We start from the raw sequence: 72089 nt of genomic DNA on the forward strand, positions 1-72089 counted from the left end.
ACTTTGGGCAGAAGTTACTTACACACTAGTACAGTAGAGTATTACATTGTTCTGTTTGTCTTGTTGTATGCCTACTTGGGCCAGGCCCACAGTTACTGTAGATAGATAATAGAGCAAGGGTGCACAAAGAACAGGTTTGGCATTTCCGGTTGCAAGAGACTAATTCCGTTTCGCAATACACAACTGGTTGAGGGAAGGCCTTACCATTACGTAGGTTAATGGTAGCAGTTTAAATTACTTTTTGGGGGTTAGATTTTTTGTATAATACAGAGATATTCACGTTTAAGTAATGAATCGTTATTCAGGCCCGGCCCTGTCCAGATGGACAGGGTCGGGCCTGACCTGCTGTGTACAGCAAACATGTTAATTTATTCTGTGCAGGTGCAACACTATTACTAATTTAATTGTTGTGGGATTATTCAGTTATCCCTTTGTATGCACTATTTACTCACTGTAGTGTAGCTGTCTTACCTGAGACATAAACAGGCACAACATAATGTCATTCCAGAGCTGTTGTGATTAAAATTTTTATGCTGTTGCTCCCTCACCCACTCGTTTCCATTTGTACTGCATATGCATGTTTGTGTGCATTCCTGATTATTTTATTCATCCAATGTCTTATTTAGCCCTCTATTGATTTCACATATTTATTTGCACAAACCCAATCAGTTCCGTGCTGAATGGTAATGTGTCCAGTATACAGCAGATGGCACCATAGTGTAAGGTATTCTAAATACACGTCTTTAATTTTGTATCTGTTTAAATTCAATTTCAGTGAGGAGATAAAAACACAATAACAATCACACAAACAAATATGGTTTCCTGGACACCTGTAAAGCAAGGAGAGTTTTAGGCTTTGATTAATCTGTACTTTTGCAGCCATGTGTGAATGTATGCATGTATCATACTTTATATGTTCAGATATGAATTATACTGTATGTCTTAAGTGCACTATGGAAATAATATTCAACTATGGAAATAATATTGCTCTTGCAGGAATATTCTCTCTCTCTCTCTCGTTCTAATAGAAATAAGCCCAGGAATAACAGGTTCATATCAGCAGAATATCAGCAGCAGGAATCCGTATTTAGTTAATTGTGAAAATCAATTCTCATGGAAGCTTGTCCTAGACATATTTAGTAGTGATGGGATTCCAAAGTGCAGAGCTCATAATGTACAGTAGTTGTATGTGCCGATCACCTGCCCTTCCTCTCCCTTTAACATTTGCAATACTCATCAACAGCCAGGAGGTCAAACGCAACATTTCTTCCTTCCGATTCTTTGCTCTCTTGTACCCACTTCCTCTCGCCACGTATTCTTCTCCTCCCTCCCTCTACTCTACTCGACCTTCCAGATGGCGATCTTGCCGTCTCGGCATGCAGAGCCGCTGAGAACGTAACGGTCCTCTGCACAGCAGAGTGTTTGGATGCTGTCGCTGTGAGCCTGGAGCTCCTTCTGCACAGCGTGGCTCTCTGGGTCCACCACCAACACCTGGCTCCTCAGCTGGCTGTCACACTGGCCGTCTTCACCACTGGTGGCGCGACAGCCCACCCAAATCTGACGACAGAAAACGGAGTATTGGAACGAGAGAAAGGTACAGGAGATGAGAAGAGGGGGAGAAAGGAAAGATTAGAAGGAAGGAAGGACATGCAGACATGAATAGTTGGCATTTACACATAATAGTGTTCATGGGGGCGAGCCATGGCTTCTGATGGGGGTAGGGAGCATTTGGGTGTGTTAGTTTGGATTGCGCAAGGCGCTGTTGACGTCTCGGAGGTACCGAGTTAAGGGGGGCGATGATTTATAGTTCTGTCCCTAACTTGAACGGCGCCGAGTCAGCTGAAACTGACTTCGTAACGTTCGGCACGGCGACTTGCCCACCTGAGCTCCCCTCTTCTACCACAGTAACCAACATCGGTTAAATCAGTGGTTCTCAAACCTTTCTGGATCAGAGCCCACTTGAAAATCTTGAAAGTATTAGCGGTCCACCCATTGATAGCATTTGTGCACAAATGTAGCCCTGCCGTTTCCATAGAGTTTGACATTATTACTGTATGTTGTTAATATTGTGTTGCAGTACCTGGTCCTTAACTCGGATCATACAGGTGACACCAGTGCTGCCTGAGAGGGAGATCCTCTCAAAAGGAAGGCTGCTGTCTTTAGTGTCCCACAAGCACAGCTCCCCTGAGTCTGCACAGCCTGTCCACAACTGGCCTCGCTGGAACACACACACACACACACACACACACACACACACACACACACACACACACACACACACACACACACACACACACACACACACACACACACACACACACACACACACACACACACACACACACACACACACACACACACACACACACACACACACACACACACACACACACACACACACACACACACACACACACACACACACACACACACACACACACACACACACACACACACACACACACACACACACACACACACACACACGCACGCACACACACACCACAGAATTGATGGGGTGGAGGGAATATTTTTTCTATGTGAGCGGCTGTGGCCACAAACATACTCAGTGTCTCCATTTGCCTGGATTTCGATAAAGACTATAAGTAGCAGCCACTAGATAATTGCTGCCAATAACCCTAAGGTAGGTAACCTATGTGGTTTCTTAATATGTGACTGTTGACCTAATAAATCTTGCTAGTGACTCACACCCTGATAACCCCTAGTTCTCCAAGAACTACCGGTAAACAGTTGACTTGAAGCTGACTTGCTAAATGAAACACTGACTGACTACATGCTCAACTGACTAGCAAGTGTCTTCAAACCAGTGGTGGACAAAGTATATGCTCAAGTAAATACATGAGTTTTCAAAAGTAGAAATTACGTACATTTTCTTAATTCATACTATGGTTTTGTACAGCACTCGAGTAAAGGTACTTATAGTTACTGGTCAACAATGCCCCAAACTCACCTCCGGCACAATGATGAAGCTACTGAAGCACCTGGACTCGCTCTGGAGTTCATCAGGAAGCTCAACCTTCCTCTGCAGTGTCCCATTCTTCTTCAGCTCCACAATGCTGTCACCACAACCTGCACATCCACAAGATTGCACCCATTTCTATTCAGCTAATCATTCTTGTTCATGACTATTTGAAAAAGAATGGATGAAACTTCACATACAGCACCACAGAGTGCCTTCATGGATCTGTATGGACGAGAGGTGGTCGCATTTGACCTGGAACTGCCGCTTGACTTTGAGACTGGAGGAGTCCCACTGCAGAATGGTCCCATGAGCGCTGCAGGAGTATGGCTGCTGACTGGAGGGAGAGACACAAACACACACAGGCATCTTTACAGCACCACAAACAATCAATGAGGGTGGTGAGGATATTGCAAGTGGGCTGCCAAATAACTGGCAAAATAATAATATAACATTCATATTTTGAATGTCCTAAACATTTTTATTCCACATTCCATGTTTGTAACCCATTTTACACCCAGTGCCAATTGCCTAAACTGTAATCCTGGGCACAACTCTCATTCTGCCAATCTGGGGAGAGCCTTGAACTGAGCTCATGCTTCCTTCAATGCAGGAGGAGTGAGCAGGCCGCTACTTATCACCTGACACAGGTGAGTTTCCCCGGTAGGACGAACCTTGTGGAAGGAACACATTATTCCATACAGTTCCTTTCCCCTCCATCAGGTGCCCCGGCTAAGGGGGAGGCAGTATAGAGACCAGGCTTACTCATGTTTTTGTGAGTGTACCTACCCTAGGGGAAACAGGGAGAACATAAACCCCACACAGAAAGGCCCTTTCGCCAGCCCCACCTAGGGTTTTTTGAAAACAACAATGAGCAGTTGAGACGAATAACAGTCTAAGTTCATAATTTATTCTGACCCCTCCCCGAAAAGGCCTAGCCGTCCTGACCCCTAATCCATCATTTATACATTATGGATAATTAGTGTGGACTTAGACTGGTATTCGTCTCAACTGCTCAATTATGAAATTGTGTCTTCAAAACCTTGAAAAGCAAGTTTTTAAATAGGAACTTAAAGTATATTATTACATTAGTTCTGTTGATCCAAACCGGAACACAATCAACTGTTTGATCATAAGATGCTCTGAAAACACTTGTGGCCCACCCACCTGAACACTGCTGGGCACATGGCAGCTATAAGGTGCTGTGGCCAATCAGTGTTTTAGCATATTCCAAATAAGATCATTGGTCAGAACCGAACTCAGTGAAAGCCAACGCTTCGTACCCATTCTGCTGATCTTTGTTGTCCAAGGTGAAGCCAGTCACTTCATGTCTGTGTTCAGTCAGCTGCTTGTTACAGGACATGCTGCGAGTGTCAATGATGTAGATGACAGAGTCCTGAGAGCCAACCCACACCTGATCCTGGTTCAGTCCCAGCATGCAATTCTACAGGAGAGAGAAGTAGTATAAGCACTATTGTAGTGATAGTATGTGAATTTATTTATCTATCTACTGTATCTATCATTCATCCATCACAATTGTTTTTTTTATTTTATTTTTATGGATAGGACAGTAGACTGACAGGAAATGGGGAAAGAGAGATGGGAAGTGACACGCAGCAAAGGTCGCCGGGATCGTTGGCATTGCATTGCTGCCTAGGTGCCCGGACTGCTACGCCCGCGGCCTGGGCCATCCATCACATGTGCAGTGTGCACCCAGAATGATGGTACATTCATGTAAAGTTTCCATGTAACCTTCCATTGAATTTAAGATGGCAGCATATATAAATAATACTCAACTGCAATTGGCTGGGTTATTGCTTGGGTGCTTGGTCTCAGTCCCATCCTCCTACCCCCCTCTTCCTTTCTCTCCCGCTCACTCTCACTCTCTCTCCCTCTCTTCCTCTTAAGATGGACGCATACAGAGGTGATCACCCTCTCACCACGGTGGTTAGAAAAACTACAAGATGATGTCACTGAGCCGCAGTGATACGCGAGCCACCGATCACCCCAACACATCTCTCTGTTTTTTACTAACCGAAATCACCTTGCCAGTGAATGGTCTGTCCCCTTGGTTTCATAGGCACATTATGAAACAGAAGGGAGACACGGAACAGAAAGCAGCAGAAAGGAAACGGAAATCACCCGACCTAGTATAAAAAAAATCACCTAAAAAAAAGGTTTCCACCTAAAAGGTTTTCACCTTTAGGCTGCATACAGCCACATTTACTCTCTCACTGATCAAGCTGTCCCTCCCTCACTCTGTCTCTCTTCTCTTCTCTCTCTCTGTCTCTCTGTCTCTGTCTCTCTGTCTCTGTCTCTCTCTGTCTCTCTCTATGAGTGAGCTCTTGGGGCCCCCAAGGGTGACGCTTTCTGTTGCGTGTAAAGGTCAGAACTGCTGTGAAGGTGATCTGTGTCTACTACAGTTTTAAGAGTACCACGGCTCTGTTCGTACCAGTTGAGACGCTCCGACCTGGATGCAGTCTTGCAGCATGGACCAGCTGGCTGCATCAAACACCACCACCCTGCCTCCACTCAGAGCCACCCACAGCTTAGGGTTCCCATCGCCCTCTGAATCACTGCAACTCAACTGCCCTGGGGAGGGAGGATGAGAGAGAGAAATGGAGGAGATTGATGAGAGGGAGGGAGGGTGTCTAAAGTGTGCACTCATTCATTATCTCCAGCAGGTGGAGCTAATAGCATCTGCCAGAGTTGCCAAAGTCAAGTAGCCTCACAGGCTGCTTGATGCAGTACCAGAAAGTGTCACCAATACACACAACTGGAACAAAATCCATTTCACTCAAGCTAGGTAAAGTTCTTTCCATTTATTATGCTGTTCAAGTAGGCATATGACTAATAGTGACTTTTACATATATTGCATATCACATATTGTCGGCAGAAACCTTTGTAGGAACTCTAGTTCCAATGGTTCCATGTAATTATTATTTAGTCACAAGCTCTTGTTAATTCCTTTCATTGGTTTAATAATAACCCACAGACAGACGTAACCACTTGCAACCTGGGATCCCTATTTTGGGAATGTCATTATAGGTGAAATTTGCACCGTGATACCCCAACTCAAAAACATCTTCCCGTGGCTATGGTTGGTGTCACCACCATAATATGGTTGCGTTGTGTACAGTCAAGTAGCATAATAACTGTCTTGTGAGAGACTGACTGACTGTTAATTAATAATTTAACAGTGAGTCTCTCACAAGACAGTTATTATCCTGCTTGTCTGTACTCTGTACACAACACAACACAACACAACAAGGTTTCACTGGAGCAGCTGGTTCTGTATGACAGTGGTTCTCGATCTGTGGGTTACCGTTAGGACCATTTAATATGATTATTTTGGGGGTCCCCAGTTCAAATATGATTATTTGGGGGGTTCCCAGTTCAAATATGATTATTTTGGGGGGGTTCCCAGTCGAGCTGACTGAGAACAAAATGTTCTAAAATGTTCACTGACAACATACATCCAAAGTCGAGAGGCAAGCAAATAGCAAACATGAGAAATCTCATAATTATTTAGAGACTGATGATGATTGTGCACAAATATGCATCACGCCATTATACAAATGTAGTTTTCTGGGAAACTCCATTTGAGTTGGAGTGTATCCAACTGCTACAGTATGTATCTATCGCAGAGGTAGCAGTTAGTAAGACCAGGATTCCAACTAGCTACATTCACTTACACACAACCACCATAAATTGTCAGTAATCTGGGGACCCCTTCAAAATCATGTGGGGACCCGACCCACAGGTTGAGAAACACTATGAGACGAATGCTAAACACCAGGAGTTCACACCAGCCAGCCACTGCATACTGACACACCATCTTGTGACTGCGCAACACAGAGACAATATGCAGACGTCCACACAATGAATCACCAACAGAGAATTATCCCTGGGGCACAGGCCAGGAGCAGGACTAAAGAGAACTGTTAGCGTGACATCAGACTGATTATTACACAGAAGCTACTGATGACCCGACATTGCAAAGGATTTCTCTGCTCAAATTAAATTACATGATGGAGGGGGAGGGGGAGGGCGCATATCCTGTACTTACTATATCAGTTAATCAGGAATGTGGAGCTAATGATTGTTACTAGCAAGTAGTCTGTTAGTCAAAAATATGCATTTGAGGCGTCATGGGTTACACTAATTCACTTAACATGGACCCAGTTAAAAGAAACCATCTGTGTCCATTTGACACCAATGACATTCACGCCAATACATTTGCTACCAGCAGTCTAGTGAGTAAACAAATATGTAATTATATGAAGGAAATTATATTTTTGGAAGTCAACATGCCTTTGTAAAGATCAATCTAGCAACAGTTTTAACAGAGATGGCTGACCAGTGGTTATCAGGCAGATAAAATCTGCATGATATAAAGTTTTTAGATTTCAGTGCGGCATTTCACTTGGTCTATAATGGAACGACCGAGCTCCACAATGGTGCATATTCACCATCATTTCAGCTACAATGCAGATGCCTGGATCCCTTACTTCTTTATAATATATATAAATTATACAGTACATGATATATGTAATGATGTATGCCACATTGCATTTAAAGTTGTATAGAAAGGGATGCAGTTTTACCTGGTGTGTACAGCAGCACATGTACAGTCTGAGGCTCAGCCAGGTACAATGAGGGGTTGATCTTGTGTTTCAGAGTCTCTGAGGTGGTCTCAGGCACCATCATGGGCACTGGTCATCCCCAACCCCCCCACAACACACACAGTATTTAAGAATGAATTATAACATTTCAGAGGTTAACAGAATATACCTGTAAATGAACAGAAATAATTCACAAATACCTTCATGTTTGACCTTATCAAAGTAGGCTAGTTTGGAGGCAGCGTAGATGGACCGCTGGGTCTGTAGACAGCCCACCACAGCATCCATCAGCAGGACATTTGTCAGAGCCTGGGCCATGTACTGAGGATCCTACAGTAGACACAGAAAGAGAGCTACAATATGTATATGTTACAGTACCAGTGAGAAACCAGGCGCGGGAGGCCGTGACCGGGTCGTGGCCGGGTCCCTTTGAGGCCGGGCCCCCCTCCTCCGGGCTGGGGTGGCGATTGTTGGCAATCAGTGGGCCCCGGTTGGTCCGTCGGCCTCCCGTTCGCCGTTGTTTCCTTTTCCCTTGTCCCTTCCCGTTCGACGCCCGTTCAGACATCCCTGTGTGTACCTTGTGTTGGTCGGCCATCTTGCGTCCGGCCCACATCTCTTTCACTACTAGATTCCAGAGTTCCGTCTCTGCCTTCAGGTTGGCCTCAAACACCTCAGTCCTGCTGCAGGTATGGATACGAAGTGAGGGGATGCGAACGAGGAAGGAGGCAGCTGAGGCGATCTTCACCTCCTGGAAGAATGTAAAGGGAGGTTTTAGAAAACGAGGGAGATGGAGACATAGAGGTATTGCCTTGTAATGTTCGACAAGCATGTAGAGTAGTATGGCGTAAATGTTCATGCATTTTCTTTCCCCACAATATACGGTACCTCTATGTCTCTGAACTTGGTGATTTCCAGAAAGTCAGGTCGTCCCTCAGTGAGCAGGAATAGGCGTTTCTGTGTCATGGCGATCTTGCCAACGCCATGGGAGGTCTTGACACTCGATGACAGCTTGTAGACGCATTCGCTGTTGTCCAGATGCTCGATGACCTCTGAGGGCAAGTTGACGTCCTGGGCCTCGGCCTCAGTCTCCTTCCAGAATGTGTAGAAGACTCTGAAGAGCTCGGGCTCCACCTGCTTCTGATGGCCTGGGACACAGAGACAGTTAGATGCTGGTATAAAAATCACACCTGTATGAAGTGAGGGGCGCTCTTATCATCATACATCATCTCATTCTGGCCAATCACAATTTGCGTCCTCACTTTTGCCTTCAATGTTTGTGTTTGCACAAACACTCAGAACTGGCCATTCATTGTCAATGGCATTCAGTGTTTGTGCTAGGACAATGTTCGTGTTTACACAAACCCTCAAAGCTGGACATAGGAGGGGCTAGCACCCCTCAAAAATATGTATGCAGATGCACAGAAGTGAGACATCCACGAATTCTGAATACAAAAGCAAACAGGTTGACATAGCCGCAAACAGAAGCATTTACACAATAGAGTACACTATAGATGCGCGCGCACACACACACACACACACACACACACACACACACACACACACACACACACACACACACACACACACACACACACACACACACACACACACACACACACACACACACACACACACACACACACACATGCGTGCATTCACATAATCATGCAAAAAAAGGAAAACATTCCCAGACACATGCAAATATACGTCATATGGTATACAAAAACTCCAACACACAAAGAAATGCAAGCAGATATGAATATACTGTATAGTAAAATGCATTATAAACAGACAGAGGCATGCACCTCGATCTGCTCTCATTGTACAACATAGGTTTCTGTGAAGCATCATGCACATCACACACCAACATACTGTTAGTATCTCAGCGACAGCATGCTATACACATAACACTTCGGTCCTGTTACATACTGTTAGTATCTCAGCGACAGCATGCTATACTCATAACACTTCGGTCCTGTTACATGCTGTTAGTATCTCAGCGACAGCATGCTATACACATAACACTTCGGTCCTGTTACATACTGTTAGTATCTCAGCGACAGCATGCTATACACATAACACTTCGGTCCTGTTACATGCTGTTAGTATCTCAGCGACAGCATGCTATACACATAACACTTCGGTCCTGTTACATGCTGTTAGTATCTCAGCGACAGCATGCTATACACATAACACTTCGGTCCTGTTACATGCTGTTAGTATCTCAGCGACAGCATGCTATACACATAACACTTCGGTCCTGTTACATACTGTTAGTATCTCAGCGACAGCATGCTATACTCATAACACTTCGGTCCTGTTACATGCTGTTAGTATCTCAGCGACAGCATGCTATACACATAACACTTCGGTCCTGTTACATACTGTTAGTATCTCAGCGACAGCATGCTATACACATAACACTTCGGTCCTGTTACATGCTGTTAGTATCTCAGCGACAGCATGCTATACTCATAACACTTCGGTCCTGTTACATACTGTTAGTATCTCAGCGACAGCATGCTATACACATAACACTTCGGTCCCGTTACATGCTGTTCTGTTCGTCATTCATGGTCACATCTCACCATCAAATAAACACACATACCAGGAACGGGTGGAAAAAAGCATGTGAGAAAAAAGAAAAACTTCTCAGAAGTGGTCACACAGATGTTCAGAGTAAAAGCGGCCATGTCTTTCCGGCACCCCAGAGCTTCTATTTTGAAGGAATCCCGGCACTGATTGTGTTAACCCATCTGCTGCCACCTGGTGGACGCAGAGCCAACCGCAGACTGCTGAGCCGTTTGTAGTGCAACACACGCTGGACTCACATCCTGTTTGTAAATAAATTGCGTCAATGCTCTAGAATCTAGAGCAAGGATGGCTTCATTTTAGCTCGCTAGCATTTCTAGAGTCTAGAATGCGCCAATGTTCTATCTAGATCACCCGATAATCAGCAAAGACCTACGAACATCGCGTGTTTTATCCAAATCATGGAGAGCTCCGTAGATTTGGAGTTATTCAGCTTTTTAGTCAGCCTGTATAAAGGGAGGTGAACGGCAGCACGGTTGCGCAATCTGGTCCGGTTTGATATCAATAATAAAGCTTATCAGACGGAACCTTCCGTCAGAAGCAGTACATTTGTTAAGGTTATTGTAGTGGTCAATTTGTATTGGTATTGGGAGGTGAGCAGGGCGGGGGTCGCGAGACATGGCCAAATCATTTACGGGGTCCCCAGCCAAAAGCGTTGAGAACTCCTTCGTTTAGGTACTGCAGGTTCCCGGATTGATCCCTGGCTCCTTCTGGCTTAGCATTGACTTGTCCTTGGGCAAATCACTGGACTCCAACTGCTCCCTGGGTGCTGTTCAATAGTTTCCCACTGCTCCTAATAAATTAGTTAGGAGGGGATAAATGCAGAGTGCAAATTCCAGGTATGTTCAAATGGACTTATACCAATACCCCAACAACTAAATAGGAGGAGAGAGATGTTTTAAATCTTATTTGTGTCTACCTCATGCCATGTGCATCCCCAGATTCCCCACCCTGCCCAGATTCCGCTGCGCTACCCCCCACCAAGTGATGCCAGTTCTAAGTAACTCAGCTCTGGTTCTCTTGTCTGATCCTGATCTAGTTAGAAACAGCTCCATAACATTAATCACCATCAAATCACATGTTAGTTCTTAAAGACTCTGGTGGTATTAATATCCCGGCCACTGACTGGTAGGAACATGAAAATGTATTTGTGTGTTTTAGTCTGAATGCAGTTTGGCCTGATTAGATAATGAAGTTCCAAACTGTGGCTCTGATGTGGTCTTACCCTCACTGGAAGCTGAGGAGTCAAAGGAAAGGGATGATCTGGAGGAGGGACTTCTCGAAGCCATGTCTGAAGATGAGTCTCTCTTTGATTCTATTAAAGTCAATTAAAGCACCATCAGATAACACATTGCACAGCATGAGCTATTTAAGTTGTGTCTGCAGTGGGTGTGCTCACGTATCTCTGTATGTGCTCTTGGTTGAGGGTGCATTTCACAACCCTGTGTATTTTGCATCCTTATGTGTGCTTGTGCACCTCTGTTTTTTCCACTGATGTAATCATACAGCAGCAGCAGATCATCTGATAGACTCTTTAAGTTCGCTATGGTATAGTGTGACAGCCACTAGCCTCTGAACTAATTGAAGATGTTTTCATGCAATGCTGGTGGAGAGAATTAATAATACATATGATAGATGGCAAAACAGCATTCATCATCAGTGCAAACTTTCAAAAAATGAAAATGGAACAATCCATCTAAAAACAAGACATTGTCTAATAATGATGTGGCCTTCCTGTCCAATCTCTATCTTATATCTATCAATTACTATGTTTATGTTATGTTTTTGAAGAAGCTCCACATATAACAACATGGTGTTCAATGGCGAGGCGGCACTATACAGACAGTCTGTCTGTATATGAATGTCCCAGTGTAGTGAAGTTTTACGCCTCATTTGGCCAATTGGAAATAGCAATCTTTTTGGAGCCATCTACAAAAGCCTCTATCTTTACGGTGTATCTCTGTATATCTGTCCCAACAAAAGTAGTCCAGCTCAGAACCACTGGTGATGGTAATGATCACTCCTTGGGGCCACTGGAGGGACATAAAGGGATATATAAATGCACACTTTATCTATGTGTAATGTATGTGTCTTCAAACACATACCACAGTATGCAAAGAAAAGCCACATTTTTTCAGTGTGACCATTTGTTCTCAATAAAAAAAAGAAGCTAAGCTCTAACCCAGCAAGCATATTTTTATATTTTTCTCTCTGTAACACACATGGACACACGGACGGTGTCCTTTCACTCCTCTTACCAGCAGTTAGAGCGTCAAACAGGCGGTGTATTGTCGCTACATCCTTAACAATTCCAGACTCCTGGATACAGCGCACAAACTCTTCCTGGTGCAGATGTGTTCTGGGAAGCACAAACTTCTTAATGTGGTAATCAGGCTCATCCAACACCTTCTCACTCTCCTTCTTCACCTAAACAAGAACATTATCATGTAACTACTGTAATTATTACATCATCATCAACAACAGGAAAACCGTCCTCTGTCAGTGTCAACACCACCAGATCCATCTGAAGACATCACCAATAATACCATCATCATCATCCAAATGAATGAATAGCAGCAAGGAGGACCACGATCCCGATCCCGACGGCCTTTAATGCATTTCACCCCCCATCTCTCTCCCCATTTCCTGTCAGCCTACTGTGATTCTATCCCTCTTCCATCAAGGAAATGGAGGATGGCAAATGTTGTCTTGTTCATGTTGTAAATGAATCACTCACATTGTGTGCTTAAAACAATTCCAGACTCTCAATATGGCAACATACTGTACTGTATACTGTGTAGTTACCTGCAAACTTTGTATCTGTAGATACAAAGTTTGCAACTCCCTTGCAGGAGTGACTAAGCACACAGGACACTGATACTGAGTTTGTGATTGTCAACAGGTTGTGGGCTATAGAGTATATTAGTGAAGACAGAAAGGATCATGTCCAGCACAATATGTTTGCTACAGTAAGTTAAAAAATGTTATGTTTTAAGGGTTAACTCTGATTTATAATAAGTCATAGAGCAGTGTCACTTCATGACAATGACAATACTTCAATCATGACAAAAACATTATGAGCTCAATTCAAATCCACAGCTTAACAATATGTGATACCAACGGACCGACCTTGAGGATGAGTCTCTTCAGCTCAGGCCGTCTGTCAGCCTGCTGCCTCTCTTCTTTCTGTAGTGAGTCCACCAGCCAAGTGACCAGCTGGGAGGGAAAGATGGCTGTGTCTGTCTTGTAGAGGTTCTGGAAGTCACTCAAGGCCTCCAGACGCCGGGAACTCAATGTGTTGATGAAACCACGCAAATAGTAGTATCTACAGGGAGGGGGATTATATGCAAAGTTATGATGGAGCAGAAGATGAACAGAAATAAAGACAATGAACAGGAGGTAGGAGCCAGCTTGTCACTAGGAAGCTGCAGCTTGCTTTTAATGCTCAGAAGGTAGCCCTTGTTGAGCTTAGGCTTGTTTTAAATGCAAGTAAAACAAAATTCATGTTGCTCACTACTGTCTGAGATGCGTGATAAGCACTGGTATCTATTTACTTTTTAAAGCCATCTGAGGAATGCTCCCCCCATAAAATATAATATTATTATTTGTTCTATGTTGGATTAGAACCCTAGTCCCTACCAGACCCGCTACCAGACACTCAAGGTTCCTTTTGTTCAGACAGAGAAAGGCAAGACAGCATTCTCTGTCCAGAAGTCCTTAAAATGAGATCACTTCCATCTTTGGGTCAATACAGTGGTTTCCAACCAAAAATAAATGCAACACTTTGGTTTATCTGTTTTATTCTGTATTTTAGTTATTTGAGTGTTTCAGTCTGCTGATCCATGTATTTAGTTGTTGTTGTTGTTGTTGTTGTATGTGAATGTCTATTCCTGTTGATTATACTGTTCTGTATATCGGCTACATTGAAAATGAGGGCCTGCCCTTCAAGTGTACTCCGAGCTGAAATAAAGGTTATGATGATGATGATGATGATGATGATGATGATGATGATGATGATGATGATGATTTTCTGTATAAGATTCGTTGAGTCTTAAGATGGTGCTAATGCTGTACTCTGCTATCTCCATGCGCACATAATATTGCATAACATTCACATGGAAAGATAAATAACAATTTCTTCACAATTCAAAGGATTTCTGAAAGGATGACAGGAGGAAACACAAAAGCAGCATAATGTAGTGTACCTGGCAAGCAGGGCATAATTGTCAGGCGGGACACAGAAGATGGCTTTGCCCAGCTGTAGGATCAGCTCACTGTAGTAACTCTGGACAGAGCTCAGGGAGATGGAGGCTGGGAACTCTGGGAGTTTGAACACCTTTATGGGCTTAGGAGTAGTTCTCAACACTACAGAGAGAGAGAGAGAGAGAGAGAGAGAGAGAGAGAGAGGACAGAGAGGACAAAGGGAGCAATGCCGAAAGAGGAGACAAAAGAAGAGAATTTATGGTTTTGAAATCATGTGTAAGATAAGATAAGATAATTTAAGATGTGTGTGTGTGTGCGTGCGTGCATGCGTGCGTGCGTGCGTGCGTGCGTGCGTGCGTGCGTGCGTGCGTGTAGCTTAATAGTTTCTATGTTACAGTATATGTATTAGTCTTACTGGGGTCAGGTACGAGGATCTTGGTTAGTGATATCTGTCTGTTAAAATGTATTGACCGGTCATCTATCAGGTTAGGGAGACTCATCCCCAGTCTCCTATTCAGCCTCATCTCTGTCACTGAGCTCTTTCTCCTGGCCTGAATCTCCTGCATGGTGGGCCTGCGAGGGTTTTCAACCATAGCTTTCAACCTGGAAGACACAGAAATACAAGATATGGTTCGTTTAGGGTTAGCATGCAGTGCAGCCTCTCAATGGGAGCTGAGTGCCACCAATAGCAGACATGCAGAAGCTATAGGGTTTATACTTTACAACTAACTTCTGGGTCTCTGATCTAGTATGCAGCTCCATGCGAGCAAAGGCATCCATTTTCCTGTTGAGACGATCCTTCAGGAAGAAATGGAAGATGTGGGTTTCCAAAACCTACAACACACCATAAAAACGGCACAGACGTAAAGTTAAACACTTGGTCTAAAAGGATAAAACAAAAATGTCCTGGGGACTTGTTTCCAACATGGTCCTATCAATCAATATGAAACCAATCAGTAGTCGTTATAGTGTTGTTTACCTTCTTATAGAAAAGCTGTTCAGTTGGCTCCCTGGTCTTAAGGAACTCCTCACTATTAAACACTCTGTGTTCATAGTTCAGATGACTGCTCACATCCCTGTTGCACACACCACAAATTGAAGTTTCGGCTTTCACATTTTTACGTGTACTCTCTGTATAAATATAATATTATTAATCTGTATAATATAAATATCATACATTACAGCACAGAATAATATACAAAAGACCGTTCATTTCTGTTCAGAAGTATGTTCATCTGTGTTTTTTTCCCAAATAAATCGAATTAACACTATAACACACATACTGTACACACCTGAACACGTTAACAATGAGCTCTAGTGTTATTCTTTGGATGTCGTGGTTGAGATTGCGTTGCCAAGTCCGTCTATGTGCCCGCTGCTCACTGATGTCAGAGCAGCTGGCAATGTGGCACTGATTCAAGTCATAGTGTATCTGAAGGGACATACACCTGTAAAGACACACTCATGAGTCCCTCCATTCTTCCTCCACTTCAAATAGCATACTGAGCCCCAGAGTGGCCATGGTAAGAAAAATGTATTATCTCGTCCAATCGAGTTATTAAGTTGACTGGACGAGACAATACATTTTTCTTACCATGGCCACTCTGGGGCTCTGTAGTGTCCTTACAGTCCTATTAGGATTTTAACCTGGCAGAAATCTTGTATCTCCATTTAAAAAAAATATATATATTTAGGCAATGAAAAGTAGTAATAAGAGCTGGTTAGTTGTTACTAAATAATAAGTAGATTGGATCCATTGGAACAGGTAATAGTTCTGGACATGCAAGGTTTCAACCAGTAGCGGCGATATGTTAATTGACTCAGACACATCTGTACCTCTGTGTGAAACACTCTGCAGCAGCAAGGGGAATCTGTACCTCTGTGTGAAACACTCTGCAGCGGCAAGGGGAATCTCTGGCAGGTCAACTGTGTCAGAACAGGAAGTGGAGACGCTTCCAGTGTCAATCTTGACCAGGATCAGATCATCTGTTTCCTGGACGACCAATAACATATTAACCACTTTCAACCTAGCGTCCCTATTTTGGGCATGTCATTATAGGTGAAAATTGTTAAAGGTTGTTGAAAATAGCAGAGCTACATGCTCACATGCTATGAGCTTGTAAATTGGCTATTTTTGTGTGACACAGTCGTACAGCAAAGTATAAAATAGGGCTTTAGTGTTCATTGGTAAAGGTGCTTGTTGGTCTGATCTGATTGTTGGGTGAAAGCAGCACATGTGCACATTTTGTCAAAGGCTTTGCGAACTTCTTTTGAATTCTCTAATGGAATTTTGTTAAAGGTTGAGTTTGAAAAGCCTTTGACAAAATGTGCATGTGCTGCTCTCACCCATATGGATATTACATATCTCTGCTGTCTGGAGGAAACCTCATAACTCCAAAATGTTCATTTTTCAGGAAATGAAGAATATATATTTTTAAGGAAAATAATAAAACCTTATATTTTTTTAAACGATTAAATACTGCCTCATCAAAGTTGGTGTTGTGACATTAGATATTGTCAATTACTTGCATGAGAAGGAGAAAAGTGGTGGAGTTAGCTGTTTTAGCAGACAGTTTGCGGGTCCAATGGAGTTAAGAGGTTTTGTCCAATGTGTTTTTTACTACTTTCCATTGGTTCAATATTTTCAAAACGACACACAGACGTAAGGGTGTTCAATAGCACTGATTTATGGAAAAAAATTTGTTCTAATATGCGTGAACATGAGCTCAGCTTCTGAATGTGTGTGTTCAGATGCTGTAATGCCTATTCCCCCCAAAATATTTAATAATTCTGATCCTTGGTTGACTGTCAAGCAAGGATCGGTCGACATCCGTTGATGACCGTCGTTGTGCTACTATACGAGTGAGTACTCACAGCAGAAACTTCTTCAAAATGGCTTATGTGACAGCCCATGAGAAATGCAGTTGGAGCCATAAGGAAGTCCAGCATACCGCTGGCCAGGACAGGAACATAGGGCTGCTGCCATGACAGAGGCTGAAAGAGAGAGTATGAGTATATATATATATATATATATATATATATATATATAGAGAGAGAGAGAGAGAGAGAGAGAGAGAGGGGGGGGGGGGGGGGGGAGAGAGATAGAGAGAGAGAAAGAGGCAAATAGGTTTAGGGATAAGGGGCCCTCGATGTCAGAACTTCTGCTCTATAGTCAGAAATGTTTTACTGATGTATGAAAAATACTTATGACTACTTTTACTACGGTATATATCATTAATCTATATCGTTAATATATTAACATTATTATTAGTGTTAATTTAGTCCATTTGGTGTAATTTTCCATTCTAGCCATCCTATTGTATAGAGACACTGATTTGACATTTAACTGACCTGTAGATAGTGCAGCAAGCTTTCTGCTACCAGCGTGAGTCTGGCCCAGTCAGCAGAAAATAACACCACCCTTTGTTCCTGAAGCAGACAGGACAGAACCTACAGGCAGAGATAGAAGATTAACGGACCCTGTGGTTTATCAATGCAAATTCAACAGGCCTTTATGAAAGCACGTCAGTGTGTTAGTTACCTGTAGTAGTTGCTGTGGTCTAAGGCAGAGTAGAGGTATATGAAGATCCAAATCTACAGCTGGTTGGTCGTTGTCTTCTCTAGATGGTAACACGATGGTCAGAGGTCGGAGAGAAAACGTCTAGAAATGATCAACAGTCTTATCTTAATCCTGGCAGCTTCATTTTTTATGGAGTCTCTTATTTCTGTCTTGAGCCAATGTCTGAAGTTCTGACACAGAGCCACACTGAGCTACGATGTAATCACACATACACCTGGAAACAGGTGTATGTTCCTAAACTCTATTGAAATAACCCCGAAAGATGACAGCAAAAGAAAAAAGAGGTTTTGTGTGTGTGACATTTTTACCCTACTTACCCCCAACTTAACCCATAACTGGCCTAAACTGAATATCTTCCTAAATATAACTGTAGCTCTAAAAATAGCCTACTTTTTAACCATAGAAACACCCATTTATCAGGAAAATCGGTCTCACACATCCATTTGTCAAACTCCACGTGCACACGCGCACACGCACACAGCCACACACACACACACACACACACACACACACACACACACACACACACACACACACACACACACACACACACACACACACACACACACACACACACACACACACACACACACACACACACACACGCACACGCACACGCACCATCACACACACACCATATGCAGTTGTCCAGGTGGTGGAATGGGCACTAGTGACAGCTTAGTAGCAAACTCCTTCACCCTCTCCTCCAAGTCTGATAAGCGACACGTCTTCAACTGGACCAACAAACTGAAGACAGACAATCACTCAAACAGAGAAAGAGAAAGGAAGAGAGAGAGAGAGTCCGAAAATAAATACATAGAAAAAGGCACATATAAGTACAATCTATATGGATCATGTTGCACTGTAGCCTCTTTAGCTTTGCGATAAAAAATGACAACAACATTATTTTTTAGATTAAAGGTTATATAAAGTATTACAGTTTGTACAGTAACTGAGCTGACCGCATGACAAAGAAACACAATTCCGTTTTGCTCACATATGGTTTAAATTAAAACAAGAAACACAACTTGTGTCCTATAAAAATATTTGTAAATTAATCAAACTAAACACTTGTCTTATACAATACAATTAAAACATAAATGAACTGGGCTGATTATTCTCACCATGACAGACAGTCTTTTAGAGCTGTGTAGTAAGGGTGCTTGGATATAATACAGAAAGCATAGGCAGAGTACAGTTTAGAAGGCCTCGAGGACCAGAGGCCATTCTGGAGGAAAGATGTCCCTTCCTACAACACACAAGAGAGCAAGTACAGTAACATAAGTATATAGTCATTTAACCACTGGAACCCCAGCATGCCTATTCTGGGAAAACATTCATCCCAAAATAGCCGATCTAGCTCATTTGAGGTCGTAGATAGGCTATTTTTGGTGAAGAGATTTGGAGTACAGTTGCAACTCAAGTCTGACTATGGCAAAAAAAAAACACTGGTTAACAAACACTGGGGTGCATCGATGGCTGCAATCCAACTACAGTATATCCTACCCAGGATTCGAACCCGGGTCCCCCCCAAGAGCACTAACATTTTTACTATCATAATGGAGTGTAGCTTTGGGAAAGCAAGTCGGGTTCATTTATGCAATACCTCTTGATAACCAGTAGTGGTCGTATCTGACCCAGGCCAAGATCTAAATGTCTCGATAGAAAAATAGGGAGAATCTCTGTATTTCAGATCAGATCAGAACTACTGCTGCTGGGTTAGTTATATTATATTAATAGCAATGGTTCTCAAAGTTGGGTCCGGGGATCCCAAACCCAAAGGGTCCTTAAGGGCTTTCAAGGGGGACCCCCAGCAAAACAAGGAACACATTTATTTATTTATTTTGCGGCTTTCGCCTTTATTTTATATTTTTTATAGTGAGACAGACAGTAGGCTGACAGGAAATGGGGGAGAGAAATGGGGGAGTGACATGCAGTAAAGGCCGTCGGGATCGGGAGTCAAACCCGTGGCACACTGCCAGACTCGGACTACCGGCCAAGGTGCCTGGACCGCTGAGCCACGGCCCAGGCCAACAAGGAACAATTTAACCACCACCCTGTTTCAAAAAATGTTAATAGCAGATCAAATGTTCTACACCATAAAATAACAATTACGGTATATAATAGTTATGGATTGTAGCCTTTAGTGCATTCAATGGTAATGCATGCTTGGCATTGTGTGTAGTCTTACATGTATAGGTCGATAATACTGCATTACTACTCCATGGGTCTGGTTGCCAAACACGTCAGTAAAAACCAGGTAGTGAAACTGTTCTTCTCTCTGTTCTTTGGACAGCTGGAACCCACCTAGAGCACAGAAACAAAGATGACATTATGTATATGAACAAAGTTATTAAACAAACTGTGCCCAACTACTGTGTGTGTGTGTGTGTGTGTGTGTGTGTGTGTGTGTGTGTGTGTGTGTGTGTGTGTGTGTGTGTGTGTGTGTGTGTGTGTGTACCAGGAAAGCAGAGCTGAGGTAGTGCCATGAGATCAACTTCTTTGGGAACACTGACATCTTCAGTTCCTCCTCCTTTCACCCCTTCAACTATGATACAGTAAATAAAGAAATAGATAGATAGATAGATAGATAGATAGATAGATAGATAGATAGATAGATAGATAGATAGATAGATAGATAGATAGATAGATAGATAGATAGATAGATAGATAGATAGATAGATAGATAGATAGATAGATAGAGATAGATAGATAGATAGATAATGTATACCTATATATATTGCATATAGCAGGAAACCTGTGTACATTTTCTTCACGAAAACTATGACGTAGAATGTCCGTTGACTACCTTTTTTCACGAAATAAAAACTAAGCTATGATTTGTATGACTAAATACATTCACAATTCCATGAACAACTAAAAGCTAGACTAAATTTAGAGATAGAAGAGATCCGGTAGAACTAAGACAAGTCATTTTATGGTTGGTTGTGCACTGGTGATGACGCCATCACGGTCCGTCACAAGACATTTGTGATACATTCGAGTCGAGACATATTTTGTCAACTAAAACTACACTAAAACAGTTTTCTGAAAAAGCTATGTTTCTATGTCAGTGGTGCTCAACTTTTTTCATGTCAAGGACCCCCAGAATGATCTGTATTTGGCCGCGGACCCCCATCTGAAAATATGTTGTACCAGGGACCCCCACAGAAGCAAAGATTTGAGTTAAAAATGTTCACTCTGAAAGAATGTATATTCAAAGAATTGCGCCACATTTTCATGATTTTTCAAAAATAGCAGATCTACAAGCTCATAGCGTGGCACTCGGTGGTGCGCTATGAGCTTGTAGATCTGCTATTTTTCAATAGCTAAAGTATAATATAATGCTTAAAACACCAAAAGGGGTTCCCGTTCTGAATGGGCTATAGAGCAGACCTTCGCTAGGGGTCTCTGTGTTCGGTACAGGTGGTTCTCTCTTCTTCCTGATAAAGGAGCGTCGTCGCCTCACAAACGACTTCAACACTCCATTTCCAGCTTGCTCTCTGCTGACAAAGGGAGGAGCTAGGACATGCAGTACCTCTGGCTCCAGAAGGGGGAGCGCCGGAATTCCATTGCTTCTACCAGTCTCCTGGGTAGACTGAGGAAGAAAGGACACAATATTATTTGTAATCTCAGTGGAATAACAGGTTAATTTAACCCATCAAGGCAACATAACATAAGATTATATGAACACCTGAGGCATTACACACACACACTAAATACCTGGTACAGCTCTCTGAGTTTTTCACTTGATGATCCTATCACCACGCAAGCTTCCAGAAGCCCAGGAAGCAGATGGTCTGCCATAGCATGGTCTGCTACAGTACCTTCTAGAACCAAGGAACGCCACTCTAAGTCTCCTCAGAGCCGTTGACACACAACCATGGAACTAAAGGAAAAATCGAAGGTACATAGATATTTATTATACACATAATTATATTAAGGCTACCAAAGAAGATTCCATATTTGAATATTCCTTTGAATATTAAAAAGGCATGAACAAAGACTAACCCATCATGCCATCAATCTCTTCTTGTAACATGTTCCTTTGTTAAACTGCACTGCCTAGTAATAAACTGAATCTGGTTAGATCTTGCTAATAACATGTTTCACTGGTGCATCATAAATGAAAATGTGTCATTTGACTGTGAGATGTATTATGGCTCTAACATAGGTCCGCCCACTAGTAACATGACCTGTGGATGTCTTTTTATGTGGGTCTATGAAATGAAAACACTCTGTTGCAGAGCCAATTGAAAGTCTTTAGGGCAGTCCTTCATATTAGGTCAGGTTTGTTTTCTCACCATTGTTCCATCACATCTACTTTCATCTAGAAATCCCCAGATGATAGGCACTAGGCACTAGGCATAGATCTCACAATCATATGGCAATGCAAGACTTATTCTTTCCTGTGAAAGCCCATTCCTGAAACCAAAAGTAACCTAGAGAGGGAAAGGGATGTTTGAAACAGTAATAGAGGTTCCTCTACTTAGAAGTACACACTTTTAGTGTAGTTTTGGTTCCATATGAAGTCAGAACTGAAAACTTTCAAAGAGGAGACTGATGAAGTCAGCCTGAAACTCATTCAAGGCAAGCCAAGCTGTAATGATGTTGTCATGATACGTGTGTAGACAATATGTTTCAGACCATCCTTATATAAAGAGTTTTAAGCCTGGAAATTAGCCTATACTAGGCCAGCAGCATATTAAATGATGACCATCGATGCTACATTTAGTAAACTAGATTGACTGCATATATACAGATGTGTGGCTGTTAGGCTTCTACAGGAGCTTATAGCATAGCTTAGTTCTGCAACCCCGTCGCACATGACACGTCTACATTGGATTGTTACGACATTATAGCTGATTCTCTATGTAGAAATAAATGGGTACTTCAAACACCACAGTATTGAGCTCAAGGACAAAAATGTCCCTGAAATGTAAAAATGCTTTTTACCACGGAATGTAAATGAGCACTGGTGACTTTTTTTTTCTTTTTTTTGTCAAAATGGATTGAAACTGGCCAACAAAATGTTTGTACATTTCTTACACAGAACAGCTGAATCACTAAATGGACTGAACATAATGTGTTTATCAAAGTGGCAAAACAAAGAATCATTCATTCACTGTCTGTCCTTTACTTCCTCACTTCCCTCCCAGTGAGCAGCGCATTACCTTATTTCCCTACTGCTCTGCTCCAGGCTTTAACTTCACTCCTCTTCTGGGCAAATTAGGCTCATGAGTGCAGAAGAGGGCACTGAGGGCACTGGGTGTGTGCAAACAAGATAAACACACGCGCACGTGCACGCGCACGCACACACACACACACACACACATTTACCATGCATATGAAACTGTGAGCGAAATACTTGTCGATGCTCTGTTTTTGAGGGGTGCTAGCCCCTCCTATACACAGGTTTAATGTTTGTCTTTAGTTCAATGTTCAATGTCAACGCATTGACAATGAAGGGAAAATGTATGTCATAATGTGTCATTTACGTCATATTGTCTCTTTATTGTTAATGGCGTTTAATGTTTTCATTCAATGTGTTTCCAGTTCCACCGTTTTGTTTTTTACATCACCTAATCAACATGAGTTAGACTTTAATATATTAGCGCCCCTCACTTCACACGGGTGTGATTTTTCATATTTATCCATGTCATTTTATATACCTGCTATTTTATAGACTGGATATGTTTTCCACCTGCACAAGAAGCAATTCTGCCTCCTGCAGTGCCGCATATCCATTGCAAATTATTATTATTTATTATTTAGTGTGGTTGCCCAAAGACTATTGTTATTGTGGCACTTTTGTTTCCCTCTGGAGTAATCGAATAATCGAACTTCCGCTGTGATTGGCCGAGCTTTGCTTAACGTTTGTAGCAGCTAATTGGCTGTTGTTGGTTACGTAACCAATCTATGTTTTACAATCGCTTATAACTATTTTTTTATAGAATCTCGTGTTTCTCGTGTTTGGCACACTGTGGTAAAGCTCTAAACACGAGATATCTTGTGAATGGCACAGAATTTACCCTGTGGGATTAATAAAGGTCTACAATACGTAGTAAATGTGTCAGCTTGGAGTTGTTATTGGTGACTCCTGTAGGACTACACCATACAATGCAATCAGTGGCTTAGGATCAATAACCTTGTATGAAAAGGTATTAAATACACCTGTCCAAAATGTAATTTTAATGGCCCTTTTATTATTATTATTATTCATGCACCTTGATTTGTGTGTTTCTTTCTGTTATTGATTGTAATATTGAGAGCTCGGAAACAAAACCAAAAAAGTATATATGGTCGCAAAAAGATTTAGGTTTACTATGAAAACCTGCATTTCATGTCAGTCAGTCACGCCTCATGTCAGTCAGTCCAGACCGTCACGCCTCGTGACACTCTCTATATATGGGCCCTAACTGGCCCGAGGCCCCGCCTGGCCTTACTAATTAGCACACATTTTACGCTCTACCCAGCCCGAAAACGTCAATTAATTATTATTTTTTAATAAATAAAAGGGGTCCATATATGGGCATTCCCAGACCTGTTTCAGCATGACCTCGCCCTCAGGGTGTCTTACTGGTATACCTGTAATAATGTGATGTGATAATAATGCTGATTCCGATTTTTTAAAGCTGAGCTTCTGGTGATAGAAGTCATAGATGCATGTATGAAATTAATATCTGGCATTCAATGCTGTGTGTCTAATATGCAATTAGTCTACTTACAGACAAGACTTGCTGCATACCTTTTCAGCATATCCTACCTTGCTTCAGGACCTGATGACTTGCCATGGCAGATACTGACATATCAATGAGGTGAACAGAGATGATTTGTGGACAGTTGAATAAAATCATGTGCTTTTGTAGTTGGAAGATGTCATGTCAAGATAAAGTAACCAATAACCATGTCTGTATATTTTAAATAGACTATAGGGGATTTCTAAATCCCTTAGTTTACCATAAACTTTGATACCTCCCGAACGTATTTGGTCATTTTCATAGTAAAGTAGAACAGTTTATGCAATTAGGGGAATACTTTTGGAATTGGTGGTCCAAGGACTGAATTAAAATCACAAACTCTCCCAACCCTGACAGGGTTAGTGTAGTGCTCTGCAAGTTCATGCACTTCAAGGTCAAGGCCACTCACTCAAACAGCAGCAGAATATTGACGACTGCCCAAGCTATCACATTGTGGGGAGATCCACTCCCTTCAGTTTGCAAATGTACAAATACTGAAGTCCTACATTTATCCCACATGCCACAAACTTGCTCAACTCCAATAGACTCTCCACTCCCTTTCCCCACTTCCATTATAATTTACTGCAATTAGTACTTTGATTCCTCTAGTCTGCCCAAACTGGCTTTTCATTATAGCTCAACAGTAGGACTGACAGCGATCACACGAGAGACCCAAGTTCGAAACCCGGGTAGGACATAAATGTTATGGATTGCAGCTTTAAGATATCTAGTCATAAGAAATGATTCACTAGGCCTTCTGAGTCAACTTAGTATTGCACATTAGTACTGTACATCACATGATCTACAACTGTCCCTCCATAACCACCATAAAGCCAAGGACATGACAAGGCCATTATGATATATACTGTAAGTGTATATAATCATGTGATCTCTGTACAATAGTCAAAACTAAAATCATTATTGTATTGATCGTTACAATAAAGAATACAATATTTGCATTGCTGAGGACTGACCCTGATGTTCATTCAGTGGTGGAAGTAAGGATACTTCGAGAGAAAATGGTAGAACACCAGTATATACACAAGCATGCGCACATGCGCACACACGCACGCACACACACACTGACACACATGTGTGTCAATTCAACTGAATTGACATAAACAGTAAGACTACAATTACTGATATATTTACAGGCAATACGTTAATGTGTTACAACAAACTAAATGGTATTCCTCAATATAATGATACAAGTATTATGGTCAGACTGACCATGAGTCAACAAAACAGCAGAACAGAGAGTCTAATGTCATATGGCATAAACACTCAAATTCAAATTAGATAGCTAACTATTTAGTAAAAGAACTACTGTTCAGCAAATTTTAGTGGTCCAAAAATATCTAAAATCATCTTGGTGCTTTCTTATTCATTCCCAAAGTTAATCTCGGAGAATTGCTGCTGATTACATTAAGTTGTTTACATTCAAAACTGTTGCCTCTGCAGCATTGCTTAACTCATTATAATTGCACGTCTAGCTTGCACATGTGAAATCTGAACCGCCTCAACATTGCAATAAGATACAGTCGACTTATTTCCATATCTTTGCAATTGCATGGCAGGCCTTTGGTCTGCCTCCTTGTACAGTACACTGTGCAGCGCAACTGTACTGAGTACAGATGTGCTGTTGTAGTCTGTAGATCAGCTATTTACACCAACATTGTACAACAATGTATAGAACAGGGTTATAATCAGACTAATATATTTGGTTGATTACAAACAATGAATTAGATTTTTTTTGTTTGATTCATTTATATATAAGTGGGGAAAAGTATTACAAATAACTGTGCTTTTCAATTATTCGTTTATAAGTCAGTTATTGGTTCTAAATATCTTTTCGATATATTTTCTGGGTTGACGTGCACCAGTCAACTTATTCAGTCCATTCCATCATTCATAAATTAATTGGACAGCTGTATTGTCCTGCAGGTGAACTGCACAATGCATGAAATGTTGCTTCTTCCAGTTTACAACTTTATAAATTATACTATGGCTGGAACGTGCAAAGGAAAATAATTCACTTTTACTAGTAAGTTTACTATTCTATATTTACACCCAAGTACAAATTATTGAGGCCAAGATCAATATATCAGATAAATCAAGGCAAACAAGGCACTATATAGGCTTACATAAGTGTATGGGCAACAATAAATTATTGTCTCAGAGAACAAAGATTGTTGCAAGAAATGTATCAACTATCCTTCCCTGACACTTGGAAAGATAAGCTACAGAAGATATCCCACCTTAGGCTGTTTCCAAATTAATGTTATAGATACCCTGTCCTGTTTATGCAAACAAAAAGGCACAATAACAATTGCTGAAAGCTTCATGTCACAACAGGACAATTATCAACTTAGGCTATATGAAGGACACATTTAGCCCAGGAACGGGCAATTATAGTCTACTATTCTAAATAATTACACTAAATAGGACCATTGGCAACCACACCACGTGTGACAAAAACAAAACTATTTATCTCTTCATTCAACACAGTTGAGAGGTAGTCTAGCCATCATTGAAATTAGATTTGTTTTAATGTAGCTATTACATAATATAAAACTATACTGCATGTAATATACATAGCCTAATACAGCCATTCTAGGGATATTCAAGTTTAGAGGAATTTCTACCCATATTTTACAACATATGACGTGATTCTTTCTAGGTGATAAAATTCCAAGAGGGCTATATAATATCAACTGTCACGAGTTGCAGGTAATACAGAGAGATTGTGCAGACAGCTCAGCTGTGTTCATTTAAAATCAGAACTTTTTGGTTATCAACCAGCACATGTCAGCATACAGTAGCACTAGCAGCAGTGTGTATATTTCAATATCTCTGTAACATAAAAGCGTTTTTTAGTTAGCGTTTAATTAATATCGACTTTCAGAAAAGTTGAAACTGAAAGTCTAGTTGTCAAAGAAAAACTTATATTCGCGAGCCATGAACACTAACCTCAGGACATGTCCAAATAAGTCATCCGTTCGGCTTCTCATTCATTATTAGTCTACTTTTAAACTACTGTGACTGCAGTATCCTCAGTACGAAACCTTATAGGTACTCGGACTCTCTCTGTTATCCCAGTTGTGAAGTTATCTGTGGTTTGACAGTCTGCTCTGCTTCCTGTATGAAGACACAAACATGCGCATTGCCATTGATTGATTTAAGACAAGCACGCGCTCTGCCCCCCCCCCCCCCCCCCTCTCAAGACAGCCTCCTCTCCTCTCTGTCTGTCTACACTGTCACACACCACACACGCACGCACGCACGCAGACTGTACTACACTGTACACACGCACGCGCACGCACACACACGTCCTGAGTTCAACACATTTCGACTGTTCTCTTTTAAGCCACAACACATTTGTATTTTTGAGACTCGCCTAAACAAAAACATATTTTTATTTTTTGCTTTCTAAATGGCTTATTTTTAAATTTTTATGATACTTCTAAAGATCCAAAGATTATCAAACCTTTATCATATCTATATTTATCAACCTTTATAAAACCGTAGGCTATGTGTGTAAACACTAGTATGTCAGCCCTCCCACTCCTAAAGTGGTATGTTCCATAATCCATATGCAGGTGGATTGATTGATTGATTGAAATATTTATTAACAGTTTGCAGAATTACAGTACATTTCAAGCACAACTCAATACAAAGACTGTTAACTGTGAGTGGACGACCCAATAAAGCATTACACTTGTTTACAAGAGGGTCCACCTTCCCTCACTTCTATATAGCCAAAGAACAGAACAGGAATTCATCATAAAGGAGGTAAAAAGGGAAAGGAAACATATACAGTGAGGGGGAAAAGGGGTGGGGGGGGGGGGGGGGGTTCTGATTTTACGGGGGGCAGTTTAGAATTGCAGCCGTCCGTAGGTGCCCTTTGAGAGCGGTTTTGAAGGAGTCAAGGGATTCACATGTCTTAATGACTGTTGGTAGGGCATTCCACATTTTGGTGGCATAGGAGCGAAAATAATTTAGTCCCTTCTTTGTGCCGAATCTGGGTTGTACATGGTTTGTTGCACTTCCTCTGGTGTTGTGGGTGTGGACTTTGTTAACATTAAGGAAGTATTTAGACAGGTACATGGGTATATATCTTGGTGGTGTATCGAATCTTGTGGACCAGACCCATTGCAAGATGCTGTACTCTGAGGTTATCAGTCTGGCAGACCAAATCAGATTTTTGACCAATCCAGTTTGAAATCAGACAAATAGTTTTATCAAGTCGGAACAGAACAGCCATAACCACATGGAAACAAAAGTTTTGTGACTAAAATTTCAACTACATTACTAAAGCCTGATTTAATTGCGTCGCGATGCAACACGTGTTGTGAGGCTATAGATCAGCCATTTTGGGACAAGAGGCGACACCATCGTACAAGAGAATAAATTCAGCATTACTAATACTATATTGTTAAATTGTTACCACAGCAGTCAATGTAGATATAGTTTAGTTTAGTACAGCATCTTGCAATGGGTCTGGTCCACAAGATTCGATACACCACCAAGATACCCATGTACCTGTCTAGATACTTCCTTAATGTTAACGAAGTCCACACCCATAACACCAGAGGAAGTGCAACGGATTCGGCACAAATTGGATTTGCCTGCAGTCTGGACAAAGCCTCATGAATAGGCTACTGCTAGTTGTTGACCTTTTTCAATGGGTGAATGTAATTAAGTTTAACTTAAAACTTAAACCCTATATTCTTCATTGACCAGTCCGTTTGTCCCCTATACACCAAATCTCCTCACAAAGAAACAGCTGATCTACAAGGTCAAGTTTGCAACACATGTTGTGACATGGTGTGGGCTGCTATTTTAGCCAAATGTTCTCCTCAGAATAGAGACGCTGGGATTCATGTGGTTATGAGGGGTCAAATCTAACTGCCTTTAGTTTTGGATTTTGTGAGCTAATTGCATGGACTTCAGCTAGGCCTATATTCTTTCTTTTCTAGAATAAATAGCTGTTTTTTTTCTCCGTAAACTCCGTTGATAGTGTTAAATGACATTAGATATCTTTCTGCAATGTTTTTGTGCAGTATCAATCACCTTAGTTGACTGAATGCATACTGAACTATATTACTGACACTTAGCCTGCAGGTATTTTCTTTGTACTGTAGTTTAGTCCCTAACCCCTAGTTGTGGTTACATTCTTGCAAGGCTAAACTCAATGGCTTGTTTGCTTATGTAGATTACAGTGGACTCAATAAGATCGTTCTTTTTTATTTCCCTTTTAGATACCAACTAGAAAAAGTGCCCTTCTGGGCACAGGTCTCCACCAGGAGGATGTTTTGTGTGTGTGTGTGTGTGTGTGTGTGTGTGTGTGTGTGTGTGTGTGTGTGACGCGGCTTGGCCTGTTGTAGCGCCACCATGAGGTTGATTTGAAAACTGTCAAGTGGCATTTCTTCCTCAGCCTAGTGGGAATATGCATGCACAGTTTCACCGCAATCGGACGCTGCGTTGAGTAATTGTGGCAATTTGTACAAAACGGGTACAAAGCAGGCTACTCCTGAAAGGTTTAGAAGCCAATCGTAGGCAATGAAGGTGGATTATGAGAAATCAAACAAACGCGTCTTGATCACATGACCATGGAGAGCATGTGTACCGATTTGCGTGAAATTTGGATAAAATCTGAAGGAGTAATATTAGAAAATGTGTTACATATGTCGGCCTCCTGGTGGCGCTATAAAGAGCAGATGAGCAGGCTGAGTTGAAAATGTTCATGTGGCATTTCTTCCTCGGCCTAGTGGGAATGTGCGTGCACAATTTCACGGAAATCACACGATGTGTCCAGCATTTTGTTTGAAACTGAACACTCCTGCAAACTTTGGAAGCCAATCTTAGCCAATCAGGATGGAGTCTGAGAAATCTGAAAGACCCGTTTCGTTCAATGGCTCTAGAGAGACTGTGTACCAATTTGTGTGATGTTTGGACAAGATCTGTAGGTGTACTGTCCAAAAACTTGTTTTGCACAAAGCGGCCTCCTGGTGGCGCTATAACAGGCCGTTCTGGAAATTCTGGGGCAGAGGTTCATCGTTGGCATCCAGGGGGTGTGTGTGCAAAATTTGACATCGACCGGGTTAACGGTGCCGGAGATTAGCTGTTCACAGACGGACGGACACACACACACACGGACGGACGGACACACGGACAGACGGACGGAGTGCAAAACATACTCTCTCCCCATGCCTTCGGCCTGGTGGAGACAATAAGATATTTTTTTACATAAGTTTTGTACATTTTGTAACATTGAATGCAACACTGCCATCTAGGGAAACGGTTATAACATGAACACTCTCAAATAGCTGCTTAGTGCATAAATTGCTCATAGCCTACTACTGACAGCTTTCTATTCATGCTGATAAACTCTCCAATAAACCCTTGCTTAAATGCAATGGGAAAAGGGCTAGATGTGAATTGAGCTGGAGGAATGTCTAATAGCTTGTCAATGAAGACACAGACACACACTTCACAGTTAAAAAGTGAATTAATTGTTTTCATAGAAGTCATTGGTACAAAAAAACGTATTCTCATGGTATAAAATGTATGTACAGCAGCAAGCAAAAAGAACTTGCTACATTTTCTATAATAAATTCAGTGATTGACTTTCAAATCAAAGTGTCCCTTCAATAATAAAGAAAAATCAACAGCACACAATCTATAAAAGGAATTCACAATTCAGAATAGTAAATCTTTCTCTTCTGTAACCAATGCTGTGTATAACTAATAAATAATAATCACAAACGATACTATAGTGTACACTATAACTCAGTCAACTCATTTGTTGATTCATAGATCAAGATTTCCATCATTGTACCAGCTCCAATTTTCATTTCTAGATACACCTTTAATATTATGATTGATACTTGTGTTTCATTTATAGGTCTGCCATTTTCAAGGTTCAAAACAGTTGCTGGGTTAAACCCCAGCATCCGTATTGTAGTGTGGGGAAAGCTTTGGCTGAAAATAGCACAATGAGTCAGCTTGTCGATTGCTGTATTCTGCAAAAGCTTTCGCCACAATAACACTAGTATACCTGTAGAGCCATGGGGGATTTTAATTGGCTGTACTCTCACAGGCACTGAGTCTATTTGGGTTCCAGGTAGAGAAGTTTCAAAGGACACCATAACACATCACCCTGGACCCTAAAGGCATTCTATTACAAAGTAGCTTAAATTCCATAAGTCAAGGTCTCTTTAAGAATCTTTGGCTCTCCATCATGGGTCAGGTGCAGCAATCATAACAAGGTGCATTTTGAAAACTGGGTCCAAAATCATTAGTAAAGCATTTAGTTAAAAAATATACGGTGGCAAACGCTGCAATGTTACATTCACAATAACACATGTATTGCATAAAGGGACAATCTGTGGGGCATTGTGGAATTTATAAAGAACATGTGGTGTTTCCCTTTAAAATGATGCAGAGTGAGGCTGTTCCCTTTATGTAAAAATTAAATAAAATAATTTAACTTGAGACATTGGCAAATGGCACATCCATGGTAAATGGAAACTATTAAGTCAAAGTGAAAGCAAAGGACTCAAATACTAAGGCCTCATGTGTTTCTTTCTCCATTTAGTCATTACACATTGAAGGTTTGCATAGGCAAGTGGCTGGTCTTTATATGCAACATTAGAGGGATAGAGAACTACACAACACTGACTGAGGTTTATATTCACTGAAACCCATAGCCTGCCCTGTATACAGTAGGTACATTGTGCATAACAATATCTATGGGATACTATGCTGTGCTCCGAGAGTTAGGCTAGGAAGTATAATGTACAGCTCCACTGCTATTTGTAACACTAAGTGTGCTCAGTGCTGAAATTTATGTGGCAAACAAAGCTAGCTGTAAACTGTGTATATATCTACTTCACTGGACTAAGCAAAATTTGACCCGAGTCAATTAATCAGAAAGGCACCTCAGGTTAAAGCTGCTTTGTGTAATACACGACCAATAAAGAAGGGGGATAACAGCAAACTGCTGTGTTTCAAAACAAAACAAGGCAGTTAATAGGAACTTTATGACGTTCTTGACTGGGGGAGCAAAGTAAATGGTGAGGGGAGCAATGGTGAGGGGTTGACAGGAAACTAAAATTATGAAATATCAGATTTTGTCGTCAAATGGGGTGGGAGTTTGTCTACAGAGTTGATTTTTTTGTCACCAGGTGGTTAAATTCTCATGAAATCACCACAGGCGAAACGACGTTTTCGCAAAACATAGCACATTTGCAAAGCCTCCTAGAAGAATAATGCAGGAAAGTATTGTGTTTATGCAGTGTTTGGCAGAACACAGACAGATTGACAGGAACACCTTTTTGTTTGCTTCAAAGGCATGCATGCAGCCTTGTTTAGCATGCAGGCTGGTTCATGTGGAATGTGTCCGTCATAAGCATAACTTGCTTTGGCAGTAGCTTAGAGCATGTTGTGTGCCACACCTTAGTGCCTAAATGTAGATGCCTTTCGTTCAGTACAATACATCAGTGGATCACGATAACAATCTCTGACTGTTTTATTGGGACAGGTATTCAACGTTGATCAGATTTAGTAAGCAAATGGGGTGAGCTTGTTGTCGTCATGTACCGACAGGACCGGTATTATAATGACGAAAATGGTTTCAGGTGGTTTCATTCCACAGAAGAATCTATATTATCACACAGAGCTAGCGACGATGGAGGGCTCGTCTGAGGACGAGAGGTGCCACATTTTGCTCAGTGGAAAACTTTGGGTCTCTGCTCTAAACAGTATGTAATTGTAAATTGTTTTGAGACAACTTGTGAACATTTTGTGTAAATGTTGATGTACAAGATTACAAACTAACTTGGCGTATTAGCACCTAGTAGATAGGATAAGTTAAATCAATCAAAATATCACGTATTAAAGAATGAATAAAGAATCATGATTAAAATAAATCTAATCATGTGGATCTTGGGATCCACATGGGAATGCTATCCCATATCTATATGACACCAAATTGGGCAATATTTCAGGCCGATCTGAGCTCCACTGACTTCCATTATAATTATAAATGTATGATAAAACATATCTCTGCTGTTCGGAGGAAACCTTATAACTCCAAAATTTTCATTTTTCAGGAAATGAAAAATATAAATTTTTAAGGAAATTAATAAAACCTTATTTTTTTAAAACGATGCAATACTGCCTCATCAAAGTTGGTGTTGTGACTTTACATATTGTCAATTACTTGCATGAGAAGGAGAGAGGTGGTGGAGCTGTTTTAGCACAGTTTGAGTGTCCAATGGAGTTTAGAGGTTTTGTCCAATGAGTTTACTACTTTCCATTGGTTCAATATTTTCGAAACAACACACTGACGGGTGTTCAATAGCACTGATTTATGGAATAAAATCAAAAACCTTTATGAGGTTATAAGGTTTCCTCCGGACAGCAACGATAAATTATGTGAAATAAAATGAGTGGAAAGTAAGTTACCCAACTGCAGTGTGTACAAACATTTGGAGCTGGCTGGTCCAGCGGTTTACGATCAGCTTCCACAGACATAAGGACAGACAGACAGACAGGCTAGCCTCCTGCAGAGCCATGCCGTAAAAATATGTGGTCATATTTTCAGGCAAGATTTCAACTCTATATTACAAAAAGTATTGATTGTACACCATCAACTTGATGATACCTTGACATAGTGAATTGTTGTCTATTGATTTCCTAAATCATCATACTGTAAAGTAAATGAATCAATGAACATACCAATTACTTATAATATGGCGATTCTTTGGTGAATAAAAATGACCAAAAATTGAACTAAAATGTCAAGATATTCCATTGGCAGTAAGTGGAATATACATTCATGTGTCTATTATGGGTCTACAGAAATAGTACATTAAGTACAGCAGATCACATGTATTTTTCAGCATTTGGATAGTGTTCTTATGTACAATGCCACTGAAGTGAAATCATTTTCTACAGAGGAACGTACTGTAAAGCAGTGGTTCTCAAAGTGGGATCCCTCAGGGGTCCTTGAGGGGGCACACGCGTTGTGAAGCTTGTAGATGTTTTTTGTGCGGCGCGATTACTGTACATACTGCACACGTACAGTCAATGCAAAGACGTGAACCGACGCAATGCTGCATCAGGCAGAATGAGGCGAACCGGGTGACATGAATGCATGCAATTAGCCTCTTCCTCCTCTTCGCTCAATTATTCAAACTTGAACAAGTTCGCTTCAAGAAGCAACGTGAATGTTGTTGGGTTTTTTGCCTCCTGTGTGGAGAACACACCATAGGTTGCTGCTGTAGGTGAGCATTGAACTGGCACTGTGTACGGAATTGGTGGATCACACCAACCTACAGCCACTTAATATGTATTGTAGTACATTACAGAGTAAACTACTAGATAAGCTAGTATACTGGACATCTAAGGCTTCTAGCCTTCTACAGATGCAACTGTGTTTAGCTACACTTGTTTTCTCTTCTCCCTCCTTTGTAGACAGAATCACTTAAGCCACTTAACCACAGGCTGAAAATCTGTTTCAAACTAGGTTTGATCAAATAATTTGTGTGATGAAGTCCGTTTTATAAATCAAATTAATTTGGTATACCTTCATTATAATGGATTAAGTACCCTGAAAAACACATCTATAAACGTGGCCTGCCAATTCAGTGATGTTAAGTGCTCTCTCAGGTCTGAACCATGATGCCAAACAAAAAGGAACAAGTGCATTTCTGCAAGTGAGACTGAGATTCTAATGGCAGTGAATGGAAGTTCAACTCAACTCAAAACTATTCAGGACATTTGAGATTCGACGAAAGAAAGAAACATTTGGAAAATATAGCACTGCACACTGGAGATGATTGCAAGAAACGGTGGAATGTTGCCAAATGGCCAACAAAAGAAAACTATGCTTCAGTCTGATGGTTATGTCTGTGACTCACAGGAATAGAAGCCACTGCTTGCGTGCTTGTGAATTATTGCTTCCAAGGGTTTTATTTGTGCAAAATTGGTTTGAAGGCGTTACAGTAACAAAGTATTGGTGAATAGGGTACCTTGCGGCAAATTTAGTGGTGTCTGACATGCTGCTCGACAAGAAATGACATATTTTCAACTGAAAATATTTTTGACATATTTTCAACTGCAGACTGACCACGTTTTTTGGAAAAAAAAGAAGCAACAAAGGCAGTCTGTAAACACCTTAAGTACTCCTTGTCAGACAACAGAGTGGTGCTCTGCCTTTATAAAACTCTCCTTGGCTTTTAGTCTCAGCGGAGATGGCTCAGGGTTGGTCCTTTCAGTGTTAGGGCCTGGCACTTCAGCGTGTTCCGAGCTGCTGGCCTGCCCGTCTGGGTACATGACTAGGAAACAGGCAGTGAGAAAGCCCAGGAAGGACCCGCCAGAGGCCACCATGGGAATAACACGCACACTCCCCACGGCATCAACCACAGCACCCAGGGCCGATGCCACCAAGATTTGGCTGATATAGACCTGTACATAAAAACAAAATGTAAGTCACACTTCCCTCTTACTCCACAACAGCACCCAGCGTTCAAACCATCAGAACCTGATACTGTATATGAAACTTGGAATTACAGTATTATAAGCAAAATAATACAATAGACTATAAAAAAACACACAGAAAGCCTAGTGCCTACATGGCATGAACCTCTTAGGGTAAGCAGATTAAAACCAATTTATCAGGCATTAGTGGGTTCTATAGCTTTCTAAATCAATAGCTTGTGGTCAATTTAGAACTACCAGGGGACTTCACAGTCTAATGAGTGAAAGAAATGCTTACCTGGCAGGATAAGATGGCACAGTCAATACCAAAGCCTCTTTTAGAGTTTTCAGGGCTATGGTGAATGTACTGGAGGAATAACAAATACAAAATAAAGTTAGCTTGCTAATTCATGTAATGTGGTACAAAGAAAGGGCAGTGTCATTTACAAGGACGTTTCCTAGGTTGGTAAAATGTTTAGGAAATAAGGTTGATTACGACAAAGATCCGTACTTTCCGTACCATGCCTCGCCATTATTATGAAAAACGGTACATAAATGTTCTAAGTGGTCAGGGTAACTCCACTGCGTTTGGAAATACGCTCAGACCTTTGGAGCTCACCTCAGGTGCAATCTGGTCGTTCAGACATTCATTACATCTGTACATTACTTTTTATTGTTTACAGTTTCATCAATAACAACTTCACTAGCCTCAGCTTCAGCTTCTCCTTCCAAATAAAATAAAACTGCAAATAAAATCAATAGTTCCAAAATGTCATCCATAGTTGCATTTGTACTAAAAAACCTGCAAAACCCCTCACTCGTTCCGTCACGCCACCACATACAGTATGGCCGTCACTCCCTAACGCCTCGTGACACATCACGCTGCCATATAGACGCCTCAGTCACACTGATAAGAAACAGCATGCGCGCGCATAAAGGCAGCAGAAGAACACCACCTCTCAAACTTTCAGATGCTGTTTTTCTCCCAGTGTGGAGGAAGAATGATTAGGATTTTTATTGTGATCTCTCGCCCATGAAATATATAATCCTTGGTTTCTGTTGTGTTTGAACAATAATAGCAATTCAAAACAGTTGTCCTCAGAATCACACCTCCAGTCGCTGTGAACGGGAGGTGCGCTCATGATCACGGCAGCAGAGCCTGTTTGTGCACGGCTGCACACGCACCTGCAGTCCATCAAGTATAATTTATGCTTCGTCCCGCGATGGTGTCGCGCACGCAGACCTCTACGCTTACAACAGTCGCATCTGCGATGCGATGTGAGCTTGTATATCAGCTGTTCTCTGTGCGCAATACTGTTGGGCTTTGAAGTATAAATGTCTCCTAGGGTGCACCTCACTAGCCAACTCACAAGAGGAGGTTGAATGGACTGAAACCAGCGCTCCCCAAAACAACAGGTTTGGAGATCTGTTGGGAATTGATTACATGAAACAGTTACCCGTGCGCCCAGTCCCAATGTTTGTAAACAAATAATTGGTCTATATGGCCGTCAGTCCGTCACACCTCTTGACACGCTCCATATATGGCCGTCTTCATATATGAAGATCACGACACTGACCTCATCAAACCATGGGTAGCCATATGTACATGGCGAAGACTGGATCATCACCTAGATCTGCATTATTGAGCCGGTCAGCAACTCTACATCTGACCTCAAACCTCAAACGCTTAGATTTCCATATATGGAGCTGACCTGTTCTGACATTCCATATGTTGATCTGACCTCATCAAACCCTGTACACTCAATACATGCTCCATATATGGCTAGACCTCATCAAACCCTATACACCCAGGCGGATGCCCTCAGGGTGTCTTACTGGTTGTATCACTGTCAACGTTTTTCATTTGTTGTGAGTCTTTGTACACTGTGTGAGCGACTCAATGGGTTTGATTCCTATGGAAACGGGAGGCACCACGCTGCATCAAACTTTACGTCACACATCACATGACATGCTAATGACTTTTGGCTAATAATGATATTAGATACAGTAGGACTTATATTTATCATATTAAAGTTCAGAAATAGCCTAATATTCCTGGAAACAACTGAACTCTTAAACTTATTACGAGAGGTTTTAATGAGAAACAACGCCTGTGGAAATGAAATGCCAAATGACAGATAATAACTGCTATAATACATTTGTAAAACAAGTTTGTACGAGAGGTGGGGGCATGGAAGGGAAAGTCGTGTGTGTGTGTGTGTGTGTGTGTGTGTGTGTGTGTGTGTGTGTGTGTGTGTGTGTGTGTGTGTGTGTGTGTGTGTGTGTCTGTGTGTGTGTGTGTGTGTGTGTGTGTGTGTTCTTGTGGTGCACTCTCCACAGGATCTTCCGACCATCCTTGCTGTCAGGGCCTATAGCAGGTCTGTCAACATCACCAGAAGTGGTCTGCCACTGGAGTTCCAGTACCCAACACACACAGCCTGTCTTCGCCACTGATCACAAACCACTAACAATAACTCCATCCTTCATATATCTGGGCAAATACCTTTTGACTACGGTTGTCTTTTTAACTCTATCATTTTGCCTGTAACTGAAACATTTCCAAGTGACAGACTTTAGATGTTCTTTTTTATTGGAACTAATTTGGACTCGCTCTCTGTCATTAGTAGCCTACGAGAGGTACATTGTGCTACTCAGCAGCAGTGGTGGAGTCTCCGCCCCTTCCTTGTTGTTGTCTACTCTACACACAAGGGAGGAGCGCTGCCACAGACAAAAAGCTAATTAAATCTTGTGTGTAACCTTGAAGTAGTTTACAAAATAATACTCATTTACCATATCAGGCATGAAAAAAACCCAAACAATATCCATCAAATTGAGGTTCTCCATAATATTGTGACAATCTTTCTAGGTTGTCTCAGATTATGTAATCTTTTAGACAAAATAGGAAGCTAATGAGGACATTAGGTAGAAAGGCTGTATCTTTCCAAATGAGACAGACCCTGTGTTCATGCATGCGTGCGTGCGTCATTGCGTGCGTGTACTGTACCTCTTTGATTTCATGGTATTGACCCAGCAAAGCATAAGGACAGTAGGAGATGCTCATGGAGATGACACCCATGCTACTGATCATCACCATGGCAATGTAGACATTAGGGAAGATTGCCATGAAAGCAGTTCCTGTGAGGAGTTAGGAAAGCATTTTAGATTGGAATTACTTCTTTGGTATACATCAAGACAGTACAAAAGGTTTCCTTGCTCAGAAATTGAATCATAATCCCTCTCTGCATTCTATTCTACTCTACTCAACAGTGCTGCCTACCTACCTATAGAGAATCCCAGGGTTCCCATGATATAGATGACCTTAATGCTCAGGTCAAAATTATCCAAATACTTCTGAAGGAGGGCTGGAACAAAAAAGAGAAAATAATTAAGGGGTGGACTAGATTGCACAAACAGACTGTAAGATGGTCCAAAGTATAAAACACTGATCATCACTGCTTTTAGTGATTGCATACACCCACGTCTCTTAATAGAATTCTAAAAACTAAATTGCCAAATGTGTTTGCATCCACAGACGGAGATAAGGGCTCCATTTTTGTCACCGCCTTTACCCGCGACGCAACCCGCAATTCAGCCGCTGCCCGAAAATTATGAATATAGGAGCTCGCTCTGTCCCTTAATGGTATTTTGGTCCAGAGTCACCCGCTATCGGTTTTGCCCGACACCGGTATTTGCGCCTAGAGGTGTGTGCATGGGCGTGCTGGCACGCTTTCCCCTAAATTGCTATTTTGGTCACACACATTTGGGAAGGCGCATAGTGGAGTTTAAAAACACTCGTAAACCGTATGCCAAATTAGTTTGGTAAAGAGCGGCGTGCACCGCACGCCTGCATGGAGATGTCCACGTAGTGCAGGCTGTGTCATCTCTCCTTATTCTCCTATGCATCTCTTTGTAATTTTAAAGTGAGTGCCTGCCACTTCCTTGTGTCCATTGTGTTTATATAATTGTATAGTCAAAGAAGTTATTTGTAACAGGCATTGTGCGGCGTGCGTGATTCCATTTGCTCGTTCAGTTCATCACCCCATAGCACCAAATGGGGTTTAATCCGATTTACCGAACTTTCCTTTTCGCTTCATACCGTGCCTAAACACACGATCTATATACCAAATGAAAGCCCTAATTTCGTAGTTTACACAGAACTTTGAGAACACAGACATTTAAAAAATGATTTGGGGGGAGGGGGGGGGGGGGGGGGGAGGCTGCAGCACAAGTGAGACTTCAAGGCAGCAACACATCACTCTTCCATGGGCTATAGACCGTAAGGCTATGAGAAGCAATATAGAACTGGGCATAACGGGCAATGATTGGTTTGATTATTGTAACGCCCAAACCACACCTATGCATAATATAACGGGTAACGGAGGTGTTTTAGGGATTTAGACAGGTAACCAAAATACCAACTTTAGTGGGGGAACACCCCTTCCCCACTGCTAAATCCCCAAACAGTGTATTTAGAAAGATGGAACGAAAATGGAGCCCAGAGTGTTCTAACCAGAGCAGACAGCGGCAGTAGCAGCGTAGACCACCAGTCCCCAACAACCCATCTGTACTCCTTTGTGGTAGTTCTGGAGCTCAGTGGAATTAGCTGGTGCCTGAAGGAAACAATGAAAAAAATGAGTAGCACCGTGATCATATATTCATTAGTCTCACATGGTCACATGTTGACTTGTGATTCAGAGTTCAGACCCACTGTTGCTGGAATTGATTATAGACGACAGTGGGTCTGAACTCTGAATCACAATTCAACATGTCTGGGTTTTACCACAGAAGATCTCAGGTATGTGCTGTACTGTACTATACGACTATGTGTGTGTGTGTGTGTGTGTGTGTGTGTGTGTGTGTGTGTGTGTAGTACCCTAGGGTCTCCGTGGTAGATAACTTCTCCCATGAAGTCAGTATAAAACACAGCCTCAGCTATAATAGAGAACCAAGTGAGGAGATGACACACACATAACCTCCACAGTTGGCTTGGCATCTGTGGAGGAGAAACAGCAAGCAGCCATCAGTGTTACTACCTGGATATGAGGAAGCACAACTCAGATGAGCCGCCAGTCTGCAAACGTAAAAGAAATCTTATCTTGATACATTTCACCATATTCACATAAGACATATTCGAGGCTTGACCCACCCAATATAACTGTTGTACTTAACCACTCTTACAGTAAGCTGTGCAAGCAGTGAGTGATTGTGATACCATGTGCTCAAAACACTCATGGATACAGTACATATGTCACTGTTTAAGTACAACATATCTACTTATTAGAACACCGTGTGCCTATTCATATCCCATCCTGCTCACTTCAATGTCAGTTATGTATCACATGTCACGTAATGCGTCTTGTACCAACAAGGATATTTGTGCAATGAACTTCAGAATATCGGGTGTCGTGTGAAACTGTATTAGTGTCATTCTTCTTCTCTGGGCCACGCTGCTTGAGAAGAGTAATGCAATTGAATAACCAGTCAGACACTAGCCTGGCTAATAAGCCAGACCGAATCAGCCGTTGGCAAAAATAAAATTGCCTGCCGGCGGATTACGGTCTGGAGGCTCAATTGTATGCCCATTTCCTACACCAGAGAACTTGTGTGGCCAATCGGGACACGGTATGCAATATGGGCGGGCTTTGGTACAGTGACGTTCAATGCTTGAGACCTTTGACTGACAGTAGCTCTGACCAATTGCGTCAAAGAGAAAATGTTTGAACCCGCATCCATACACAGCATCTCCAGACTCAAATACCACACGACAGTGTGATTTGAGTCTGGCTTATTAGCCAGGCTAGTCAGACACCACCTTAAAAGAATATTTCACCCCCGAATGATTTTTGTTTCTATCAATTACTCACCCTGTGTAGCCTTGAATAAAAACAAATTGTGTTTACAGTGAATGAAGAATCCAGAAAACAAAAAAGATTATGAATTGAAAAAGAAAAAGGAGGCTTCCAATATTTACAACAGCGAAGCTATAGGTGTCCTCATTACATCCAAAACACAGCATTTTCGCTCAAATGTTATTGTTTCAAATACTTCTTGGCAATACTTCCAGCCACGTGCACTTTTTTGGATGTAATGGAATCACACACTGCATACAAGACACTTTGATTATACACTGAAAGCTGTGCTGGAGCTTATATACAGATTTTTGATAATAAAGCTTTGCTGTTGTTAATGTTTTCATTCAGTTATTCTCTTTTGTTTTGGATTCTTCATTCACTGTGAAAGAATACAACACAAAAAATAATTTCACCTTGAATGTAAGGTAATTGATAGAAAAAAAGTCATTCCTTTATTAGGGAGCTTTTACGATGGATTACAAGACGATTATTTTAGCATCCTCTGTGGCAATCAGTTTGTGAATTAACTAAATAAAATAATAATATTGAAGGATTTGCATTACTAATGACATGACAAATAAGAGGACCAGTGTCTGTACGCACCTTGACCAGTGGCACAAAGACATTCATTTGTCTTATAATTAACCACTTTTAACCCAACCCCCCTATTCTGGGTCATTATTGAACATTCTGCAAAAATAGGCAAACATTCTGACAAAAATAGCAGATCTACTACAGTAGGTTGCAATGCATTGTGAGTTTGTAGATCGGCTATTTGCGATTGCAATGTAAAATGTATTACACAGTACCTTCAGCATTGAGAGCCAGAGCAGTCGTACAGTGGTGCCCCCCTCTGGTCCCCCCTCCAGGTCTGAGCCCTCAGACGACAGACTGCTGGCTGACAGCTGCAGCTCTCGCCTCTCTGCGCGGCGCTGGATGTCGCACAGGTCATTAAGGCTGCGGGAGGAGGTGATTGCACGAGGAGCCCCAGACGCTGGCTTTCGCAGACGGCAGCGCTGTGATCCCACTCTTCCATAATAGGAGAAGGTGAAGGAAGGCTGGAGAGAGAGACGGGGACAGGGACCACCTCATCACGTATAGTCATCATGTTGACATATACGGTACTGTAGGTACCGTATATGTTTTACCGCATATGCCTACGTAAGTTTTAAATATGTAGGCAAAATATTTATATTCATAGAATATTTCTGATTAGTACTAAACATGTATTAAACAAAGACGTTGGAAACTATACTTGTCTGTAGAAGGTGTGTGGGTGTGATCGGGATGGAGTCGACGTGCTGAAGAGGCGGTTCCCTTGCTTGGTGGAGCTGTGGACTCTCCCAGGGCGGGAATGACCAGAACTGGACACAACCTCTTTTACTCCGTTGACAGCCTTACCCTGCTGGACCTGGAGGTCACTCAGGTCAGAGGAAGAGAACAGTGAAATCACACTATTAAAAAGTATCAAAGCAGTGAACGCACTATTACTTTCTATTAGGGCACCTCCCCACTACACTTCTTATTACCCTTGTGTTTAGCATAGTGTCCTCTGTGCTCAGGCTGGCTTTTAGAAGCGGAGGATGCGGGCCATCCATCTGGTCTTTGATCTGCGGCTCCAAAGGGTTTGTGGGCTGAAATTCCACCACCTCACCAGCAGGGAGAGAAGTCTCACAAGGGGGAGGGTGTAGAACAGGGGGAGAAAGAGGGGGCGATGAGGCCTCATCGACATGGTTCGTTGACGAGAAGACATCGTCGACCTCGTCCTGCATCTCTGAGGGAAAGTAATGCACCTCAGGCAGGAAATGATGCGAGTCCGGGTCAAGATCAGGATCCAGTTTGATGTTCGCTGCGTCTGGTATGGTTAAGGCAGAGTCACTTTTACTCCTAACACGTTCCACATCAAGGAAGTCCAATTCCACAACATTTATAGGTTTGTCCTCCTCGTGAGCAAAGGCGTCCTCCTCTCTAATCAGGTCTAGGCTGTTGTTGGGCTTTAAGGAGGCTTGACTGCAGGAGTCCCCATCTGCTGTGGCCTCGGCCTGCAGGGATGGGTTGTAAGGTCCCTCTGGGATACTGAGCATGTGCAGGGTGACAGAGATGATGAAGATGACGGCGGCAAAGAGGAAGAGAACCTGTTCCTGGGACTTAAAAGCACGCCCCAAAGCGGTGTCAGTCCAGTCTAGACCACCTAACATGTAGCCCACAGCACCACCTAGCCCTGATGGAGAGAACATAAATACACCCACTTATCAAGTTCAAGACAAAACAAAGCAAGGGCAACATGCGTGTGCAAAAGGATGTTTTGACTTTTTGACATTAAATACGCTTTTTTTTGGCCTGTTTTCCAAAAATGCAATTTTCCAAAAATGTAATTTTCCAGCTAAAACTTTAATTTTGAGATGATTATTGATTGCCATTGGTAGCATATGGGAGCAAAGGACTCTGAACTAGAGAAATTAAAACTAAAATGTAATCTGAATGTTCAGAACAGAAACATTTATTTTAAATCTCTATCATAAACCTTTTGTTCCTACAACAATAACTCAATTCTGCCAATTTGTGAGATTACTTTTCTTATATACACAAAAAATAGTCAGTATAAAGTTGATATTGCAGAATACTGTATACCACATTATATATTTGATTTATTATTAAAGTAATGTAATAGTTAGTGAACTGTGTCAAAGATTATTGGGTTTGTATGTTGTTGTTTTTTATCCTACTTTCAAGGTAATTGAAGTGCCTTGAGTTATCCTGTAATTTGGAATTTCTGCATTGTAAATTGTATAATATGTGCCTGTCTGCGTCTGATCATGTGCTTTATATGTTACCAGCAGAAAAGGCATGGATATTTAGAGCCATGTCTTGCTCCTCTGTGTCAGCCACATCTAGAAGGTAAGCTCTGATTGGTCCCTCGGATGCGTCAGCACTGAAGTCCAGTACCACCACGCCCACCACAGTAAGGATGATGCCCAATGGCTGGCTACCGGGGGTGTCGCTAATAGACAGACCTATAATAGCAGCAAATAGAAGACACACATTCTTTACACTCAACAAAAATACTGTATGTTTAGCACTTTCAGTTCCCTTTTTAGATCCTTTTCACGCACCTAAAGGGCTGCAACTATCTATAATTTTCTTCACCATTATTCAATCGATTACTTTTGTGATTCATTATCATCATTTGTACATTTATTTATACAGTATATATCAACAAACCGATGAACAATAGTGTGACCAAGTTCATAAGGCAGCGCGATGCAATGCATTGTGAAATTGTAGATCGTCTATTTTCACTATTTATGAAAATGTTGCCTATAGCCCAAAATAGGGACCGATTGGATTAAGTTTGATCAACTGTTGCAGCCCTACTTACCTATCATGGAGCCATTTAGGAACAGTGCTACTCCCAGCAGCACGCCCACACACAGGGCCAGTATGAAGGGTCTTCTCCTGCCCCATCGTAGAGTACAGCGGTCACTGGCTGAGCCAATCACAGGAGTGAAAACCAGACCCAGTATAGGACTGAGGAACCAGGTTAAACTATAGTACTGCTTTGGAAGACCTGGAAATAGAGCCAATACAGCAGGGGAGCTTTATAGATAGATAGATAGAATACTTTATTGGCAGTTTAAGAAAATTACAGAAAATGACATCATTTTAAAAAACGCCAAATGGACTTAGACACAAAAAAGCCTTCGCTTGTTTCCATTGTGGTCCACTTTGTAACATGAAACTATACACAAACATACTGTACAAACAAAACAACCATGGAACATATAATAAATAATCCTTATATATAAGGCTGGGAGCTATATACATAGGACAAGAGGTACCCTGAGAGAAGTCCAGAGCATGGGATATGGGCTATCCAGGGTCGGAAACTAACTATGACCAGTTAGTGTGTAGATGGAGCCATGATTTCAGGTCTTTCCTAAATCTTGCAATAGAATTTAGGGATTTCAGGGCTGGAGGGAGTGCATTCCACAGAGTAGTGGCTGCGTAGTAAAAAGCATTTTTTCCCTTGAGTGTCCTGAAACTGGGGGGAACTAGATCATATGGACTTCCTCTGGTTGAGTACCTGTGAGCATCCCTCACTCTGGGCAGGTAGCCCAGCAGGTACTTAGGAACAGAGGCATCTAGGATCTTGAAGACCAGACACAATGAGAGCTGAGATACTCTCTCCTCCACTCTTAGCCATCCCAGGCTACTAAAGTGGGCAGAGGTAAGATGAGACCTGGGGTTCAATTTTAGTAGTAACCTCACAAGCTTGTTTTGGGAGGTCTGCAGCTTTGTTTTCAATAGCTTGGAGATACCTCTGTACCATGAAGTACAAGCATAGTCAAAGTGGCACTGGATGAGGGCACCGGCCAAGATCCTCATAGCACTGCTGTTGACATAAGGGGATATCCTGCCCAAGAAACGAGTTCTCTGGTTTACCTTTGAGATCACTTTCATTGCCATTTTTTCACCCGTGAGTTTGTTATCTAGTATACAACCCAAGTAAGTGACCTCTTCCCTATTTGTGACCACACTGTCACCCACTCTAACTGTGAAGCCCGGGGACTTGTTGAGGTTATGACTTGAACCAAACAGAATAGACTCAGTTTTCCCAAGGTGCAGTGACAATTTGTTGTCGGAGAGCCAAAGACAGATGCTACCGAGCTCTGTGCTGAGTACTCTCTCGACCTGCGACTTATCTTTGTCCGAGACCAGGAGAGCTGAGTCGTCTGCGAACAAGAACAGATTGCATTTACATGCCGAGTTCATGTCGTTTACATAAACAATACATCATTAAACTACTAATTCTATTTATTGATATTCTTGATATATCAAAATAAAAAGGAAGTCTGAATGAACAAACACACACGGGTGAACTTGCCTTGTGTGCGTGCGTGCACACGCACACATGTTAAAGGACCACTTCACCACTTTTCAACCTTTCTTCATATAATAGGTCCTCACTAATAATCATGATAAAATGGCACAATTTTTTTCTACTCAGTCTGTGTCTCATAGGAGGGCTGTGGGCAATTCAGAAACCCGTCCACCAGTGACATCATCGTTAGGCAGATTTTTTTTAAACAATATTTTTTTTACAAAAATGTTTAGATTTTTATTTTCGTGAGAACGATGGCTTCCATTTTCGCATTGCAACTTTTCAGAACTAGAAAGCCTGCAGTTTCTATTAGCTTGGATTCCCCATCGATGATGTCACTGGTGGACGGGTTTCTGAACTGCCCACAGCCCTCCTATGAGACACAGACTGAGTAGAAAAAAGATTGTGCCATAAAAGGTACTAAAATAAGAATATTGGCTGGCTATGAGTGTTTCAAGTAAAAGAGTAGTTTTAACTTAATCTTTTATGAATTATTAGCAGGTAAACATTTCAATATTTAGTCAACAGACAGCTTAATAACAGACAATGCAGAGAAATAAGGAACTACTGTATCTGATCTGGGACTATATGTGTCTAACAGGAAGGCCCATTGTAAGTGCAGGGTATACGGGGCAGCCATCTGAATGGGTAGAGGCCATCTGGGAATCAGAAGGTCTCCTGTTTGCCCACCGGCCCCCGGCCCATTATGTTGAAGTGTCCCTGTGAAAGACACTTAACCCCTAGCTGCTGGGCCTGGGCACTGTATTCACGCACTGGTTCCCAAACAGTGGGAAACAGTGGGTTTTTATGGGCCCCTATATTTTTTGTTTCCTACATTTAGTTTTTAATTTATGAAAAACATTCCCAAAAAAGCTAAATCTTTCATGAATTTAAAACAAAATGCAATTATTTTTTTCCAGTAATTTCAGGAAGAAATCAAATAAAAATCTAAATAATTCCATAAATAAGAAAACAAATGTTTAAGAAGTAGTGAAAATAGCCAATCTACAAGCTCATAACGTGGTGCGAAGCGACGCTTTGTGAGCTTGAAGATCTGCTATTTTCACTAGTCTGGAACCCAGGCAAAGGTCTAATTTAAAAGTTTGGGAACCACTACTGCATATACAGATTTCACATGCTGTTTATATAAATGTTCTGTGACAGAAATACCACCCTTCCCTAGGTATGCCTTAATTTACTCAAGACGGGACATGAGTTTGAGGAAGTCGAGTGGACTTGTCTTTACAGGCTCAAACCACACCCTGAATTACAACAGGTCAGGACAGGACGACGGCTCACAGGCCTGTCGCCCAGGTGAAAACTAAATAAGTTATGTATACAATTTTGAAATAGTATCCTAACTATGTCTGGCATCTGCTACATAATGCATGCCAAGGTTTCTTGGATTGAAGATTCAAAACAACATACATTTCCTTACAGCATGGGCTATTCATGTGAAAATCGTTCCAAAAGCAAACTCAGTAGGTGACTTTCCATGATATTGTTCAATTAAACAGTTATGCATATAGGAAACTCTCTGACAAAGCTACCTGAAAATCAAGGCGGGAACATGATCAAAGGTATACTACCGGTATAGCCTACAAGATTAGAGAAATGGCACACAGTTTGCGACAACATACTGTACGTACGCCATTAGTCTAAATGTCTGAATCCCCTGGGTCGTACCCAAGAGAAAATGTAATCTCCCCTTGGACCGAGGCTCATTAAATGACCCTATTAATAGCCTTTCAAAACATCCCAAGCATCCCTGTCCATCATTAAAGAAACACCGCTTTCCAAAGCCTTGTTCTATAACCAACTGCATTGCAATGAGAATGCTACACACAGTGAGGTCTGTTGCAACTTCAGTACAGAACAGAATGTGACTACTAGGTCGAAGGGTCAGAGAGACAGAACAAGAGACAGAGAAAGTGAGAGACGGAGTGAAATAGAGCGACTTGTACCTCAACAAAGATGTTGAAATCTCCTCTAGTTTAACCTTTAACAACCAAAACTCAGAGCTAAACCCTCAGCAAACCATGGAGGATTGATTGATTGATTGAAATATTTATTAACAGTTTGCAGAATTACAGTACATTTCAAGCACAACTCAATACAAAGACCCAATAAAGCATTACACGTGTTTACAAGAGGGTCCACCTTGTTCAAATATCAAGGACAGTCAGAAACGTAAACCAATAATTGATTAAGAACTAATTCAATCAATATCATATAAAATTTGCTTTGCTGTAGTCATGATGACACTACATATAAAACACAATGTCAGTGGTTAATCCTAGATTCAAACAAAAAGCAAGCTACAGGAGACATTAACAAAAATCAAGACTTTCCATTTTCTTTAAAAAAAAAAGAGAAAAGGGAAGGTCAATAGATTTCAATGGAAACTTCTCATGGAGTGCCTTGCTGATTCTCAAGGGAACAACATGCATGTTACCCACGCTGCCTCCCTCTCCTCACTTTTCTCTCACATAATTCAGATAGCTTCAGTTCCGTGGAATCTAGGAAATGTTTAACTTTCTGTCTCTCCTGTCCATGTGCTCCTTGTACAAGTGGCTGCACTTTGGCTAAAGAGTGACAACAGTTATGACATGGACTATTATTAGTATTTAGCAAGCTAAACAATGTTCATTCTTGAGTTGAACATCGTGAGAGAGTTGTTTTTGTTCTGATTGGAGTGCTCCTGTTTTGTGTGTTTGAGTTTCCTTGATTGGTGAACTGGACACCAAAACGGCCTTTTCCTTGCTCTAGTTAGTTTAGAGCAAAAGGTTTTTAAAGTGGTTCCTGAAGTGAAATCCATTAAAATGTAGTTGTGGTTATATATGAAGGGGATTCAGTTTATTTCATTCAGAAGCCAGAATGTATATTCTGATCATTATAGCTATCAACAGAATATGAAGTAAATAAAAATATAAAATCTCAAATGACATAATCTGATGCTTGATAGTTGTGGTAGGATAAAATAACCATATACCATGGTTAGAAATATGATGTCTTTGAACAGTTAAAAAAAGTTGCAGAAAGATGAGATTGATTAACTTGATTGAAAAGGGGAAAAAAGTATACAGTAGCAAAATACCACCACTATATTCTTGTAAAAAATATTCTTGTAGTAAAATTGTTATTAAAATATGTTTTAGTTGGGATCTGTCTATAATTCTCATGTTGCCATATCTATTCTGAAGTAATAATTCACTCCAGGCCATGGTGTATTGTGATGAGTCTACTTCACAGATTACCACACCCCTTATCTGTGATATAATCACAATATGCCATGCCATGGAGTTGAGTTATTGCCGTAACATAATTCTGACCTAAATGATATGCACTGATATATATATATTTTTTTATGATTCAGGGCATCCTTGACTTTAAAAGTCATGTCCCTTTCTAACAAACATGTAATGAATGAACGGTTAAATCTCTGGCAGAAACCTAGCCATGTGTAACAAAACCACTCCTACAAAAACACTGTTCTTCTCATTCTGGTACAATTCAACCTGACCGGGAGGTTAATGTGTCTTTGGATGATGTTGTAATAAGGAAAAATTATTTTTAAAAGAAGGGAAAATACATGCTACACTTCTTGAAACATGGGGCACAATTGTGATTAGTCTCAATCAATCAACTTTATTTAGTGATGAAAACCTAATGCTATGCCAGTACACAGACTTTGACTTTTCTACACACAGGGGAGCGAGGATACAGCAGCTTATCTGAGGCAATCATCAAGATGGTTATTTAACCCTTCAGCCCATAATCTAAAAATAATGAATTCGATTTAATCTGTTATCAGGATAATCAACAATACATGTGTGGGGGGGGGGGGGGGGGCAGAAGTGGTCACAGGCCTCTTTCAGATCCTGGTCCATAGCTAAAGAAACTATTCAACAGTATGTCAACACATTACCCCTATCACCACAATGGAGAGCCTACAAATATGAACACAACAGGAAATGAGTGTTTGGGAGCAGTGGAATGTTTCAAAATACCTCTTGATGGATTTTGAAGGAGACTTTTCAAACACACTTTTTCCCGACAATATTCTAAGCGGTAGGAAAACAGTGAGTGAAATGTGCTGTGTTAGACATTCCTGTCATACCTAGCCAGGAGTAGAGGCCTTTTGTTCCATTTCTGCTATGGTGGCAAACCTGGTGGCTAGCTTCATACCCACTGGCTGGCGACTACTGGACACAAAGGCTCACAATCACATAACACCTTGGTACAATCCAGAGCAGTTGATAAGACGATGATAGTGCTGCAGCTATCAATTATTTTCAGCGATTATTCTTCTATCGATACATTTTGCAATTAATCGTGTAATCTGAAAGCAGTTTTTTATAATATATTTTATATATATATATACAAATTGACGTGAAGAAATTGTAACAGATTTTTTTGCATAGGCTATAAAGCCCTATTGGACTATACAGTGCATCTATACTATGTTTATGCAACTGTGTTTAAAGACAGGTACAAACAAACTAGGATGAAAATTTCATGTGTGTTTATTCAACCGAACATTATCTGTGGATATAAATTCTGAAGCCTAAATAATTGCTAATAAGTGGGGATGCCCAAAATAAATCCCAGTTTACGCACTAAAGGAATATTTAGTGTCTGGCTTTTGTGAGCACCAGACAGTTTGAAAGTTGCTTGATTCAGTATTTAGATATTCATTTAATCAGACACACCCCCTATATTAAACCAGTTGTAACTTAAAACTCCATTTGTTTTTTCAATAACATTTTTTTATGTATTTTATTTTTTTATTATTTTTTTTCTCCAAAAAAGTAAATGACAAAACACAGCCCCTTACAAATTAGGACAATATTACCAGAACCAAGGACAAGTATTTTCAATTAATATAACATGGTTAAAATGGAGTTTGAAGTACAATGGATTATATACTGTAGAAAGGGGCGTGTCTGATATAATTAATATAAAAAATCTCATTACTGAATCAAGCAACTTAAAAACTGTGGCACTCACAAAAGCCTGAGTAGATATTAAAATTACCCCAAACATGTTAGAAAGTGAGAAATCCCTTTAAGCTCTCATACTGTACAACAATTAGCTAAAATAGCTGAAGTTCAAGGGTCATGCGTTGAATTGTGAGCTTTTAGATTTTGCTCAAAATCTGTTATTTTATTAAAATCAATGTTTTTTTTAAATAATCGATTACATTATTATTTGGATTAACTGTTGCAGCCCTAAAGAGAATACTACCAATGGACACCATTTCATGTCTACCCCTGCATGTTACACTTACAGTAGCGCCACAATCCCACTCTTGTTCATGCTGATCTTTAGGATCATGGCCATTTCTCCATGTGATGTTTTGTCCACTTTGTTCTAGAAAAGTGGACAGCAACATGGCCTCCTAGTACACAATATGACCACACATGGCATTCCTATACACACACCATGATCACACAGCGGCTTATCTGTGTATAAGACAAGCAACTTGGAAAATCAGCCAAGGGAAATGCAGCCAACTACACAGCAGGCGAAAATCAAGTTCTGGCATATAGCTACACCAACAGATTTCACCAGCCTACAGCTATGCAACCTTTTCAGTGACTGCTGTGCTAAATCAGAACACAGCCACCTCTGTAGAGCAGTAGCATTTGGACAGGTACCATAGCCTCATCTACACATTCATATTTTGTTCATATATGAACCTATTACCAATCTGAAATAATATAGGTTGTCAAAACAACAAGGCATGCACAGACTCTCACTACATCACCTTGTATTAATATGTGCTTGATGCTTGCCTCGGTCTCACCTATTTGCAGCAGCACTGGTGTTACGAGAGCCGTTTCCATGGCATAGCAGAACTCGCGGCCGAACATCACGGCCCCGTGCATCACCCAGCGACGCAGCGGTATTCGGTCTCCATCCTCCCCCTCCCTGTGTCTCCTTTTTTCAGGGAGGCTGGGGACCTCCTTGTCCACCGTCTCCTGCTCTTCTCCTTCCATAAGTGGGTCTTTTTTATTAGGCAACATTCTTCTGTTGTATGGATGGATGATATGACTACTATTTATCAATCTCCTATAACACTACAGATAGACCTGCTGATATGACATGTGGTATTCATGGTCTCAAATGTGTATTCGTGAAGAAATGCAAGAAGTAGGATGGTTGACTTAGATGCTGTGACAAAATCCAACTAGACTGATAAAGAATCCATGTTAAAAAAAATTTAAACTGTCGTTTCTGTACTCAGAAAGAGGGATGTGATCAGGATGAGAGGTTTGGCAACAACCTGTTAAGATCACATCCATGGATCGCAGCTTCCTGCATTTAACTCTCAATTCACTCTTTATTCACCAGGACAACCTTTATACTGCAAAAGAAAAAAGAAAAGACCAAAAAATCCCACTCAGTGTTGACTGCAAAACACTTGGTGACTGGTCTTCATGTCCTGTAAAGGTTATAGTAGAAAATCCAATTCAGTATGGCATCCTGCCAACAGTGTACCTTGATATTGTATCCTCTGATTATGATCAAAGATATACCAGCACTGATTGGCTGGCTTTTAGCTCAGTAAGAACGCTACAGTATGGTGCTCTTCACTGTCTCTTATGTCAGAATCCATGTAACATCCAATCCGACAGAGTTCAGGACAGCTCCACAATGGGGTATTTCTGTGGTTGGAAGGATCCAAGTTTCGCCGGGGTCCTGGGAGACTGGGAGAGAGCCTGGGAGACTGGTGAGTATGTTTGTGTTTAAGTGTGTGGGGGATGGAGGGGAGGGGATGAGTATGTGTGTGCACTCAGCACTGTGCAGGTGGACAATCCTTGGCACGGCCCCATGAAGTCACATAATAACCTACAGAAAAACAGACAGTAAGCTGAATCAACTGTTTTATTGCATATTCTATCAGACCAGTATGTAAACAAAATGATTAAACATTTCACAATATAAAATAAAGTGTGAGAACATTAGCTAGCCTATGTCTAGTTTGTCAACCTAACAAAATACATTTGAATTGATAGTCAATAAGAATACCATAAGTGTCCTGTTCTTCCATAAATAAGGAATGAATAATAATGCCACATGGAATTGCATATTTTTTTTACTTTATATGATTTGGTTGTGGTGACGGCATGATGATTCGGTCTATATATATTCTTGTCTAGAGATACTGGACAAGTATAATTGATTGATTGGCCTAATGACACTGAAGCCGGTTTGGAAAACACAAGATGATGCATGTATGAGTAATTCATGAGTAGTAAATCATTTAAAAATAATATAAAAATGTCAAGTTTAGGAATGAATAACAGTTTCTATCCATGATGGAATTGTAACGATGGCTTAATATGATGTTATATCCGACCCGGGTAATCTGCTCCTTTACCTGAATTCTGTGGTTGAACTACCCAGTTCTGGAAGGCCAGTAACTTTAATACTGTATTAAACCCCATATGGGACCTCAGTCCCTCCGCTCATACTGTAGCTCCAAGCTACAGCTCATACTGTAGCTCCGAGCTACAGTATGAGCGGAGGGACTGAGTGAGCTAATACGTATAGGCTACAGTAGTATACTGGCAGAAATAAGAAAGTGATTTTTTTATTGCAGAACACATTATGCAATAGGAAAACCACACCTTATAGCTGTTAGCTGTTAACAAGTTAGCCTTGTCAGCTATGCATGTCACAACTGACTGGGTTCTGGCATTGGCACAGCAACATTGATATCACATGTAGGCTATAGTTGGATCATCTTTACCTCACTCAGCAAAATCATTTCCCTTTTGGGCCATGATTATTCACTTTCATTTCAATCATTACATTACTGTTTTAGATAATGTAGTTAGTTGTTGCCTAGAACATTATAATGATTGCCAGAAATATTGCAACATTTTAATTATAAACAGATAAAACTAAACGCCCATATTAAACTGAAGTAAACAATTTCAATGAGACAAAAAGTCAAAAAGTCAGACCACCTCAAGTAGACAAGAAATAGCTCTTTTCGATGACTTACGTTAGACACGTTATAAGTGTTCAAAACTTATGAAAACGGCATTTCAGTGTCCTTGACAAGTACGGTAAATCCCAAACTTACCATGGTGCGCCGTTATACGGTAGATTAGAAGCGAAAAGAACACTATAGGAGCGTCTACATTCCCAGATCCGCAGCTGAAAGTATTTCTACAGGAATCTCGCTCTCAGGACAGGACACGTTTTCACAGAGTTTAATAGCCATATGGTTCACATGACGCCCGTACTTATGACAGTCGTGTTTCAGGGCTAAGAGTATACCTGACAGTGCCCTCGCTAACAGGCGATACCACTACACTGCAGTACACACTACGATCGACACGAAACAAAAGCCCACGCTAATGCTACTCCTGACCACTGTGACCAGAAAACTTCCCAAATAATGTCATATCCTGCACACAGCATCAGATGATGAGGCAGACTGACAGGTGTAATTGTCCAGGATGATCAAAACTCAACTCTTAATAGATTAAAAAAGACCATTCTAACTTCAGTTGTCGCGAGCTAAGATGGCTAAATGTACCATTAAAGACTGATACTTCATACCTGAGCTTGTTCTTCTTCAGTGTAACGTAAATCATCAACCCTGGGGTATATCCGGACTACAATAATGATGGTCTCTGCATTAAAATAGCTGTGTGGCTAATACTAGCATGCTAACCGACAGACCATCTGCAGTTTTACTATCAATCTCATTGGTTGCCACAGTAACAAAGCGGAGGGCAGATGCTGACATCATCAGCATCTACCCGATGGAGAGGCGGGTTCAATTTGATAAAAGGTCAGATTTCAGTTTGGTTTAGTATAACCATTACCATATGTCTACAAAAAAAAGTAATTCGGTTATAATCGTTAATAGTTAAATCATTAACTAAAGAAAGCGAAAAGGAACAGTAAAAATGGCGATATAGAATATTACTTAGCTCTTTATTGCCTAATTTCTATATTCTTGGTTTAGTTTAAACATTATGATGTGGGATTCCCATAATATATTAAGAATTCACATAAATTCACATAATATTTTGAACATAATTTATACAGTGTCTAATGTATTTCACACCTGACACCTCACACCATAATTAGAGGCCATCCACCAAAATAAGTCCAATCAGTCCTTGGATTGTGTTGAGACGGCGGCAAAAAGCTGCCCTCTCCTGGACAGGATAGTCATTACAAGGAATGTCTTTCCCTTTTTTTCCCCTCAATCCCTGGCTCAAAATGTCTTGCCGTTCAAAGCCAATGATTCCCATGACCGTTTTATAGTATGATTCCCTAGAGCTCACATACTGTGGATGTATATCAGGTAGGTCCTCCTCATCATTGCTATTGCTTTGTCAATCATTCCATCAGTTGTTCAAGTAGATTGCAATCTCTGGTTGGCACAAATGAACCCACAATCGCCAGCTTGTACCTTTCTGCTAAACTGCTTCCTCACTGTAGTCTCTGTGTATAGTGTAGACTAGAGGGAAGCTGGCATAGCATCATTATTTTGAAACTGAAAGCATCAACTTCAGTCTGTCATGTAAGTGACCTCTGAGGTCATCCCCATCCTATACAGCTATGTGAGCTAGGGCAGTTAGAGAGAGTGGCTGCATGTGCTCCAGCTCAATGTGTTCCTGCAGTGATGGGACGATGTTGGTCATCATGATCACGTTATTGGTGATGGCATTGACCGTTCCCCCTGAGGCCTTGGAGCTGTGCTGCATACTGATGATCTCACCACTGGTCTGCTCTGCCTCAGCACGACGAAAAATACTCCTCATAGTGGCCTTGGAGAGAGAGAGAGAGAGAGAGAGAGAGAGAGAGAGAGAGAGAGAGAGAGAGAGAGAGAGAGAGAGAGAGAGAGAGAGAGAGAGAGAGAGAGAGAGTGGATGGATGGATGAATGAGTTTATATAGGTCAGTGGTTCTCAACCAGTGGTCCTTGAGGAGGTTCCAGGTGGTCCCCAGCTAAATGGTGGAGAGTTGGTAACCAAATGAACCCTTATTAGTGTAACATGAAACCAAACAGACCCTTATGGGGTCCATTTGGTTTCATTTTACACTCTCAAGAGTTACTGTAAAACCACCTGTATTACTTAATTTACAAGAAATCTACACATTCACAATCAGAGAATGTAGAAGATTTGTTATTTTGATAAACGTTTGCCTGTTATTATGGTACCTCTTGTGGACAAAATCGACAAAATAGTCTAAGTCTTGGGTCTGAGAGGCTAAATGTCATCAATTGGTGGTCCGTGGCTTAAATGCCAAATCACTGGTAGGCCTACACAGTAGGTGAAGATTTGGAAACATAGATGGGATTTGAAAGATAGATGGTAAGAAGATTGAATAAATTATGATTGATTGATGAAGTATTTGGGAGAAAAGAAGGGAAAAAGGGAATAAAAGTGGATCAACATACCTCCTTCTTCCTCCCTCGCTCTCTCACATATTGCAATTTTGAGGGGCGCCAGCCCCTCCAACGTCTGCCTTCTGAAATTACGTCATATGGCAGCCAAGTCTATGGACTTTTAATGTTTGTTTACAGCAGTTAAACAAACATTATTGACTTCATGTGACGTATAATGTGGCAGTCACAGTGGGCGCCCCTCATTCACACGATTGGGATTTTTGCATATAATCTTTGAATTTATTATGACAAATGTAATTCGAATTTTAGCTTAACAATTTTTCACTTTTGCATACGATTCAGAAGAACTACCAAGGACACAAAGTATACTCTCTCTCTCTCTCTCACACACACACACACACACACACACACACACACACACACACACACACACACACACACACACACACACACACACACACACACACACACACACACACACACACACACACACACATCAGCACGGACGCACACTCAGCATTGTTACCTGGAAGTTATTAGTAACAAAGCAGTACACCACAGGGTCCATGCAACTGTTTAAACTGCTGAGAGTCACGGTCAGATGGTAAACAATCACATGGTGGGGCATGTCCGGATAGAAGTACACCAACACCTACAACACACAGCACATGGCCCATCATCACAGATGCAATGACATGTTTATACCTTTTGCCGAGTGTTGCAATCCAACTTTCCAATCCAATCCAATCCACTTTATTTATATAGCACTTTGCACAACTCAAGGTTTACAAAGTGCTGTACAGAAAGTTAAAAGCTAAATACACTATAAAGCTAAAACAAAAGACACCAACAAACCACACAGTAGAAAAGGCCACATAACAACAAAGCCACAGAAAAACACAGAAACTCTCAAACAGAATTAAAAGCCACGGTGTACAGGTGGGTCTTAAGGCGAGATTTAAAAGTCTCGATGGTGGGGGGCAGTTTCACATTGGAAGGGAGCTCATTCCACAGTTTGGGGGCTATGACAGAAAAGGCTCGGTCACCTCTGGTCTTTAAACAACTTTCAACAACAGCTTTATATCGACTCTTAACCACCTTCGATTCTCAGTAAAACAGACCTGAGTGTATTGGACTGCCTTTTTGAGGGGCGCTATAGCCCCTCCAATGCAATGCTTTTGAAGATTACGTCATGTGGCAGCCAAATCTATGGACTTTTTAATGTTTGTTTAGGGCACTAAAAGATGACGTAAGACGGCATGTGGCCAATATAATTACATCTTGTGACTGATTCCGTTTTATACTATAATAACACACTGCATTTATGTCTCGTGGAGGATGTTTGCTTTATGTATGCCCATGTGACCTCATGTTGCAGCCACTTAATGTTTGCCTTATGTACAGTGTATGCCCCCCTGTCTACACAATAATCTCTTTGCCAAAAATAGATGATCTACAAGCCCACGCAAAATTTCCCCAAAAATAGGGATGCTGAGGTTCAAGTGGTTAAATCTCATACAGTATTTCTGGGTTTTTGACATCCCTTTAAAGTGGAGTGTCACTCACCTGTCGGATGTGGAAGGGTGTGAAGCAGACAGTGAAGATCACCAGCACTGTGGTCAATAGTTGGACAGCTCTCCTCCTCCTCTCCCTAACAGACACAGCTTCAAATCACCCACTGTGACATTCAACCCACCATAACCATATTTCAACTGCTGTCAAATAGACACCGTGTTTTTTACAAAAGGCCTTTCTTTGTTTTGTTTTCTTCCTCGAGGACAACATGGGATTTATATGGTCGAACCTTTTGTTGTTTTCCTGTAGCTATTTTAGATGAAAATACATTTTAAACATACTATTGGCTATGCATGTGTGAAGATTTATTCTTGAGTATTTAGGTCTTACTAAGACAATAAGTGTCTTTGTGTTATGAAACTTGCTCTATCGAGTAATGTAGAATGTACTGTAAGCATTCATTCCAAGTGGCAAAACAATGTAGTTATAGTTCCAGTGTGAAACCATCAAATTTTATGATAAAAAAATTAAATCAAAATAAATGAAAAGGCAGCATCTTAAATGTTAACATGAGATAAGTTATACCGGCTCTGCTGCATCAGGCGGCGGTCAGTTAATGCCCACATGATTCGCACAGTGAAGACCACAATGATGATAAGGGGCAGGAAGAACTCTGTGATGGTGAGGAAGAGGAGCTTGGAGAGACAGCAGCCCGTATTCCGAAAAGCAGAAGACAGGAAGGAGTAGGTGAACACAATGGCAAACAGCCAGACGGAAATGCACACACACTTGGCCACACTGGAACTACGCCACCGTCGGGATGCTTCAACCTATGAGACAAAACAAAATAAAGTGTTAATATATATATACTGTATCTTGGGGATCTTCCTGCTCGGCACAATTAAACACTTGTCATTAACCATTAAGAGCAGGGAGAACAACCCCCATTAGGGAACAGACTAATAGCAGAGCCCACCGGTGGTGCTGGAGCAAACGGTGCGTAACAACAACCAGGAACGCATAGGCATATGCAGAAGGAACGCTGGAAGAATGCAGACTTATGTGAGCTTAAATACCCCGCCCAATTGGTCAACTGATTGCCACATCAGCAGATAACATAGGATCTTGTGATAAAGATTTGTTATTTTTGTTTATTATCTTTGAATTTCAACACAAACGTGAATCATCTCTTTGGAGCATCCATCAAGTTGCATGAAAAATCAGACATACAGTAACTGATTATAATACCCTGCCATGCATGCATGCGGGCTGTTTTGAAACCCACCTGTACGATGGCGAGGTAACGGTCAACACATATGCAAGTCAGAAACAGGATGCTGCAGTACATGTTGACAAAGTAGCTGAAGATGTGCAGGTAAGAGCAGGTGACACATTCTGACCCACTGTAGTAGAGCAGGATACGAGTTGGCAGAGAGAGGTTCACCAAGAGATCAGACACTGCCAGGTTGATGGTGTAGATCACAGAGGTGGTCTTTGGCTTGGTCCGGTAACAGAAAACATATAGCGCCATTGTGTTTAGAACCATGCCGACCTGGAGAGAGGAGGCGAAGGAGGAAAGAAGAAGGGATAGGAGAAGAGGTTGGGAGAGGAGAGGAGGCAAGGGGGATAATTGGTTCATTGAAGAAAGTGATTAGGAATGCTGTGACAATGGCAGCTGTCGAATACAACACGTAACTAACATTTAATTATTAATCATGACCTTATACATGAATTTATCATGAATGTATCATGAATGCATTATTTGTTCCGGGTCCTCACCATCAACATTAACTGATGGTGAAGTCACTATGAGTTAACGTTAAAGTGTAATATATCATTAGTTAAGCCTAGAACACTAAACATATTTTTTTGTTAAACCATCACTAAACACGGGAATATTTCACCCAATGAAAAACATTCCATAAAAAATATTTTTCATAAAAATATATTGAAGTACAGCAATACATGGCAACTTGAGGTACTATTTTTTAATATTTCATTATAACTTTGACCCTATCATAGCGGGGGGAAATCTGTGAAAAACTTGTGTATTATTTTAAAATATTCCTAAAGAAAATGAAATGGAGCTGGGAACTTCTCTTTTAGTCCACCCATTCCTGGCACATGTGAGAATGGTCCAGTGAAGAAAAAAATAAAAAAAAATAAAAAAGGTCCATTGTGGGTGTATGGGATTTTTCTATATCACACTATCACTAAACACGGGTGAAATTCACCCAAACACCTACAGTACCTGTAGGATGTGAGCAGGGAAACAAACCTACCTTCTATGTCACTGAGCATCATGAAGGTACTGAAAGACCCACCCACCTCAGACATCAGCAACATTATGAAAATTACAAAAATATAATCGGAAAATCACCCGTGTTTAGTGTTCTAGGGTTAAGGATGTTATTTTACAGTTCCAATTCCATGCCCAGGATGAGTGCTATAGGCGGGTATAGGAGTAGCGAGAAGGGTTGGTCTCTGAACTACCACCAGAGACCAACCCTGGGCCTCCACTGATGACCACTGATGGTCATAGTCTCATGGACAGAGTCTTCGCCTCCTGGCCTGTCGAAGCCAACTCCAGTCAACTAGTACCCTATAGAACACTAAACATGGGTGTTTTTCACCCGGACGATTATATTTTTGCAATTTTCATAATGTTGCTGATGTCTGAGGTGGGTGGGTCTTTCAGTACCTTCATGATGCTCAGTGACATCATAGAAGGTAGGTTTGTTTCCCTGCCCACATTTTCCCTACAGGCAGGTGTTTGGGTGAATTTCACCCATGTTTAGTGAGTGTGAAAAAATCCAATACACGCACAATGGATATTCTTTTTTTTTCTTCTTTTTTTCTTTTTATTCACTGGACCAATCTCACATGTCTTAGGAATGGGTGGACCAAAGGAGAAGTTCCCAACTTAATTTATCTTTTTTTTAGGAATATTAAAAAAATTATATGCACGTTTTTCACCGATATTCCCCCCCCCATGATAGGGCCCCCCCATGAAATCTATTTTTTGTTTTTTTGTGAAAAGTCATGATGAAATATTAAAGAAGAGTACCTCAAGTTGCCATGTATTGCTGTAATGCAATATATTTTTATGAGAAATATTTTTTATGGAATATTTTATATTGGGTAAAATATACCTGTGTTTAGTGATGGTGTAACAACAAATATGTTTAGTGTTCTAGGGTTAAGTCACACAAATCTGGACTTTCACTAAAACATAAAATAATGTTCTTATGTATGGCTTGTTACAGGATACCTGCAGAACAAACGAGTGTCTGAAGAATATAAGTGCAGGCTATACCTACCAGGAATATAAGAGAATTTATGACCATCAAAGTAATCCAAAGGCTGTAGAAGTCATTGTAAAGGCCCTCGTCTAAATGGCCCTCCAGTCTCTGGAGGTATGGTGCCATAGCGCCACTGTTAGTAGGAGTCTGTATAGAAAATGTAGTATTGACGTACAGCCAGGAATCAGAACTGTTGGAGTACATGATGATGATGTGGGGGATGAAGCGGACAAAGATGAAGATTTGGGATAGGAGCTGATACTCTGAAAGGCAAAATGACATAATCCTTTGTTATGGGTGGTTTTAGTTCAGGGGAATGCTAAAATTCTGAGTGTTTATCGGTTAACAGGAGTATTATTTTTCTTCATGTGACAGTAAGGAGAATGAACAGACAAAAACAAACAAGGAGAATGAACAGACACAAACAAACAATTTTCAGTTGTGGGTCCAGTGAAGTAAAGTAACAATAAGTATAAGATAACTACCAGTATATGTGATTTTAGCTAAAGAACAAGCTGTTATAATTCAGATATTTACATGACAGTTCATCATGGCTTGATACTTGATCATTTCCAAATAAACCTCATGCAGGATATCCAAGATTTGCCACAATAACCTAATAAACTACAGTGACAACTAGTGAGCACACTCAAATTGGATATGCGCACACGCGCACGCGCGCACACACGCACACGCACACACACACACACACACACACACACACACACACGCACACACGCACACACACACACACACACACACACACACACACACACACACACACACACACACACACACACACACACACACACACACACACACACACACACACACACACACGTCTCCACTTCCATCAGGGGTAAAACAGAGGGTTGCTCCCACCCTGTTCCCATGTGTGATCTAGGAGCAATGTGAAGAAAGGAAATGGTGAGCATTCTCTTCTATGCTGAATTTCTGATGAAATGGTTTTACTGTCTGAATGTTGGGAAACTATGCAAAGAATGGATGCGTTCCATAATTGGGAAGGAAACTGAAATCAACCCCATTAGTCTCAGTACGTAGCCCATCACTTTTATTTTGGAACAAAAAGGATAAATTACCTAGTTTCACTGACATTCAAGTGAATGGGGAGAAGGGGTAATTGGCAATAAGAAAAAGTGGAAAAAGAGGATGTCTTTTCTATTATCATTGTGTGCCCAATTGAAATCTGTCATTTTACCACTTGTGCAAATAGAGAACACAGACGCACGCACGCACGCACGCACGCACGCACGCACGCACGCACGCACGCACGCACGCACGCACGCACGCACGCACGCACGCACGCACGCACGCACGCACGCACGCACGCACGCACGCACGCACGCACGCACGCACGCACGCACGCACGCACGCACGCACGCACGCACGCACGCACGCACGCACGCACGCACGCACGCACGCACGCACGCACGCACGCACGCACGCACGCACGCACGCACGCACGCACGCACGCACGCACACACACACACACACACACACACACACACACACACACACACACACACACACACACACACACACACACACACACACACACACACAGAATCTTCATTCTTCTCTCATGTCTGACAGAATTTTACTTACTAAAATCTGATCTATTTCATAATGTTAAAATGTTTTGAGAAACATGAAACACTTAACTACACTGTTACAAAACTGTGTACAGTACTACAGTCACTAAGAGTTACTGTACACATCAAATCTTCAGCATCATGTCCATCCTATAAGTGCAAGGTTATTTCTTTCTCTTCTATTCTATTTCTATGAAGATGGGAACTTGGGAAGTGTGTTTATTTACGACTAATTCCGTGATGTGAAATACAGAGCAGAATTTGGTGATACTTTGTATTATATATGTTTTGGTAATTGTGTGTGGATACGAAATTATTGACAAAATATTGACTGATGTTTTAAATATTTAAATAATTTTGTTATTTGTAAATGTACGAGCCAGCTGAGCCAGAAGTCTGATCCCAGAGTCTTTTAAAATAAGTAAGAGGAGTTCTCCTCCCAGGTGTTTTTCCTCATTTGAATTCCCAGCGTTTAAAAACTACAAAGTTGGTTAAACATTAAACACATTACAAGTATTTTCATATTTATAGGATTATTCCCTACCGTGAACAAATGAACCCTTATGAGAATGTATCAAATCGACCACAATTTGTTATATGGTTGCTTGTGCTTGCTACCTTTCAACTACTACAGTGTATGTGTTAATAATAGGAAAATATATAAACTCAATGTTTACAGAATATTTTAGACAGCATGAAAAATACTAAATATAAATAGAAAGTAATTAAAGGCAGAAAGAGAGACACTGTACTGTGAGAGGAGTGAGTGAATTAGAGAGAGAGAGAGAGAGAGAGAGCAAGAGAGAGAGCGAGGAGGAGGGGGGGGGGGGGGGTATAAATGTGCCCTTGGTATTTCTTCCTCAGAATGATGCAAAAGTGAAAGGTTAAGCTAAAACTCTAGAATTATATTTGTAATAATAAATTGAGAGATTATGCACAAAAAGGGGAAATGTGGTCCCGTGTCACAGGATTAAACAACATCACAGATTCCACTGGTGCAGTGTCAAGTTGAACAGGGAGCCTAAAATGGTTCAGGGGGCTGTAACTATTGGCTCCAACTCGGGAGCTTTATTTTCCATTTAGGTCCCAAGATGAAAAGTTTTCAGAACCCATGGTTGTTGCGCTATGCGTACTCATTGCTCAGAATTAATCTTCCAGAGAAGAATAACCATCCAGCCAATGACAAATGTATTCGATTCCCACTAATGAGAATAACATGCTCAACTAAGAGTGGGACATGAATAATGTGATTCATCAACATAACAAGAGCAGCCCAGCCATACAGCTGTAAGGCCAGTGAGGGAAATGAATGGGTATATTCACAGTAACATCCCCTGATATTATTCACTCTACTGCTGATATTTCATCATCATTAGCAGCACTAAACAGCGTTAAAAGCATCACCGAGGTGAAATTGTGTATTAAACCACTCACTGCCTCTAGTCTGTAGCCATAGAGATAAATGACAGAGCCTACTGGTTCAACCCTTGGTTTTCAAAGAGTGGGTTGGGACCCACCACCAGTGAGTCTCAGAAAGATGAAGTTTGATTATTTAATTTTTCAGAGGAAAATGATGCTGGCAAATATTTTACATTCATGGTAGGCCTACTAAGAAAATGACTGATGTTTACATTATTATTATTACATTATATGTAAATCGTTAGGAATGAAATTTTGATAATTTCTGATTTAAAAAAAGAAGATCTAAAAGAAAAAAATAATTAGAAATTCTAAGAGATCTTCCCATATAAAAATACATACTGTTAAAGCTTCTATACAATAAACAGGCATGAACCCATTTCAGTGCATCTTCATTGCTATGGTGCCCTTTTGTTGTTACTCTGTGCCTTTACATCAAAGACTGTAAAGCGATACAGACAGGAGAGCAGAGGGCTCTGAGGCACATCACAGACAGGAGAGCAGAGGGCTCTGAGGCACATCACAAATAACGCTGTCCAAATAAACCACAGCAATGTGGGAGTCCTCTGTGTGTGTGAACAAGAGGGAGAACCAGAGAGAGGGGCTGTGAGAGACAGGATGGAATAGCTCTAATCTTAGATCCCACGCTGTCTTAAGCCAATTTCATTGTACAAATACAATTGACCATAAATTAGATATTACAATGTCTCTGTAGTCATTTTCATGCAGGCAGTTTTTTGTGACTGCAGACTTCATTTAACTTCCTTGAATACCTTCCTTCAATACCTTAATGTTTGTTTTATTAGTTATTTTTACTTCCAATCAATCCAAACAAAGTCTAGGGTTGAAAATCTGAATACCTACCTATATTTAGTCACCATTTATAGAGACAAAAGAAGACAAAAAAATGTCTAACTGTACCTTAATAATGGAGAGTTGACCAGTCCTTCTGTTTTATCTTTACTCACTGACTCTGGGATTCCCTCAGTGTAATCCTTATCCACTCACTAACCAAGTGATGCAGGGTCAACTCATGACCAACGAAGGGATGTGCAATTCCCAGTGTGACCTTCACCCTCTTACAGTACATCATCTCAGGACAGTGACTTCCACTTATTAAGTGTGTTTATTCTCTGTCAGTTGAAGTTACAGTAGTATCTCTCCTCTTTCTGTCCATCTGCGTTGTTGTTCCATTCAGGTTCTTATTCCATTTAGAGAAATAATTGTCTCAGTCCCTATCAGCTATTATCAAATCCTCCTGTAGTTACATTTGGTCTCTTTATCTTGTGTCTCTTTAGTCTTCCAGTGCGTTTGTCTTTCTTCCTATTTTCTCCTGCTGTCAGCATCCCTTTTTTCTTACATTTTCCATTTGGTGTCTTTTATCTTGCTGCTTCCCTCCCTCCTTGTCTGTCTGTCTGTCTGTCTCTTTCTAATCTCACATTCTACTTTTCAGGCAGGAAGTCTTACTGTCTGTTTACATTTTGTGAAACATACACACGCACGTGCACACACTTGAGCTCATGCACAGTTATTGTGCACGCATCGCATCATAAGCTCTGTAAAATAAATCTTATGCAAGGACAATACAAATGTTTCTTCTCCATAAAGACCCCTTCTAAATGTTGTCAATCAAGGTCAGACTATGGTAAGAAAAGATATTAAGAGAAATATATTAGGTTAATTTTACAGTAACCTATACAGATGTGGCAGAAGAACAAGAACCAGGTCCCCCCTATATGAATTCTAGAGTAATGTAAAAATCTGTAACTAATATAAATAAATATGTAATGTGTAAATGTGTCTTTTGAGTGAGTAGAAGTCCAAAGTCTGTAGTGAAACAAATACTCAAGTACATAACTGGTACAGTCACCTACCAAGTATAGTAGTAGTCTAAAGTCTGTAGTGAAACAAATACTCAAGTACATAACTGGTACAGTCACCTACCAAGTATAGTAGTAGTCTAAAGTACATAACTGGTACAGTCACCTACCAAGTATAGTAGTAGTCTAAAGTCTGTAGTGAAACAAATACTCAAGTACATAACTGGTACAGTCACCTACCAAGTATAGTAGTAGTCTAAAGTCTGTAGTGAAACCAATACTCAAGTACATAACTGGTACAGTCACCTACCAAGTATAGTAGTAGTCTAAAGTCTGTAGTGAAACAAATACTCAAGTACATAACTGGTACAGTCACCTACCAAGTATAGTAGTAGTCTAAAGTCTGTAGTGAAACCAATACTCAAGTACATAACTGGTACAGTCACCTACCAAGTATAGTAATAGTCTAAAGTCTACAAACAACCTGCCCTCTAATCCAAGTCACAGGATCCCTCAGAGGATGAACTAGATTGATCAACATCCCCAAACAATGAGACGGAATTGCAATATTGTGTTCTTAATCATTGCCAAAGAGCAAAATCGACTGTAAGCCAGGAAAACTTGGAAGAAATACCGAATAATAGTCTAGCTATGCAATAACGCACCATTTCTCCTATTTAAATCTTCATAAAAGATCAGATTTTCCATTTGAAGAAAATGCCTAGAATGGATTATTGACCAAACTTTGGCATGAACTGATCAGCGTCAAATGTCTTGTGCACACTGCCAGTAGGCCAAAGAAGTGTGTAGTCATACATCACAGATACTGTATGGCATATACCAGTGGTTCCAAAACACTGGTTCGGGACCCATTTGTATGGCACATTTTTATGGGTCCCTTTATTTTTTTGTTTCCTACATTTTCTTTTTAATTATTATTTCAAAATTGTTTCAAAAAACATTCCCAAAAAAGCAAATGAATGAATCAAAAACAAAATTCAATGATTTCTTTCTGTGAAGAAATCAAAGAAAAATCAAAGAAATTCCATAAATTAAAGTACTGAAATTAGCGGCTCAACAAGCTCAAAATGCAGCGTGGAGCGACACGTTGTGAGCTGATAGATCTGCTATTTTCACTAGTTTAGGTCCTGGACAAACGTCCAATTTCTCTTTTGGGTCTCCAGCTAAAAAGTTTGGGAACCACCGTCATAGACGACTGATGTCATGGACTGGCCACATGACTTCCAAGATCCACAATACATCCACATGGGAGCCATGGCATGGCTTTATTAGACTCCCGTCTTGTTATATAAGTACACCAGTCACAAGTGCAACTGTGCAAAAGTTGAATTTAGACCTTTGTCTATTCTCATGCAGGTGAACCCTGTTGCTGCGCCTCATCCATCTTCCAGAATGGGACAGGTTTGTGTCTCCTGGTTTCCTGTCTGGACGATCATCATCACTCTCAGCCTGTCAGGAGAGATCCGGAATAACGGATGTCAGAAGAGGACTCGTGGATCAACCTGTTACTGAGGATGAGCAGGATGAGGGTTAAAGGTGGGATACTGGAAGGGAGAGAGGGGAGGGAGAGAGAACACGTGAGAGACAAAGAGACAGAGAGAGGGAGAGACAGAGAAAGTGAGACAGAGACAGAGAGAGGGGGAGGGGGGCAGAAAAGTAGAGACTGAAGTACTAGGGGATATTGAGACAGAGAGAGAGAGGGAGAAAGAGAGACAGCAAGAGATAGAGATGGGGAGAGAAAGACATATGAGAGAGGGAGCACCAAGGGACAGATGATTAGGCTTAATTTATACTTTGTCACATGACACGTTCGACAAGTGTCATTTGACAAAAATCACGTGTCGACACTTGACAGATGTTCACTGAAAATGTGTCATATTTGTCGAGTGAAACGGTGGTGTGACAGTGTAAATTAGCCTGTAGAGAGAGAGTGAGAGATACACATGTTTACTGTATATGTGTCACAGATAAATCAATCATGTGACAGAGTTGTCTGCCCGTATGCTCAAGCATAGTACAGTACACCAATGTGTATGTATGACTGTCTGCATGATTATTATTATCATTATTATTATTATTATTATTATCTGCCTGTTTGGACAAATGCACCAAAAAGTATGACAAACTATGACAGGGGGACATGGAAAGCTTTCTTTTAGCCAGGAAGAATCTGATGAGAGGTGACAATGTCTTTTACTCAACTCCTCTGCACTCTCATGGGCTTGGTTTATTTGTCAAGGCGACAGGAGGATGGATGGGGGATAACTGCTGTTCTCAACACTACAGTAAAACTCTGGCCTCTATTTGACGCCCCTGTTCTTCTTCAGATTAGAGGGAGATATAAGGGGAATTTGTACAAATTATGAAATGTGCTCCGATATTTAAAGGGATTATATGAGGAGAGGCAACATGCTGCCTCAACAATATCCATTTGTAGGATAAGTCACAGTTTCATAGTATAAACCTGATTAATACTTAATTGTATGATGGTGTTGCAACCAAAATAACTGATCTACAAGCTCACGTCACAATGCAACATGTTGAGAGCTTGTAGATGTGTTAATTTGCTTATAATGACATGCACAAAATACAAAGTTTTCTGCAGTGGAAACCTAGTGGGAGAGGGGATGTGGGTACCTAGTTTTTAGTTGTGTTTTCTAGTTAATAAAGGATGACAGGGTACGACTGGACAGGACCCCAGGAAGACTAGAGGCTCAGTCATGTGTTTCTAATGGGGATCCTTCAATAAACATAAACATAAACATGGCCTACAATCCCTGAACCAAAGACATGCCTGTTTAAATTTTCATCAATCTATTTCAACACAAACAGTATAGAGAAAGAGAGAGGGGGGTTCCAGACTCCAGTAACTCCCTTTGGACTGCTGTTTAATCCAGTGTCAAACTGACAAAGCACAGATTCGCAGAGCTACCGTCAGATCATTTGATCACGCATGTGTGATGTGTGCACATATGACACTACACCAATGTGATTAATACCATATCTGTATAGAGTACTGCTATCTGTTACTAGCTTACTCTTTCTCCCTCTCTCACACATATAAATAGATTATTATGTCTATTATATATACTATATATAATGGACAGAAAGCGTCTCAAACTGGAGTGGTCTCGGACTGCACTATTTCTGTCAGAGAAGGGAACTATAGGAGACCATTTCTATCGGTCACAGTTGCCTCAGGTTCTGCCTGTCAGGCTCTCCTTTCCAACTCTCTGCGTCTCTCTCCAGTTCACTCAACTGTCACCAACTTTACAGCGTGAAGGTGGTTGTTGTGGGATTCTTCGTGTAGGCCGAGTGGCCGAGTTAACTGCAATTGTACAAGCCATACCGTATGCATACCGTTTTCTCATGTGCAAATAACTGTGTTAACATGCAATCCAATCCAACACATTACCCATCTTGTAGACTACTTGACCATTCATCCTGTATGAAGAAAAAACATTAACAAGGAAGATCAACCTGGCCCTTTCTTACCAATGCATGACGGTAGTCAAAGTATAATTTTAGCCATTCAAACAGATCCAGGCAAGTTAGATCTTTACTTTATCTTTTATTCATTAGAACTCTTGACTTGTGTCATTAGATTTTTAAGTGAATTCAATATTTGCTCAAATAACACATTTACAGTATATCTCATTGTCACAAAATACCGTAAGCCAAAATACCGTAAGCCGCAGGCATTAATGAAACTGAAATATACACTTTTGTATTTCAGGACACTGACACAAGGAAATAGATATGCATGGTTTTGTCGATTGACATTACATTCTTTAGGATTTCATCATGATGAAGGAAACAGACATCATACTCTAGTATAACAACATAAAAAAGACATTAATACAGCGTACCTGAGATTCATTCAGTGATTTTGCATAGTCTACGTCTTGGCAGATGTATCAAAAACAATAAACTTCAAAAGGCTTCAAAACATTTAACACTATTGTACAAGACACTTAACCTGAACGTAATGCTGATTACTGTAGTTTTACTGTGCCAACAGTAACACCAAAATACATTTACATACACAGTAAAACCCTCCAAGCACTATTCCACCTCATTATAGAAGGACAAAACTTAGAGCTTATTCTCAAAGATTTTTCAATAGCTTGAATTAAATCATGTAAAAAAATAATTTAAAAAAACTTTTAGAGCATTGAAATATGTAAAACTGTTGGCCAGAGCCAAAAACAAGATTCAAGAAGTAAATTAGAGTAAAAAATATGGTGATTTCATGGAAGTGTTGTTTTAACCAAGAATGGTTGAGTTGTTTCCTACTTAATATAGAAATAAAACATGAAAAGAGACTGGCCGTGAGATAGGGATGACTCACACTCCCCCATTTGAATGTAGAGTTGAAGGAAATCCCTGCACACTAATACATTGTACCTATCCAACATTGTTAATCCTAAACAGTCCTTTATAATGTGTAAATTGTTTATCAAAGAGACTGATAAGAAATGTGTGTGTGTGTGTGTGTGTGTGTGTGTGTGTGTGTGTGTGTGTGTGTGTGTGTGTGTGTGTGTGTGTGTGTGTGTGTGTGTGTGTGTGCGTGCGTGCATAAAATAGTCTAGAAAAACGAAATACTCTAGGCTCTAAAATATTCTGGCCTAATGTTGCATTACACCACTACTGTCATTGTGAGGATAAATGGGCAATATTGCAAACATTTACAATCAGTAGTGCTTTAATGCCCTTTTGATTATTTACTATCTTAGTATACATTATGATACGGTTGATGATGCTGCATGTTTGGTCGTGTAAACTAATTTTTTTTTTTTAATTTGATTTATTTGTATTTTTATTTGTTTATCTTGTCTATCCTTGTTTTATATTATGTTTTTGTGCTCATACATAATGTCCATGCATACGTATTCTGTTGTTGTTGTTGCTTATGTTTGTTCTTTCTGTTAAAGTACTGATCATAATCAGTAGTGCTTTATGACAGCTGTTACTTATGTAGCACACTGGTTCTCAAGCTGTGGGCCGGGGCCCACAGTACAACAATGTGTATGCATGACTGTCTGCATGATTATTATTATTATCTGCCTGTTT

General features: G+C 40.9%; 4 protein-coding genes across 7 annotated transcripts in view; all 4 read right to left on the bottom strand.

Annotated features, from left to right (window-relative positions):
• Window positions 1-681: 681 nt before the first annotated feature.
• LOC306925367 (DENN domain-containing protein 3-like) lies at window positions 682-27810 on the bottom strand. Of its 3 annotated transcripts, XM_079504152.1 has the most exons (29): window positions 27691-27810; window positions 21704-21869; window positions 21377-21578; window positions 20442-20528; window positions 20172-20287; window positions 19105-19229; window positions 18616-18727; window positions 17942-18061; window positions 17752-17850; window positions 17275-17394; window positions 16278-16393; window positions 15693-15848; window positions 15380-15476; window positions 15131-15234; window positions 14816-15003; window positions 14403-14562; window positions 13327-13522; window positions 12456-12624; window positions 11423-11512; window positions 8491-8750; window positions 8183-8353; window positions 7806-7935; window positions 7588-7695; window positions 5433-5572; window positions 4264-4424; window positions 3181-3317; window positions 2972-3090; window positions 2081-2218; window positions 682-1557 (listed from the first exon to the last, which is right to left on the bottom strand). In XM_079504152.1, exons 2-29 carry the CDS (start codon window positions 21785-21787, stop codon window positions 1339-1341), a joined length of 3924 nt encoding a protein of 1307 aa, XP_079360278.1. In that variant the 5' UTR covers window positions 21788-21869; window positions 27691-27810; the 3' UTR covers window positions 682-1338. The 3 variants fall into 3 exon arrangements, with proteins under 3 accessions (XP_079360278.1, XP_079360279.1, XP_079360280.1); XM_079504153.1 differs by lacking the exon at window positions 11423-11512; XM_079504154.1 differs by lacking the exon at window positions 2081-2218.
• A 7823-nt stretch (window positions 27811-35633) lies between these two features.
• LOC306924260 (solute carrier family 45 member 4-like) lies at window positions 35634-55571 on the bottom strand. Of its 2 annotated transcripts, none has more exons than XM_079502695.1 (13): window positions 55522-55571; window positions 52751-53796; window positions 45439-45627; window positions 44894-45073; window positions 43589-44280; window positions 43315-43470; window positions 42869-43117; window positions 41081-41200; window positions 40718-40817; window positions 39489-39569; window positions 39212-39342; window positions 36506-36574; window positions 35634-36195 (listed from the first exon to the last, which is right to left on the bottom strand). In XM_079502695.1, exons 2-13 carry the CDS (start codon window positions 52968-52970, stop codon window positions 35920-35922), a joined length of 2463 nt encoding a protein of 820 aa, XP_079358821.1. In that variant the 5' UTR covers window positions 52971-53796; window positions 55522-55571; the 3' UTR covers window positions 35634-35919. The 2 variants fall into 2 exon arrangements, with proteins under 2 accessions (XP_079358821.1, XP_079358822.1); XM_079502696.1 differs by lacking the exon at window positions 55522-55571 and adding an exon at window positions 55040-55479.
• A 954-nt stretch (window positions 55572-56525) lies between these two features.
• On the bottom strand, window positions 56526-62203 carry LOC306925029 (G-protein coupled receptor 20-like; the record flags this gene model as incomplete). Its single annotated transcript, XM_079503712.1, has 6 exons — window positions 62162-62203; window positions 60127-60393; window positions 59427-59671; window positions 58893-58977; window positions 57853-57978; window positions 56526-56744 (listed from the first exon to the last, which is right to left on the bottom strand). Exons 1-6 carry the CDS (start codon window positions 62186-62188, stop codon window positions 56526-56528), a joined length of 969 nt encoding a protein of 322 aa, XP_079359838.1. The 5' UTR covers window positions 62189-62203.
• Window positions 62204-70578: 8375 nt separating this feature from the next.
• dgat1b (diacylglycerol O-acyltransferase 1b) overlaps window positions 70579-72089 on the bottom strand; it is a 40618-nt gene continuing 39107 nt past the window's right edge. Inside the window, exon 17 of the mRNA XM_079503273.1 lies at window positions 70579-72089. This exon is cut by the window's right edge and continues 1544 nt beyond it. The gene's annotated coding sequence lies outside the window, so the exon portion shown is untranslated.

The sequence above is a fragment of the Electrona antarctica genome, assembly GCF_951216825.1.
Source record: "Electrona antarctica genome assembly, chromosome: 6".
Classification (NCBI taxonomy): domain Eukaryota; kingdom Metazoa; phylum Chordata; class Actinopteri; order Myctophiformes; family Myctophidae; genus Electrona; species Electrona antarctica.

Bases quoted from the DNA above. Each gene is read 5' to 3' on its own strand.
- LOC306925367 (XM_079504152.1), bottom strand. From the start codon at position 21,787: ATGGCAGACCATCTGCTTCCTGGGCTTCTGGAAGCTTGCGTGGTGATA. The intron at 17,395-17,751 runs GTCAGTTAAATG...TCTCTCTTTCAG, and splicing joins GCTTGCTGCACTATCTACAG to CCTCTGTCATGGCAGCAGCC. The intron at 7,696-7,805 runs GTATTTGTGAAT...GGGGATGACCAG, and splicing joins TGATAAGGTCAAACATGAAG to TGCCCATGATGGTGCCTGAG.
- LOC306924260 (XM_079502695.1), bottom strand. From the start codon at position 52,970: ATGTTGCCTAATAAAAAAGACCCACTTATGGAAGGAGAAGAGCAGGAG. The intron at 44,281-44,893 runs GTAACATATAAA...TCTCTCCATCAG, and splicing joins TATCCATGCCTTTTCTGCTG to GGCTAGGTGGTGCTGTGGGC. The intron at 43,471-43,588 runs GTAATAAGAAGT...AGTGACCTCCAG, and splicing joins ACACTATGCTAAACACAAGG to GTCCAGCAGGGTAAGGCTGT.